General features: G+C 44.0%; 1 protein-coding gene and 1 long non-coding RNA gene across 2 annotated transcripts; one reads left to right on the top strand and one right to left on the bottom strand.

The window, feature by feature from the left end:
- Positions 1-11,917: 11,917 nt before the first annotated feature.
- ATP6AP2 (ATPase H+ transporting accessory protein 2) lies at positions 11,918-34,176 on the bottom strand. Its single transcript, XM_003924039.3, has 9 exons — positions 34,002-34,176; positions 26,260-26,390; positions 23,715-23,846; positions 21,250-21,345; positions 20,934-21,071; positions 19,882-19,935; positions 18,875-19,024; positions 17,703-17,822; positions 11,918-12,986 (listed from the first exon to the last, which is right to left on the bottom strand). Exons 1-9 carry the CDS (start codon positions 34,036-34,038, stop codon positions 12,792-12,794), a joined length of 1,053 nt encoding a protein of 350 aa, XP_003924088.1. The 5' UTR covers positions 34,039-34,176; the 3' UTR covers positions 11,918-12,791.
- A 191-nt stretch (positions 34,177-34,367) lies between these two features.
- Positions 34,368-62,093, top strand: LOC141582745 (uncharacterized). Its single transcript, XR_012515623.1, has 3 exons — positions 34,368-34,529; positions 60,430-60,647; positions 60,821-62,093. It is a non-coding gene; the product is annotated as an uncharacterized LOC141582745 (long non-coding RNA).
- Positions 62,094-72,089: the final 9,996 nt, after the last annotated feature.

The following is a 72,089-nucleotide window of genomic DNA, read 5'->3' as shown; positions in this document are numbered from 1 at the left end:
TCTGATGTGTTTATGTCTTTCCAACTATGTCGTACATTCCTTTAGGCCAGGGAAGAAATCACCAAATGAAATATTCCTTCTCCCCTCAAACCTTCCTAACGTGTTGACTGGATGTGGCCCAAATTGAACAAGACAGGGCCTGCCCATCCAAAGGGGCATTTTACAGAAATTTTAGAGAAATGGAGGTACAGTCATGTGTATTTAACTTTCCTGGTAGACACTGGGCTGTATATAGCCTTTGTATGACATATGTGTCTAGTAGACATTTGTTGATTGTTATAACAAATGGCCCAGACCTATACTAGAAATAGAAGGTAAGGCATTATCATGGAACCTGGCCAGCAGCTGAAGGGATACATAGAGGTAAAAGGGTACAAGGCTAGGATTGAGCAAAACTGTAGAGAATTTTTCGTGTCTGAAGCAAAGGTAGTGATGAAACAGCCTTAGGATTAGAGAACGTCAGTAATGTTGTCCAGCGGTTACCTCTCCTCACAGGTAAACTAGTTCTGCTGTACAGTTCACTCTGTGTGTGTGTGTGTGTGTGTGTGTGTGTGTGTGTGTGTGTGTGTGTGTGTTTGAGACGGAGTCTAGCTCTGTCGCTGGACTGCAGTGGTACAATCTTGGCTCACTGCAACCTCTGTCTCCTAGGTTCAAACAATTCTACTGCCTCAGCCTCCTGAGTAGCTGGGATTATAGGTTCATGCCCCCACACCTGGCTAATTTTTGTATTTTTAGTAGTGACGGGGTTTCACCATGCTTGCCAGGCTGATCTCGAACTCCCAACCTCAGGTGATCCACCTCACTGCAACCTCTGCCTCCCACATTCAAGGCGATTCTCCTGCCTCAGCCTCCCAAATATCCAGCTGGGATTACAGGTGTCTGCCACCATGCCCGGCTGCTTTTCGTATTTTTAGTAGAGATGGGGTTTCACCATGTTGGCCAGGCTGGTCTCAAACTCCTGACTTCAGGCGATTCGCCCTCCTTGGCCTTCCAAAGGCCTCCCACTGCGTCCAGCCTCAGTATGTATTTTCTAAGCATATAGACTTTTGTAAACTTTCTTTTACATTATTGCAATACACCTATCAAAATCAAGACATTTAACATTGATATAATACTATAATCTACAATTGGTATTCCTTTTTTTTTTTTTTTTTTTTTTTTTGAGACGGAGTTTCGCTGTTGTTACCCAGGCTGGAGTGCAATGGCGCGATCTCGGCTCACCACAACCTCTGCCTCCTGGGTTCAAGCAATTCTCCTGCCTCAGCCTCCCGAGTAGCTGGGACTACAGGCATGCACCACCATGCCCAGCTGATTTTTTTGTATTTTTAGTAGAGACGGGGTTTCACCATGTTGACCAGGATGGTCTTGATCTCTTGACCTCGTGATCCACCCGCCTTGGCCTCCCAAAGTGCTGGGATTATAGGTGTGAGCCACCGCACCCAGCCTTACAATCGGTATTCTTATTTGACCAATTGTCTCAATAATGCCCAGGATAACAATTTTGTTTTTCTAGTCTAGGATCCAGACCAGGATTACACATGGCACTTAATTGTAATGTCACTTTAGTCTCCTTCAGTTTAGACCAGGTCCTTTACCTTTCTCTGGCATTCATGACCGTGGCATCCCTTTTCTTTTTGTGAGACAGAGTCTCGCTCTGTTGCCAAGGCTGGAGTGCGGTGATGCAATCTTGGCTCACTGCAACCTCCACCTCCCAGATTCAAGTGATTCTCCTCAATAGCTGGGATCGCAGGCATGTACCACCATGGCCAACTAATTTTTATATTTTTAGTAGAGACGGGGTTTCATCATGTTGGCCAGGCTGGTCTCAAACTCTTGACCTCAGGTGATCCACCTGCCTCGGCCTCCCAAAGTGCTGGGATTATAGGCGTGAGCCGTGGCACCTGGCCGACCTTGACATTTTAGAAGAGTTCAAGTCTGCAATTTGGTATAATTCCCCTCAATTGGGGTTCATTTAATGTTTCCTCATGACTGCTTCTATGATCTGTGTATGCCTTCCCCCAAAATTCGTATGCTGTAACTTAATCAACCACCAAGGTGATATTAAGAGGTGGGGCCTTGGGGGAAGTGATTAAGTCATGAGGGTACTACCCTCACGAATGGAATTAGTGCCCTTATAAATGAGGCGTGAAGGAGCTTGTTCATCACTTCTGCCACGTGACAACGCAGAGAAGGAGCCATCTATGAAGCAGAGGATGAGCCTTCACCAGCAGATTTGATCTTGGACTTCCTGGCCTTCAGAACTGTGAGCAGTACATTTCTGTTGTTTATAAATGACCCAGTCTAAGGTATTTTGTAATTGGAGCCCAAATGGGCTGAGACAGCTACCTTCAGGGTGTTCAGTTTTGGCACAAACACCACAGCCACGCTACGTCCCCAGTGCCTCACAATGGGAGGTGTGCGATGTCTGGTTATTAGTGATGTTAAGTTAGTGTTCACCAAGTTTCTCCACTGCAAAGTTAGTATTTTTTCCCTTTGTAATTAATAAGTAATTTGTGCAGAGATACTTTGAGACTATGTAAATATCTGTTTCCTCATTAAATATTTAACCTGCTCGTTTTAGCATGTATTGAGGATTCTTGTCTGAGTCAATATCACTCTAATGATTGCAACATTATATTTTTAAGTGATTTTCTGTCTTGTGGTTTGAAACAATAAAAATCAGAAATGTATTTCATTAAATTTGCCATGGAATGCTGGCCAACATTTACAAAAACATACCTGCTCTTGAATTATGGCTGTGAAACAAAACACTTAGGATTTGAGTATTTTATGAAACTTTTGTTTTTTGGCCATATCCTATACTGATTTCCTGGAATATTTGCTGTTAAATTCTACCAAAGGGAATAAATAGTATTGTGCCTCAAGAGCAGCTGAATGAATAAAACAGTAGGCAGATATATTGGCTCTGCTATTTTCAGATACTGCTGCAAGTAATTTTAGAGCCATCTGTGGCCCTGATTATAATCTTTTGCCTTTTTCATTGTTTTTCTCAAGTGACTACAATGGCTGAAGGCTGTGTGGTTATCCAGCATCTTCCAGTAGCTAGCTACGAGAACGTTAGTTAAGTGTATTGTACCTCAGTTTCTCTAGCTATAAAATGCCCCTCGTCGTCGTAGTCTGGCCTCGATCCCCCAGTGCAATGAACTGGCAGGAGGGAGTGGGTTATTTTCAGCTCCCGTTGAACCATGGTTTCCTCCAATCTTTTGTTTGGTTTATCTGTCTTATTCCAGATGAAAGGGGACTACTGGCTGGGTGCGGTGGCTCAGGCCTGTAATCCCAGCATTTTGGGAGGCTGAGGGGGCAGGATTGCTTGAACCCAGGGGTTCAAGAGCAGCCTGGGTAGCATGACCTCATCTCTACAAAAAATACAAAAATTAGGGCCAGGCATGGTGGCTCACTCCTGTAATCTCAGTACTTTGGGCGGCTGAGGCAGGTGGATTACTTGAGCTCCGGGGTTTGAGACCAGCCTGGACAGCATGGCAAAAACCCCACCTCTACCAAAAATACAAAAAATTAGCTGGGCATGGTGGCATGGGCCTGTGGTCCCAGCTACTGGGAGGCTGAGGTTGGAGGATCGCTTGAGTCTGGAAGGTGGAGGTTGCAGTGAGCTGAGATCATGCTACTGCACTCCAGCCTGGGTGACAGAGCAAGACCCTGTCTCAAAAAAATAAAATAAAATAATAAAATAAATAAGAAATCTTAAAAAAAAAAACAAAACAAAAATTAGCTGGGCGTCGTGGCACACACCTGTAGTCTCAGGTACCTGGGAGGCTGAGGTGGGAGGATCACTTGAGCCTGGGAGGTGGAGGCTGCAGTCACTGCACTCCAGCCTGGGTGACAGAGTGAGACCTTGTCTCAAAAAAAAAAAAAAAAAAAAAAAAGAAAGAAAGAAAAGAAAAGAAAAAAACACTATGTAAGTAGCTTGCTCTTTATGAGACTTTCTCCCCCATAGATTTAGCATTCATCAGTGATTCTTGTCCAAATCAATATGTACTGATGAAGTGAAAGTGACAGTTTTCCAATGCCATTGATTCTTCTACACACACACACACACACACACACATTAGTTAGCATTCTAATATAAGGAATACCCTCCCTTCTCTCCCCATTTACTTATCTACTTATTATCAATATGGTCTCATGGACTTTATTTATTCAGTGGGTTATAATCTATTACTTTCCTCTTAATTTTAATGGTGAAACTGGCTCAGCTTTGGACAGTGGGAGCCCCTTGAAGCTGTCTCCTGTGACCTTCTGGCATGAAAACTAAACAAAAAGGTCTACTCTGAAAGTGCTGTTTCCTCCCTTATTTATTCCATTCTGTCTACTCCCATATCTTGTAATTAACTTTATTGTTTTCTGGTTTATATTTCCTATGTTTGTCTTTACGAAAACAAGAAGATACAGGTTGAGAATCCCAAATCTAAAAGCTGAAATCCAAAATGCTCCAAAATTCAAAACTTTTTGAGACATATGAAGGAAATGCTTATTGAAGCATTTTGGATTGTGGAATTTTACATTGGGGATGTTCAACCAGTATAAATGCAAAGATTCCAAAGTCCAAGAAAATCTGAAATCTGGAATGCATCTGGTCCCGAACATTTCAGATAAGGGGTATTCAACCTGTTATGCTTCCTTTTTTCTCCTGTCTCACATAAACAGTAACAACAGAATAATACTATTTCTTTCTTTCTTTCTTTTTGAGACAGGTCTCACTTTTTTTTTTCCTTCTTTTTGAGACAGGGTCTCACTCCAGTGGCTGACCTTGGCTCACTGCAGCCTCAACCTCTGGAGATCAAGTGATCCTCCCACCTCAGTCTCCCAAGTAGCTGGGACCACAGGCATGCACCACCACACCTGGCTGATTTTTGTACTTTTTGTAGAGAAAGGGTCTCCCTGTGTTGTTCAGGCTGGTCTTTAACTTCTGGACTCAAGTGATCCTCCTGCCTTGGCCTCCCAAAGTGCTGGGATTACAGGCATGAGCCACCATGTCAGGCCTACAATACTTTTTTTTCACTTTTTCTTTTTTCTCTTAGCAGTATATTCTGGAAGCCACCCCATATCACCTCACAGAAATCTTCCTTATTCTTTGATATTTTAAAAATAGCTACATATGGGTCAGGCACAGTGGCTCATGCCTGTAGTCCCAGCACTTTGGGAGGCCAAAGCAGGCGGATCATGAGGTCAGGAGTTCAAAACCAGCCTGACCAACATGGTGATACTCCATCTCTAAAAAAAAAAAAAAAAAAAAAAAATACAAAAATTAGCTGGGCACAGTGGTGCATGCCTGTAGTCCGAGCTACTTGGGAGGCTGAGGAAGAAGAATTGCTTGAACCTGGGAAGTGGAGGTTGCACTGAGCTGAGATCACACCACTGCACTGCAACCTGGGCAACAGTAAGACTCCGTCTCAAAAAGCAAACGAAAAAAAGCTACATCGTACTCTGTTGTGTGGATATATCATAGTTTAACCAGTATCCTTAGTTTCAACACTTAGGTAGTTTCTACTATTTTGCAAGTACAAATAATGCTGAATGTCCTTGTATATAGCTGTTTTCTTGTTACAGGTGTATTTTAAGGGTAAAGTCATAGAAATAGTATTTCTGGGTTGAAGGGTAAATACATACTTGGTTTGGTTAGATACTGCCAAATTTGCCCTCCAGTTTGCATTACAACAGTGTACAAGAGGGTTAACCCACAGCCTTCTCAACAGAGTACACTGTCAAGATAGAAAATGTTTACTAGTGTGATAGGTGAGAAATAGTACCTCACTGTAGTTTGTTGTTTTTTTTTTTAAACAGGCATATTGAGGTATCATTTACATACCATACAATTTATCCATTTAAAGTATTCAGCTGAAGGCTGGTGCAGTGGATCATGCCTGTAACTGCAGCACTTTGGGAGGATGAAGCAGGCGGATCACCTGAGGTCAAAAGTTCGAGACCAGCTTGGCCAACATGGTGAAACCCCATCTCGACTAAAAATACAAAAATTAGCCGGGCATGGTGGTGTGTGCCTGTAGTCCCAGCTACTCGGGAGGCTGAGGCAGGAAAATTGCTGGAACCCGGGAGGGAGAGGTTGCAATGAGCTGAGATTGCACCACTGCACTCCAGCTGGGCGACAGAGCAAGACTCTATCTAAAAAAAAATTTTTTTTTAAATGTTAAGTATAAATTCTCAATTTTATATACTTTTGGGTAACACTTGGCAAACTAACTTTAAATAATTCCTATTATGACGTGGTTTTGCTGTCCATGACCAGGTCACAGGCTGTTTGTTCTATATGTGACTTACCATGCAAGCCTTGCAACTGGTCTGCATCTTGTTCAGTGAGATGAGTCTATCGATGTGTTTGGATATCATGAAATGTCAAATTGCTATAAAAATGGCTCAACACCCGCCAGGCGCAGTGGCTCACGCCTATAATCCCAGCACTTTGGGAGGCCGAGGAGGGCAGATCAGGAGGTCAGGAGATTGAGACCAGCCTGGCTAACATGGTGAAACTCCATCTCTACTAAAAATACAAAAAATTAGCCGGGCATGGTGGCATGTGCCTGTAGTCCCAGCTACCAGGGAGGCTGAGGCAGGAGAAATGCTTGAACCTGGGAGGCAGAGGTTACAGTGAGCCGAGATCGCGCCACTGCACTCCAGCCTGGGCAACAGAGCGAGACTCCGTCTTAAAAAAAAAGTCTCAGCACTGATCTCAAGTTTTGTACTTATTACATGGCAGACTGGTGGCCGTACATAAGCCGCCCTTTCGGTAGCCCACTTGGCTCAGTGGCAAGTTATTGGAAATCTCCTTCTATTTTCAAGGACAAAGGGGCTTCTGTGATGAGTGAAAAACAAGCTGAGGTGTTAGCTGAAGGTAAAGGGAACACTGAAGGAGTGGCAAACCAAAAAAGTCACTAAAAATTGTAATCATGACCTTGTTACCTTTTGAAGCGACAAAAGAACATCTACCGCAACTCCTTCCTCATCTTGCCATGTATATGTCTATATATTCCAACCAATACCACTATTCCTTCCCTTACCCCTCCTCTCCATCTTTCTCCCCATTACATAAAGGTTTGCTGCTGGTGGTTAACTTGAAAATGTGGTCAATAAATATTACATGGTGCCAGAAAGTAGAAAAGTGCTCAAAAACTGATGGGATATGTGAAGAAGACAGAGGAACCAACTTAAAGGGGCTCCCAGGGGCCAAATCTAGGACAACTGAACAATAAAATAAATGATAGTAATGGACGATAATCCAGACTAAAACAAGTATCCATGAACTTATGCTGACCTAAATAATAAATAAATAAATTCATAGGGGAGAAGGAAAAGCTCTCCCTTAGAGTAGAATTCCAGTGAATACAGAGGGAATGACGAAAACAGAAAATCATCTTTTGGTAAACACAATAATGATTGTTTCAGGCAAAAATCACCAATGGATGAGAGACTAGTGTGTGAAAGTATGATTAAAAATGGGATACAAATGTAGTCCTAAAGAGTCTAATTACTGCCAGGCGCAGTGGCTCACGCCTGTAATCCCAGCACTTTGGGAGGCTGAGGTGGGCAGATCACCTGAAGTTGGGAGTTCGAGACCAGCCTGGCCAACATGGTGAAGCCCTGTCTCTACTAAAACTACAAAAACTAGCTGGGGGTGGTGATGGGCACCTGTAATGCCAGCTACTCGGGAGGCTGAAGCAGGCAGAATTGCTTGAACCCAGGACTCGGAGGTTGCAGTGAGTTAAGATGGTGCCACTGCACTCCAGCCTGAGTGACAGAGTGAGATTTCATCTCAAAAAAAAAAAACAAAAAACAAAAAACAAAAAAACCCCCACAAAAAACAAAAAACAAAAAAAAACCCTCTAATTACAAAGGAAAAAGCTGTCACTTTATGGGGCAGAAACCTGGCAGAGACCACCTGAGCCAAAGTTAACATCACCAAAAACAAGGCATCAACACCATCTGTCTCCTGATAAGGATGCACTGAGCTGGGTGCACGACGTCAGTGGGATTCTTTCTAAAAATGCATAACCTGAATTTAATCATGAGCAAGCATCAAACAAACCAAAACTGTGGGACGTCCTATAAAATAACCGGCCAGTACTCTTCGAAAGTGGACTGTGTCGGAGACTAAGGAAACATGATGTCACAATGCGTGCTCCTGGACTGGACCCCGGTCTAGTAAAAGGACATTGGCAGGACAACTGGCAAAATTTAACCAAGGTTTGTTCCTATTGCTTGCAAGAAACTAGCTAGCACACATAAATGGCACAATACTGGGTCCAAGCAGAGTTCATTGAGTTTAGTACTAAAATTATAGTTTATATTTATTAAGCATTCATAAACTTTATTGTGTTCTACTGAATGCTAATTTTTATAGACCTGGAGTATTACTACCCTCATTATGTAGATTAAAAATGCCGATTCAGAGGGATTAAGGGATTTGCTCGAGATTGTTCAACTTATAAGTGGTGAAGCAGTGAACTGAATTCATCTGTTATGACTCCTGATGCATTTCCCTCACAATGCTTCTTATTGATACCCTTCCCCAATGACTGTATTTTCCAGAGAAACCACGGTATATTCAGTCACTCTGCCATGAAAAGGGTAAAAAAAACTACCTTTGCCCAAGGTTAGAAGGCTTGATGCCACTGTATGCATGATCACGGACCCTGGCCCCTACATGGAAAATTGTTAGATTGTCCATTAAAAAGTTAAGTTTAGGCCGGGTGCGGTGGCTCACGCCTATAATCCCAGCACCTTGGGAGGATGAGGCGGGCAATCACTTGAGGTTGGGAGTTTAAGACCAGCCTGGCCAACATGGCAAACCCCTATCTCTATCAAAAAATACAAAAATTAGCTGGGTGTGGTGACATGCATCTGTAGTCCCAGCTACTTAGGAGGCTGAGGTAGAATCACTTGAGCCCGGGAGGCGGAGGTTGCAGTGAGCCGAGATTGTCCCACTGCACTCCAGCCTGGGCAACAGGGCAAGACTGTGTCTCAAAAAATAGAAAAGAAAAAGTTAAGTTTAGAGTGGGCCAGGCACAGTGACTCACGCCTGTAATCCCAGCACTTTGGGAGACTGAGGCGGGCAGATCACTTGAAACCAGGAGTTTGAGACCAGCTTGACCAACATGATGAAACCCTGTCTCTACTAAAAATACAAAAATTAGCCAGGCATTGTGGCAGGTGCCTGTAATCTCACCTACTTGGGAGGCTGAGGCAGGAGAATCACTTGAACCCGGGAGGCAGAGGTTGCAGTAAGCTGAGTTCGTGCCACTGCACTCCAGCCTGGGTGACAAAGCAAGACTCTGTCCCCCAACAAAGTTAAGTTTAGGCTGGGAGTGCAGTGGCTCATGCCTGTGATCCCAATACTTTGGGAGGCTGAGGCTGGAGGATTGTTTGAGCCCAGGAGTTCGAGACTAGCCTGGGCAACACAGACCCCATGTGTACAAAAAATTAAAAAAAGAGCCAGGCAGGCCGGGTGCAGTGGCTTAAGCCTGTAATCCCAGCACTTTGGAAGGCCGAGGCGGGTGGATCACGAGGTCAAGAGATCGAGACCATCCTGGTCAAATGGTGAAACCCCATCTCTACTAAAAATACAAAAAAAATTAGCGGGCATGGTGGCGCGTGCCTGTAATCCCAGCTACTCAGGAGGCTGAGGCAGGAGAATTGCTTGAACCCAGGAGGTGGAGGTTGCGGTAAGCCGAGATCACGCCATTGCACTCCAGCCTGGGTAACAAGAGTGAAACTCCGTCTCAAAAAAAAAAAAAAAAAAAAAAAAAAGCCAGGCGTGGTGGTACATGCCTGTGGTCCCATCTACTTGGGAGGCTGAGGTGGGAGGATAGTTTGAGCCTGGGAGGTTGATGCTGTAGAGCTGAAATTGTGCCACTGCACTTCAGCCTGGGCAACAGAGGACACAGTCTCAAAAAAAAAAAAAAAAAGTTTACGGTTTCCATATTACTTGGCATCAATGAAAATGGATTCAGATTATTATTCCTTCAACAAAACATCTAAGAAAATAAAAATCAATTATATATTATTCCTATTAGGCCATAAGCAGTATCTACATATGCAGAATCTCGATATTTTATAAACCTGGAATAGTCCACCAATGAGACATAGTGTTTGGGTTTTCTCTTTCAGTGTCAGTGGAATCATCTGCCATGAGTCTGCCTTTTCTGCCTCTCACACAAATCTCGACACTGTGATTTATGTTCCTGAACAAATTAGAATTAATTTAAGAGCAAATCATCAGCAACAGGTATAATAATCTTGGCAGAACATTTATTTTAATGAATTGCTTTCTGCCTAGAAAGGCAGATAGAAGGATGCTGATGCCATTTACCCTATACGGATTAGTGCTGTCATGTAATTATTTTTTTCTCTTCCCCTACAACTTAAAGTCTCATCAGTTTTAAATTACAAAGGCATTGGTTTATTTCATATTTAATCATAACAATCTAACTTCTCTGGCAATGTTTATCTAAGAAAGTTGTGAAAGACAAATGAATTCTACCCACCCTGCAGCATGATAGGTTCCTGCAACCGTGTTGCATTCCATGGAGGTCAGAGTGGGAACTGTTTTGGTGAAAAGCAGCTGAAAAACCCTCACCCCATCACTCTGGCAGGAAGTAGGGATGGAAGAGTGATTTTAGAACAATGTAGTTTTTTGGCAGAACACCTCTAATCCCAGCACTTTGGGAGGCCGAGGCGGGTGGATCACGAAGTCAGGAATTCGAGACCAACCCGGCTAAGATGGTGAAATCTCGTTTCTACTAAAATACAAAATTAGCTGGGTGCAGTGGCGGGTGCCAGTAATGCCAGCTACTCAGGAGGCTGAGGCAGGAGAATCGCTTGAAGCTGGGAAGCGGAGGTTGCAGAGAGCCGAGATCATGCCATTGCACACCAGCCTGAGCAACAGAACAAGACTCCGTCTCAAAAAGAAAAAAAAATTAAAAAGAACAATGTAGTTTTTCTTCCCTGTGAAACTGAGTATCAGCTTACCTATTATTTATATTTCAAAGACAGGCAAAAAGATAACCAAAATTTCCTCCACTCTACTGGGGTTTGACACCGTAATTTTCAAGGGCATCTTGCAGTAAGTGATAGAAAACACAACCAAATAAATCCTACCTTCTCAAACCTGCCAACTCAATGCTATTTAGAAACAGTTTGATGATCTTTGCAAAGAAGATGCAGAAACAGCTAATATAAACCCAAGGAAGGATCCCAGGGTCAGGGCTACAATGCTCATACTAAAATAATCTCGCTATATAATTATGAAGTTAAAGATTCTACAATGTTTTTTGAAAAAAAAAATTGTTACCTTAAACCTTTACCTGAGACAGTCCTTCATATTCTAACCAATTCATTGCTTATTCATCTTTAAAAATGCTACGAGGCCAAGTGCAGTGGTGTGTACCTGTAATCCCAGTTACTGGAGAGGCTGAGGTGGGAGAATCACTGGAGGCCAGGAGTTCCACCTGGGCAGCAGAGCAAGACTGGTCTCTAAAATGTTTTTAATTAAAAAAAAAAAAAAAGCTATAGAAAAATTTAACCTTTTTCTACATAAAGTATGAATTTCTCACATATTCCATATAAATTCAGTAACAAGAATGGTAATTAAAATGCCTTTCTTTTATTAGTACTAAATCTCAGGAGGAAGTGAGAATAAACAAATGTAAAAGAAAACAAAATAAGAAAAAAAAAATTAAAAAAAACAAAAACAAATGTAAAAGAAACAGCATGAAATCATCTGTACAACAAAAGAGCCAATCCTGATGTAAGAAAAGCCTGTCAGTCATAAAAGAATTGTGAAGTGAAAAAAAAAAAAAGAAAAGAAAGAAAAGCCTGTTTTGTTAAGTTTTTATGATATAAAATAGATGCAGTACTGCAATGACACAAATTTGGAATCATTATCAACTTTATTTGTCACTCTTTATAGACATTGGTCCACTCCAACATAAAAAGCAGAATTCACCCACTTCCACTTAATATTCTATGGAATGAAGTTGTACCACAAACCATAGTAACTTACACAGGGGGAAAAGTTACTGAAATAAAAATATTCTATATTCATGCCTCAAAATGTCCCTCGGGGATTTTTGTGTGTAGAATTAAAAGCATCTATATACTCCACAGGCTAGTTTCTTCTTAGATCAATGTAGCATTTTTAGTATCCATACTAGACCATGTGGGTCAACAAACTTGCAGAAAAGGGTTAAAAAACAGCTGTCTTCTGTCACTCAGATACAGTTCCAAAACTAAGTGATTGTATAAGCACATCCATATTTTAGGGCTACTCTAAGTTAAAAACCTTTTCTCTTGTTTCAGAGTTATTTACATCAAATTAAGACATTTACAAATCAATCTCCCAAATATGATTTTCTCCTATGCTGTGTAAAGAACTTAAGCATTCCTAAGTTGGTCTAATAAGTTCAGTGCATTATTTTCCATCATAAATAACATGAACTACTCTAAATGTTTTACATTTCTTTCAGTGCATATTTCCAAATTCATTAAATAGAATGAAATCAGGTTAAATGGCTATATTATAATATTCAAGAATATTACGGAATCTACACCACACAGTTTGATTCACGTCAATACTATAATTCACTCTAGAAAAACATCACAGGCACACACAAAATAGAGAACAAAATTTGATCTTTTAAAAATAAATTTAAAGTATACTGTCTACTTTAAAGCACACTAAAAGATATATTTTAACAAAACAGCCAATTTCCAGCCCCCTTTTCTAACTCTGGCACAAGGAATGTTCAATCCATTCGAATCTTCTGGTTTGTCATCCTATAAATGATGCTGTCATATCCAGGATCCATGTTCCAAATATTGTAAGAGGTGATAATCACAGCCAAGGCCAAGCCGATCATTATCCAAAGTACCATGTTGAAAACCACAGAATATTCAAAATTATACTTATATGCTAGGTTATAGGGGCTTTCTGGGTTCTTCTACAATATAGAAAAAAAAGAAAAGAGGGAAGAATTTTAAGACAGAAGTTAGCCCAGTCTAGTGGCTATGACTCATTTGTCTAACAAACATTTCTTCATTAAGTGGCATAAGAGCTACTTATACTAGGAGGAAGCAAGAAGGAGCGCCTTCATGGAGAAGATACTTGCACTGATGGTGGAAGTATAAACCAGTCCACCTGCTTGGGAAAATTTGACAATACCTAATAAAGTTGATGGTGTACATATCGTGTGATCCAGTAAGTCCAGACGCTAGGGAGAATTTCTATATGTGTACCAAGAGACGTGTTTAAGAATATCATCAACAAGGCTGGGCATGGTGGCTCATGCCTGTCGTGCCAGCACTTTGGGAGGCTGAGGCAGGCCGATCACCTGAGGTCAGGAGTTTGAGACCAGCCTGCTGGCCAACATGGTGGAATCCTGTCTCTACTAAAAATACAAAAATTAGCTGGGTGTGGTGGCAGGCCCCTGTAATCCCAGCTACTCAGGAGGCTGAGGCACGAGAATCCCTTGAACCATGAAGGCAGAGGTTGCAGTGAGCTGAGATTGCATCACTGCACTCCAGCCTGGGCAACAGAGTGAGACTGTGTCTCAAACAAAAAATCATCAACAGAATGGATAATTGTGGTGTATCCCAAAGCAGAATATGTAACAGTAAAGTAACTACAGCTACATTCGTCAGCCTGAGTGAATCTTAAAAAGAATACTGAATGAGGAACACAGAAAAATACATATAGTATGATTCCATTTATATAAAATTCTAATACAGGGAAAACCAAACAATACTGTTTAAGGACAAATTACAAATGTAGTCAATCCATAAAGAAAAGTAAGGGAATGATTAACATGATATCCAGGCCAGCAGTTACCTCTGGATGAGGGAGGGTAGAGGGAGGAAATAGGAAGTGTCAAAGGAGCAAGCATTCTCTTAAGCTATTGATATGGTTTGGCTCTGTGTCCCCACCCAAATCTCATCTCGATTTGTAATCACCACACATCGAGAGAGGGACCTGGTGAGAGGTGACTGGATCACAGGGGCGGTTTCCCCCATGCTGTTCTCATGATAGGGAGGGCTCATGAGCTCTGACGGTTTAAAAGTATGGCACTTTCTCTCTCTCTGTCCTGCCGCCTTGTGAAGAAGGTGCCTGTCTCCCCTTTACCTTCCACCATGATTGTAAGTTTTCTGAGGCCTCCTCAGCCGAGCGGGAACTGTGAGTCAATTAAACCTCTTTCCTTTATAAATTACAGTATTAGTTCTTTATAGCCATGTGAAAATGGAGCTATATAGTGTTATTATTTTTATTCGTTAAATAACTAGTATTAAATATGTTATATACTTATATATGTATGATCCACTTAACATTTTTTTAAAAATACAGAGCTGTATAAAAACATTGTTTGAAAAACTGAATTCATTCTGACAAAGGCATTGTTTGGGAAACATCATTCATTCTGGCTAGAGAATTTTAAAAGCAGGAACACAGCAGGAGGTGAAGCTAGAAGCAGGAAAGCTACAGAAAATCTGACATGAGCCTCTGGGCAATAAGGAGCCACTGACAAGCTTTAGGCAGAAAGTGAGTGACATGATCAGGTTTGTCTTAAAAAAATAACATGAAAAAGTTAGCTGAGTGTGGTGGCTCGAGCCTACAGAACTGGCTACTCAGAAGGCTGAGGTAGGAGGATCACCTGAGCCCAGGAGTTTGAAGTTGCAATGTGCTATGACTGCACCACTGCACTCCGGCCTGGGATAGGGCGAGACCCTGTCTCAAAAAAAAAAAAAGAAAAGAAAAAAGATAACTATGATGACAATGTGTAGGATGGATTTGGGAGGAGCCAGCTGGGAAGCAGAGAGACAGATGAGTTCAGACAAGTTAGGAGGCAGCAGCCAAATGAGGTGGGAGACATCGGGGCAGGGTGCCTGGCAGTGAGGATGAAAAAGAAAATGTAACCGACGTCTATTTGTCCCTACAGCCCCAGCACCTGGCATGTTGCAGCACTCAGCAAATGTTCCCTAAACTCCTGTCTCCTTAAACTAATGGAAGAGAGTCATTTCAACTGTAGGAGAGAATGGGTACACAGACATGCGTATTTACCTGCGGGGAACTCAAGAGCTGAGGCAAATGTTAAAAGAATTTCACACCCATGGAGACCTCTTTCTTTCCTTTTTTTTTTTTCCCCTGATAAACAGGTTCTTTTTCCTACCCATTTTAAGTGTACAATTCAATGAATTTTAGTGGGTTCACAGTCATTGCCAAAATTTTAGAACATTTCTATCACCCTAAAAAGAAAGCTCATGGGCTGGGCACGGTAGCTTATGCCTGTAATCCCAGCACTTTGGTTGGCTGAGGTGAGCAGATTACTTGAGGCCAGGAGTTCAAGACCAGCCTGGCCAACATGATAAAACCCTGTCTCTACTAAAAGAACAAAAATGAGCTGGCTGTGGTGGCCAGCGCCTGTAGTCCCAGCTACTTGGGAGACTGAGGCAGGAGAATCACTTGAACTGGGGAGGTGGAGGTTGCAGTAAGAGTTGTGTCACTGCACTCCAGCCTGGGTGACAGAGCAAGACTTAGTCTCAGAAAAAAAGAAACCTCATGTTGAGGCCTCTTTTTCTCTATGAAGTAGGTAAGAGCATTAGTATGGAGTTGAGGGAAAGAGAAAAAAAGATAGAAAATAAAAGAAAAAACGGAAGAAAAAGAAAAGGAGAAGGGGGGGAGGGGGAGGAGGGGAAGGAGGGAGAGGAGGAGGGAGGTCCAGGTGTGGTGGCTCACACCTGTAATCCCAGCATTTTGGGGGCCAAAGCAGGCAGCTGGCTTGAGCCCAGGAGTTCAAGACCAGCCTGGGCAACATGGCGAAAACCCATCTCTACTAAAAATACAAAAAAATTAGCCGGGCATGGGGGTGCACACCTGCAGTCACAGCTACTCGGGAGGCTGAGATGGGAGAATTGTTTGAACTTGGGAGGCAGAGGCTGCAGTGAGCTGAGACTGCGCCACTGCACTTCAGCATGGGTGACAGAGTGAGACCCTATCTCAAAAAAAAAAAAAAGGAAAAATTCTCTGGGAGGCATTCCCACTGTAAACACATGTGCCAGCCACCCAGAGCCCAGGTGCCTTTCTATTTCCCTTTGCTGGCAGGCAGATTGTTTTTCAGTCTACCCTCTCGCTGAGGGCACAGCTCTTTCAGGGTCCCCAGCTTTATCTGGAGGTGGCCATTCCCATTCCCCACACACAAGGCACCAAAGGCCTCTTGGTCACCCGGCTGGCAAACATACTTAGGGTGGCCTGCTTGCCACATTCAGATTCCTCTTATTTACTTTGTAAGAGAATTTCCCTTTCTTTCCAGCTGAACTATGTACTTCTTATTTTTTAAGTTTTTATCTATTTGAAACGGAGTCTCGCTCTGACTCCCAGGCTGGAGTGCAGTGGCGCAATCGTGGCTCACTGCAACCTCTGTCTCCAGGGTACAAGTGATTCTCCTGGCTCAGCCTTCCAAGTAACTGGGATTACAGGCGCCCGCCACCATACCTGGCTAATTTTTGTAGTTTTAGCAGAGACGGGGTTTCACCATGTTGCCCAGGCTGGTGTGGAACTCCTGACGTCAGATGATCCTCCTGCTTCAGCCTCCCAAAGTGCTGGTATTACAGGCTTGAGCCACTGTACCGGCCCAAACTGTGTACTTTTTTAAAGGTCTATTTTTATCCAGCATTTCTAGATGTTTTATGGTAGGAAATTTTGGGGGGTTGTCTAGTCTGACATGCTGTCTGAAACAGAGGTCCTTCCATCCCCAGTTTAATTTAGAAAGAAACAATCTCAAACCAGTCATCACTAGACTATCTCAAATAGGCACTGGCTTCGACGTTCTGACTCTAAGTCCCACACTGAGGTCAGTAAAACTGAGCAGGGTGGGGGCTGCAAATGGGTCTGAAGCGGGGTTGTATGTAATTGACTGGATAGCTGAAATGCTGCAAGTGATGCAGCCAGCCCTAAGCAATGTTCTTGGGCGTAGGATGTTAGCGAGTATCTACACTACTCTTTCCCATCACCCTCCCTAGGTTCTGCTGCAGCTTTAAGTACATACGTATGTATGTAAATATGCTCGTACTTATGTGTTTTACCATGGCCAGTAACCATGGGAATGCTTAATCCTGACCCTCTAAATGCTTAAAATTGAAGCAAGATCCATACCCAAAAAACTGTTGAGGTAAATGAAAATTATAAAGAGGGGCACACAGAGGATCTCAGTAAGTAAGGGACTGTGTCACAAAGACAATGTGCCTCCTAGAAAAGCAGAGCCCACAGGATGTGGGCACCACACCATTTCCACACACCTTCACTTCTTTTTTTCAAAACAGGTTCTCACTATGTTTGCTCAGACTGGCCTCAAACTCCTGAGGAGCCAAGATGACAGGTGCACGCCACTGCATCTGGTGCCACATTAACTTCTGATGTCTCCTTGTGTATACTGACATTTGAATTATAATCTTGGATGATTTACTTTTACCTCTAACTCAAATTCTTGCATTATCTGATTATAACCCCAAAGAACTGATTATCACAGGCAAAATACACATCCTTATGTGAACAAGCAGCTTATATTTATTGATTGCTCATTCATGTCACCCATAGGTGATACAGGACTTGGTTGTTTTTTTTTAATAAAAAGCTGATTTTACAGTTTTAAAGCAGTATCTATACTCACCGCTTGTTTTGCCTCAAGGGTAGTCCTTGTCTTCCGAATGAGGGAAGTGTCAAATGACTTGACAGTGACTAACTCTACCACTGCATTCCCACCATAAAGATTGTACATGTCATCTGCAAACTGAAAGTTAGTTATTAACATTATTGGGAATCTCAAATGTGTACTTTTTAAATTTTTATTTGACAAATTAAAATCATATATATTTATCACATCAACATACTGTTTTGAAACATGTATAGATTGTGGAATGGCTTAAGTCCACATTGGCTAATTAACATATGCATTACCTCACTACTTATCATTTCATGCAATGAGTCAAACAGACTTATTAAAATTATTTGTAAAGCTTTCGTGCAACTACAGTAACAATGTACACTTACCTCCTGGCTCATGAAATACACTACATCTTAAAATAAGCAAGTTTTAAAGACTTTGATTATGCTCAACTATACAGAAAAGTGTTAACATATATTCAAATGTTTGACAGATATTTGAATGTTTAACATATATTCAAATGTTCAAAATAAAATTACTTTAAGAAGACACTGAATTTGTCGGCATATAAATTGGAGGAAGAGAAGTTGGAAAGAAAAATGAAGAAACCTTCCTAAGTGGTCTCCGGTTAATCACAAACATCCACAGAGATTAAAATATGAAGCCTCACTGAAAGGATGCCGGTGAACGATTTCAAGGGCAGAGGGGAACTAGTATTGATTATGCATCTGCTAAGTGTCTGGGACTGTGCTGGGCGTTCTACTTCAGTTATCTCATAGTGTTTAAGGGATACAGAGTTTCAGTTGAGGAAGATAAAAAAGTTCTAGAAATAGAAGATGGTGATGGCTGCACAACATGTGAATGTGCTAAATACCACTCAAACGTACAATTAAAAATGGTCAAAATGGTTACTTTATGTTATATATATTTTACCACAATAATTTTGTAAAGTTTTGTGTGAGGTAACTTTTCCTAGTGCCATTCTTTCTAGCATTAGGAAGAAATATATCAATATACATCTTTGACCCTACTCCATCCTTGGCCAGCATAATTAGAGGAGCCCCAAAGAAGGCAAGTAAGTCTTCAATCAACAGTGTTTAACAGAGCAGATTTTTCCATTAAGAGGCAAAAAGTGAAACACTCATACTCTTAACCTCTCCTATCGCATTGATATTTACCTTTTGCAGAGCATCAACAAGGATCTTAGAAGCATCTCTGAATTGTTCAGAGTCTTCCCCATAACGCTTCCCAATTTCATCCAAACCTGCCAGCTCCAGTGAATATAGGTCAGGAGAATGATCCTTGGCAAGATGCTTATGACGAGACAGCTTAGGAGAACAAACAAACCAAAACAGGTAGTGGATAAAGATGAAAGATGTCAAACACAGCCAGTTAAAGTTTTATGCCTAAACTAGGCTAAACTAAACCATACCAGTGAACCACAACATGCAAATAGTCTAAAACGGTGGCAAAAGAAACTGTCTTGAATAAGCGTTTCTGATAAATCCAACACGAATCTCACATTTAGGAGCAGTACAAGACTCCTTGGATATTTAATAAAAGCTTTCAACAAAATGCCTCAGTTTTAAAAACTTAGGTGTGGGCAAGGTATAAAAGAACAGATGGCTGGACCAGTTTGATCCCAGGAATGCACTATACTTCCCAACTCCCCAAACCAACACCTGTTGAAGAAGTGTGGAAAACAACCTCAGAAGACAGCAAACAGGTAAGAATTTCTATTTCAGTAACAAGGATGATGATTTAAAAAATCATTCACCAAAAACATACCCTTCAGGCAGATTTCATCCCTTTTTGACTTGACTGACAGCATTATTAGTCCAAACTATTATTTCTATTTTCGACCCAAAGATATAGCTAAAAATTAAGTCTTAAAGTCTGACAAGAAATCAACAGCCAAGTTAGGACTACAGCTGGGGTGTTCTTATGCCCAGGCTTGTGTTCTTGGAGGATATGCTGTCTCTCCCTAAAAAGGGGAAACGCAAAATAATTTGACTGTGACATGGATGTGTTCACAATTCCCAATATCGCCACTAATTTTTCAATTTTCATGGGATCATAAATCTAGGGCATACTTAATCAAACTTTTCAACTGGCTTCACTATCATTCAAGGATTCTCTAGAAACCAAAATAAATGGAACTGAAAAATTAGAGCAGCCTACTTACCAAGCTTGAAATATCATGTAGCACTTGCAGTTCAGAAAGAAAGAGCAGGTCAACCTTCAGAGAGCCCCAAAAAAAGAGCATTCTTTTAAATGTGCACCAGAGATCTTTATTTGCCGTTTATCAAATAAGGGACAAGATATTACAAATGTTGATCATATAAGTGAATCTATGTAATTATCTTCCATTTGGTATGTTTGCTTCAACTGAAAATGCATATAAAACATTATTTCCTAACAAAAAGGTGATAGCCATTCCCTAGCAGAGTGACTGCCACTCAATAGCTATATTTTTGCAAACCATAAAGCAAGTTCTCAAGTGGTTTCCTTCAAAGCATCAGGATATCCTGGCACTCTGCAATGAGATCCTACCATTGGCCCAGTTTGCTCACTTCCCTTGAATAGTTTCCACATCAGAGAATAAAAGATGATGGCCCTGGTCACCCACAGTAAATGAGGAGGCCACCTTGAAGGTGGCATGCCACATGGTTAAGAGGGTACATAAGCAGATGGATACGTTGAAGGACAGGAGTCAAAAGTAGAGGTGGCTCCCTCCACTGCAATGTCCAGAATGAATGAGAAAAATATGGCAACACATGAGCAGAGGCAGTGAACAACGGTTTCCAAGTTACCAGATCCACACAGCTCCACCAGTCACCAAGTAGATCCTATGACCTCTGGCCTGTTTGAATTAATAGGTGGCAACCCTTGTGCTAAAATGTGATGCTATTTACCACAGCTCAACTCACAAAAAGGATCAGTTTATTCATGAGAGTCCTAAGAAAATTACACTAAAGAAGACTCTATCCCAGCAGTAAATGTGCACAATTTTTCATTTTCTAAAATACCAAAATTTCAAGTAGTATAAGGAATGGGAGGCCAGACACAGTGGCTCATGCCTGTGATCCCAGCACTTTGGGAGGCAGAGGCAGGAGGACTGCTTGAGGCCAGGAGTTTGAGACCAGCCTAGACAACAGAGCGAGACCCTGTCTCTATTTTTTAAAAAGAAGGAAATTAATAATGATATTCATGTATTTGTTGAATAACTGCACTTACCTCATTGTTCCTACTCAGAGAATTGAGGGGGAGTGAACTGAGAACAGAGTTTTCTTGAAACAGGCGGTTACGGAGCTGGCGTAAGGTGACTGAAAGGTCTTCAAACACTGAGTTTGCCTTCCCTACCATATACACTCTCTGTAAGAAGAATAGAAAATTTTAAGTTACTCACATTCTACAGATTAATTCCAATACACAGAGGTATGACAACATTGTTTATAAATTAGTATTAAATTTTCATAAATTACATTTCATAATAAAGTTTTAAATATAAAAGTTTATTTTTAAAGATGTCTTAAAAACTTTTATCACTTACTTCCTCACTGGGAGCCAACTGCAAAACAACAGGAGTTTCCTCAGAAAATAAGGCGTGAATGGAATTTGCAACACTGTCAAGACTAAAAGGAACTGCCTGAAATTTAAGAGTAAGAACGCAATGATTATGTGAACCAAAGTGGGAAGAATCATTCAGATGGTATTTAAAAAGAAGCCTTAAATTTTTTTTTCCAGCATTTTTTTATGGAAGTATAGAAGCACCAAATCATTTCCAAACAAGCCTTTCTGAGGGCACAGATTAAACAGCCCCCTGGTAGGCCGAGTCTGTATCTCCCAATGTGCTTCGGTGGAAAATAACTTAAACCTGATAGACACAACACTATATATAGCACAAACCATTTTCTAGTGGTCATTTATGTATTTGAAGCAGCAATACATTTGGTTTCAATATTGATTAAATGTGCCACGATGAATGTGTATTCCACAATAAATTATTTAACTTGCATTGAAGAGGTTAGAGGAATCTAAGTATTGAATTTAATTGAAATAAAAATGGAATTGATCTTTTATATCAAAATTTTAAAAATGTTTAATGAGATTTAACATTTGTCTTCAGATAGCCTAAAGACTCTTAGGTAAGGTGTTAAGCATGTCATAAGGTTTTTGAAGCCTTTATCTTAGGACATGATAATATTACTAGATTAAAATAACCAATTGTGATAAGACCTAATTTTTTTCTTGAATTTCTTATTAAAGTGTAAAATACATATAATATAGTGTACAAATCTTGGGGTAATAGCTAAACAAATGTTTACAAATACATGCACTCAGGTAGCCCAGCCAGATCAAGACACAGAAGACTATCAGCACCCTCGAAGTACCACCTTCACCCTCAAGGGTAACGAAAATTTTGACTTCTATCCCTATAGATTTGTTTTGTACTACATGATTTTAAAAAAAAAATTATTTTTCTCCTCAAAAAATTATTTGATTCCCAGTATTACTGTATTAAAACAAGAAGTACAGTCGTGTTTTTGTTTCAATGGAGACTTCTTATGTTGCTCTTCCATTCAGTAGTTCCCTTACTACCTAAAGATTCATGTTTTTAAGTAGCAAAGTAACGCTAATGTGGTACAGGCAGAAATCAATGTGATTATGTCTTACTGATGAAATCCCAGCATCACTTTTTTTTTTTTGGACAGAGTCTTGCTCTATCGCCCAGGCTGGAGTACAGTGGCATGATCTCAGCTCACTACAGCCTCCGCCTCCCGGGTTCAAGCGATTCTCCTGCCTCAGCCTCTGGAGTAGCTGGGATTACAGGCACACACCACCATACCTGGCTAATGTTTGTATTTTTAGTAGAGATGAGGTTTTGCCATGTTGACCAGGCTGGTCTTGGACTCCTGGCCTCGAGTGATTCACCCATCTTGGCCTCCCAAAGTGCTGAGATTACAGGCATGAGCCACCATGACTGGCCCTTTTTTTTTAATTCACAATTTTAATGTATGTATTTTTAAATCTCTTTAAAATTGGCCTATTATCCGTAGTTCTAAGGAGATGAATTCTGTTTGTTGCACCTGGTTTCTCATGGCATTTTTTTTTCCTTCAGGTGCTTTGTAAATTCCACTCATCTTCCATTTTTCACCAAAGGAGCCCTTGGCTGTGGAGGTATCCCCGTGGTGCAGGTCGTGTGAATTTGGAAAGAACCACTCTGCACAGCATAAGCCTATAATTCTAATTTATCTCAGGGAATTCCGGGTCCAACAGCCAAGGGCAGCAAGCCAGCTCCTGTGCAACAGCCCTGAGGCACCTGGGGTTTTACTAGTCCTCTTTTCAAGAACAAGCTGACAGCATTTTCTAGTCCCTGGCTTTCTGCAGCAAACACAGTTTCAGTGTCCGCTCCTGCTCACCAGTATGGCTTCTGTGTTCCCCATCCATATGTACCACTTGTGTGTACCACCCATTCTTGCATTCAAGTTTAGTTATGCTAGTAAAAATGTTTTTGTGACATTCTTTGAAGCACTTCTATATGCTTATAATGGAAGGAGGACCTCTCAGATCAGCACAGTCACCCACATTGCCGGAATGGCCAGTGAAGGAGTAAGTGAGCCAGCAAGCAGCCTCCACTGTCCTTACACACACACAGAGGTAAAATCCTTCAGGGAAGATGACAAGCCAGTGGCCAAGAAAATGGCAGCAGCAGACATCCACAACTGGTTTCTCCTTTGGTGGCTCTCTTTTTTGAGTCTCTCACTATTTTGAGTGGGGCAATTTCTCTCTTATCTTAAACAGTACTCTCATCCACAGAGAACAGCCAAGTCTCAATCGATTATAATCATCATGTAATTTTCTTAAAAAAATTGTTTTTGAAAGAATTTCAAAAGCAACTGTGCATCAAAAACAGGTAAGAGAAGTATGTTTAGAATGGAATTCATAATGACAGCTGACAGGGGAAAATGTAAAATGCAAAATGCATCCCTTTAATTTTTTATAATAAATACTCACATTCTCCAAAGGGTACGAAATGACATTGCCTGGGGGTAGAGCCAGTTTGTCCACTCCCTTCACCATCACCATGATGGTAGCTCGAGGACGATGAAACAGGTTACCTACTGCGAGTCCTGGCCAAGAAAGGTCCTAAACGTTGAAAAGCACAAAACGGTGCTTGATTATCAACTCAGGAACCCACCCTGCCAATAACATCTAACAAGCCGAGTTAAGGGGTTCTGGGATGACACTGACAAACTTCACAGGGAAAGTAAACATTTTATTTACGGCAGTTGTTGCAATCTCCTAATCAAGAATGCTGATTTTTACCCTCTTCATTTTCTTAAAATTCTACAGATTGGAAACAAAGTCTAATAGTAAGTCATCTCACACCTTTTGTGGAAAAAAAGCAGGCAAGTAAACCATAGGTAATTTTCAAATTTCAGATTGCAAAATAATTCTTTTCTTCAGGTAGCCATGGACATTTTCTTCCTCCACATCATTTTCTGCCCTTATATATAGCATCACTTTTATCTTTCACAGTGACATAGCAAGATGGTCATGCAAACATCCTCTTTAGACTAAGCTCTTTATAAATAAAATAATTCCTATTAACTATTTTCTCAAAGTTATTTTAACAGCCATCTGTAGTCAAGTTTAAGGTTATAAAGAACTAGATGGTTGGGGCCGGGTGCAGTGGCTCACGCCTATAATCCCAGCACTTTGGGAGGTTGAGGCAGGAAGATCACCTGAGGTCAGGAGTTCGAGACCAGCCTGGCCAACATGGTGAAACCCTGTCTCTGCTAAAAATACAAAACATTAGCCAGGCTTGGTGGCGGGTGCCTGTAATCCCAGCCACTTGGGCGGCTGAGGCAGGAGAATCGCTTGAACCTGGGAGGCAGACGTTGCAGGGAGCTGATACCGCACCACTGCACTCCAGCCTGGGTGACAGAGCGAGACTCCGTCTCAAAACAAAGCAAAACAAAACAAAAAAAACTAAAGAACTAGATGACTGGGTATGGTGGTTCATGCCTGTAATCCCAGCACTTTGGGAGGCTGAGGCAGGTACATTGCTTGTGTCCAGGAGTTCAAGACCAGCATGGGCAACATGGCTAAACCCTGTCTCTACAAAAAATACAAAAATTATCTGGGCATGGTGTTGTGTGCCTGTGATCCCAGCTACTGGGGAGGCTGAGGTGGGAGGATCACTTGAACCTGGTAGATGGAGGTTGCAGTGAGCCGAGATTGGGCCACTGCATTCCAGTTTGGACGACAGAGCAGGATTCTGTCAAAAAAAACCACAAAAGAAAACAAAACAGAAAAAGAATTAGGTACAGGCTGGGTGCGGTGGCTCATGCCTGTAATCCCAACACTTTGGGAGGCTGAGGCAGAAAGGCTGCTTGAGGCCAGGAGTTAAAGACCTACCAGCCTAGACAACATAGCGAGACCCTGTCTCTACAAAAAACTCAAAAATTAGCCGGGCATGATGGCATGCATCTGTAGTCCTAGCTACTCAGAAGGCTGAGGCAGGAGGCTGAAACAGGAAGATCACTTGGGCACAGGATTTTGAGGCTGCAGTAAGCCATCTCAAACTCAGCTTGGGTGACAGAGCCAGACCCTGTCTCTAAAAAAAGAACTAGGTACAAATTGTATCCTTAAATGTAAACAACCAATCATGTTCACTTTGGTTGCCAAAAGACTGCAAAGAGCTCAGGGGCTCTGCCCTTAGGCCTGGCAGTGAAGCAGTTCCCATGCAGAGCTTCTGGTTTCAGGGGTGCTCAGGATTTGGAGAAAAGTCCCTTTCAATGGCTGATGATACATATTGAGAGGCTACATCAAAAGCACCAGACTTACAAAGAGAAGGAGATGATAGCACAGAGCAAGTTGCATTTCCTTTCTTCTAAGCCCTGGCTTCCAATCTCTGATATTGACTGGGTCTAGACCCTCCTGCCCCCTATAATCACATAAGCAACCAATCACTGCAACAGGTCATAGCTTCATTCTAGGAAACCAAGGTCCTTGGCTGCCCCGTGGCCACTAACCACACTATTTTCCTAACCTCAGGCATAATGCGTATATATTTTATCATAGTGAATCTATCACCTGTACTAAAAAAACAAAAACAAAGTAGATATCCTGTTAATACCAGGACAGATATATTCTCTAATATACAAAGAATTTCACTACTATGAATAAATATATAGTAAATGATTTCTAATGATTTGTTTCAGAAGCCAAGCTTGAAGCACTTATCCAAAATCTTCCCGACCACAAATGGGCTTTTTAAAAATTAATTCATTTATTTTTAATTGAGATGGGGGTCTCAAAATGTTGCCCAGGCTGGTCTCAAATTCCTGTGTTCAACTGATCCTCCCACCTTGGCCTCCCAGAGTGCTGGGATTATAGGCGTGAGCCACTGCGCCTGTTCCAGATGAGCTTTTTAACTTTTGTAATCTGTACCAAATGTACCTATGTTTGTTTGATGCTTTTTTGGGCTATTAGCAAAAATCAGTAAAAATGTTCTTAGAAGCAGCTCCCAACATTTAAAACAATATATACATACATCTTTCACAGAGAAGCCCATGGTCAATGCAGCCACATCTGGGATCCGCTCTCCTGGTATAGGCCAATTTCCATTTCGGAAAACAACAGACCCTGGTGATCTTAATATACTAAACTCATTCCCCAAAACACCTGAAAAGAAAACAGATTAGTAAATGAATCATCAACATCATAAATCTTTTACCTTGACAATTATTAAATATAATACATGTTTCCCCATTCACCACTGACTTAGCACATTAAATTATGATTGGTCAAAATGCTGAGTCCTAAACAATAACAAATTCTTTTTCAAAGTATCGCTCTAAGAATTTAAGTCCACACATTCTGCTAGAGCAAAAGTACAACTATCAGAGCCTCTCTGGACCTATTCCGGTTCAGGGGCTACCTGATAAAAACAAGAAACAAACAAACAAAATCTCAAAAAGAGATCAACAAAGGTACAACTATAAAACAGGGTTTCCTAATGATACAGACACCTTCCTACTGATGGCTCTTAATAGAGGCATGTAGCAATTTGGCAGGAATTAGAAATCAGTGGCATATCTCCAAAACTTAAAAAACAAAAAAACAAAACCCAGGCACAGACTAAAAAGGAAGAAAAGAAACTTGAAATCTCTAAATTATTTCTATCAGCAATCCTCTCTACATAATGGAAATTCATAAAGTTCCTAGTATGGCATTATAAGATTTTGGCAGGTTAGTATATCTTAGGATAGGTAACATCTTTCCTTATGTCCTACAGGCAACCCTAGTGAAGTGAGGACTGTCAAATGTGGTGGGGGTGGGTGGGGACATAACATATCACAAATGGAAACATAAAAACACTTCAGACTTTAGAAACGAAGTCCAGGAAATAGTATTTGTAGTTGACATGTCAAGAGGGTAAGAAAAGGTATTCTGTAATGATAAAGTCAACTAGTCTAAGGATTTGGAATTAAAAGATAAAGATAAGAATAAAGGGACTATTTTATAAGCCCTCCACAGCTAAGGATGACATATTTGGCCTCTTCATCCATTATTCATTAACCTAGTGATATCTAGCTTACACAGGGACAAGTAGCTAATGGAAGCTTTGGGTTACTATGAAAAATTTAGCTCCAAGTCCAGAACAAATGTTACACACCTAGTATGGGAAAATTAGACTTCAGTAAAGCATCAGTGTTATTCTCTTGACCTAAGGAAAGTACCACTAACAGGGTATGGAAATAAAGTTGGAAGCAACAGTAAATGTTTTGATGTTGCAATATTGACAGTAAATAAAAGGCCTCAGGATGGTGCCGATACAAGAAGAGTTACAAATTTCAATCCAGCAGAGCTGTCAGAACAGGAATTTCCAAACTGCTCTAGCTGAAGACAGACCAAAAAATTAGCAGAATGGAATGGCCTTTTGTAACTGATAGAGATCTTGGTTCACTAAAGCAGTACTACTGCAAACACTAAGAGACCTATGCTTCCCAAGTACCCTAACATATTTTGTTTTTTGTTTTGAGACGGAGTCCAGCACTGTCACCCAGGCCGGAGTGCAGTGGCACGATATTGGCTCACTGCAACCTCCACCTCCCAGGTTCAAGCGATTCTCCTGCCTTGGCCTCCCAAGTAGCTGGGATTACAAGCGTATGCCACCACGCCTGGCTAAATTTTGTATTTTTAGTAGAGACGGGGTTTCACCATGTCCGGCAGGCTGGTCTCAAACTCCTGACCTTAGGTGATCGGCCTGCCTTGGCCTCCCTAAGCGCTGAGATTACAGGCGTGAGCCACCACGCCTGGCCCCAGGTACCATACACATTTAAAAAACCATATTTTGATTTGGAGACACCCTTGTTTTGAGACATAGCCCTACTCATTCAATCCAGCAAACCTATATCAAATAATTTGCCTCAACTTCATAGTTAGTTTCAACTTCCATGCCTGTACAACAGTCCTTCAGAAGCCCAGAGCTTTGGAAAGACCTCAGAGTCAGGGACTCCTATTCAGAGAAAGGTCATTTGTTCAAATTTCTGCTTACAGGTATAAGCATGTCTCAGGGATACCTGTCAGAAAGTCATCCCTCCTCTATTTGAATACTACCAGTGATGGGGACACCACCTCAATATATGAACTACACTTGCCAGCAACTGGCTCTATTGTCCCAGCATTCTAGTCCTTTGAAAACTTTTTCCTTGTACTGAACTGAAATGAGCTTCCTAACTTTCAACTTCCTATGCTATCGCTCCCCCACTCAGCCTCACAGATAACCTCATCTCCAGCTTCACAGAGAAAACAGAGGAATTTCTTGAGGTACCTGCTTCCTCTCCCCACCACAAACTTACCTGCATAAGCCCCCATCTGTACCTCCTCTCCCTCCAGACATGAGGGCAGGGATGTCCCTCCTCCAGTCTAAGATAATCCTGTGTTCAGCCTTCTTAGGGACCTTAGTTCCTTCACTGTTTATTAAGTAAACCACTATTCTAGGACCGATAATATATCAGGAGTTAGGTGGCTATATGGTAATAGGCATCAAAAGATGGCCCTATAGAATACATGCTCCATGAAGGCAGGGATTTCAGTGCATCTTGTTCACACACTATCCCCAGGGCTGAGAACAGAGCCTGACACACAGGTGCTCAGTAAGTACTTGTTGAGTTAACGAATGAATAAAGTGACACCTCAAACCACCAATGAAGTCACACCTCAAACCACCGATTTTCTCCCTCTCCACTGGCCCTTTCGCTTCAGCATAAATATATACTCAGGGCACTCCCATTCTATAACTAAAACCATTAACAAACCTCCTTTGGTCCTACCAGTCTCCACCAGCTACCAGCCTCTGCTCCCCTTCAGAGGAAGCATCCAGGAAGAGCCATCAACCACTGTTTGCTTCTATATTTCATTTTACGTTTACTACCTAACCCGCATAATTTTTTTTTTTGAGACAAGAGTCTTGTTCTGTCACCCAGGTTGGAGTGCAGTGGTAAGGATCTCGGCTCACTGAAACCTCCGTCTCCCAAGTTCAAGAGATTACTCTCCTGCCTCAGCCTCCTAAATAGCTGGGACTACAGGCACGTGCCATCGCGTCTGGCTAACTTGTGTATTTTTTTTTTGGTAGAGACGGGGTTTCACTATGTTGTCCAGACTGGTCTTGAACTCCTGATCTCAAATGATCTGCCCGCCTTGGCCAAAGTGCTGGGATTATAGGCATGAGCCACTGCACCCGGCCACCCATCCCTTCCAAGCCCACCATGCCACTGAAACAACTCACCAAACTAAAAAGGCAATTTCCTTCCCTTAATTTCATCTAACTTCCCAAAGCATTTGATACTGGCAACTCCCTCCTTGAAAGGCCCCTGCATTGGTCTTCATGCAGCCACAGTCCCTGGTTTTCCTTGCAACCCCTTTGACTGCCTCTCCTCTGTTTCTTTCCCTTCCTGTCCTTTAAAGCAGTGGTGGCCAACCTTTTTAGCTTTCAACCCTGTCAGCACAAAACTGGAAAAGTAGTCTTTCTCTCTTCTCTCTCTCCCTCTCATCCTCTCCATGTAAAGCATATACTTCCACTATAGTAACAGATTATGTATTTGTACTATGTTACAAAGCACGCAAAAATAAAATTTTTTAAAGGATAATATACCTGTGTAGTATTTTTCCCAATCGAATCATGAGAAAACATCAGATAAACCCAAACTGAGGGACAGTCTACAAAATATCTCATATTTATTATTCAAAAAGAGATAAGATAAAAATAGGCCAGGCATGGTGGCTCACACCTGTAATCCCAGCACTCTGGGAGGCCAAGACAGGCGGATCACTTGAGGCCAGGCATTCAAGACTAGCTTGGCCATCATGGTCAAACCCCATCTCTACTAAAAATTAAAAAATTAGGCCAGGCATGGTGGCTCACACCTGTAATCCCAGCACTTTGTGAGGTTGGGGCAGGTGGATTAGCTGAGGTCAGGAGTTTGAGACCAGCCTGTCCAACATGGTAAAAGCCTGTCTCTCCTAAAAAAAATAGAAAATCAGCCAGGCATGGTGGTGCACGCCTGTAACCCCAGCTACTCAGAGGCTGTAACAGGAGAATTGCTTGAACCCAGGAGGCGGAGGTTGTGGTGAGCCGAGATTGTGCCATTGCACTCCAGCCTGGGCAAGAAGAGCAAAACTCCATCTCAATTAAAAAAAAAAAAAAAAAGTCAGTTAGGTAGATAGATAGATGAATACTGGGTGAGATGGCTCACATCTGCCTGTAATCCCAGCACTTTGGGAGGCTGAGGCAGGAGGATCACTTGAGCCCAAGAGTTCAAGACCTTATCTCTACAAAAACAAATAAAAAATTAGCTGGGTATGGTGGCATGCACCTGTGTCCCAGCTACTAGGGATGCTGACGTGGAGAATCGCTCGAGTCTGGGTGGTCGAGGCTGCAGTGAGCCGTGATCACACCAGTGCACTCCAGCCTGGATGACAGAGTGAGACCCTGTCTCAAAAACAAGAACGAAAAAGACATAAATAAAAGTTCTAGTACATTCTTCTGAGATCCAAATGGATCACCTAGCATATTACACTTTGGAGATCTGAGGGCTCCATTCTTGACTCTCACTGCTTTCCTATTCTACATCTCTCCCAGGCTGGGCTCATCTACTCCTAAGGCTGCAAACACCAAAACACCGAATTCACCATCTTTCCACACGCTTCTCCTGTATCCTCTATCTTGAAGGATGATACCGCCTTCACTCAGTGGCCGGAATCAGTCGTCTTTAAATCATTCCGCAGCAACACAGGTAATTAGCCACTGAATTTGATCTTGTTTTTCTTATCTCATGAATCCTTTCCCCTCTATGTCCAGGGCACGCTCTTCAGGCCCTCACCAGGTTTGCTAGAATTGGTTGCCTTATGACCCTTGTCATGCCACTCTCCAATCCAGCCTTTCCCGTAACTGCTTCAAAATACACATCTGTTCATTCACTCTTCTGCTTAAATGCCTTCTCTCACTGCCCAGAGACTGAGGCAAAACCCAAAACATTAACACCCAAGGAACCTCATCAACCTTTTTTCTGGGATCTCCCCAACTTAATCCCTGTACATTGCAGCCCCACCAAACTGCTTGCCCCTTTGCTCCCACATTGCTGTGCTTTTACACATACTGTTCTGTTTCAAATACATTTTCGTCCCACCCCAACTTTTCACAAATTAGCCCTGGGAGGCACCTCCCATGGGAAATTTTCCTCAGCCTCCCCAGTCTGGGCTAAGTGTCCTTCCCTCTAGGAACTCCACTATACTGTGCTATGATTGTCTATGAATGGTGGATGGAATCAATCAATAACAATAATAATAAAATGGGTCCTATCTCTCTTCTCTTCTACATGACATCACTTCGAATTCCATGTGTTCACCCTTGGCCTTTCTTCTCCAGGCTAAGTATCTGAATTTTTTTCAAATACTCCTCATGATATGGTATTCAAAACCCTAGTTCCCTTTCTCTCTCTAAGTCCCTAGTGCTCTCTAGTTTGGTAATACGGTTTTTAAAGGATTTCTATTTTTGTTTCTGCCTGGAATAGAGAAGTCAGAGCTCTTAAAGATGTTTTCCATTACATCACATTCAGTCATTGTGGAAAATAATAATTGAACCTCATCTGACAAGACTGAGCAATTAAGAAGCTGACAGGATCGGGTTCTTGTTCTGTAAGAACTCGGCTACGCTAGTAAGGCAAGCATGTTCAAACCATGTGCAGAAGCAATTACTTTATCTCCGACCCAAAACAGAAAAGCTTATACTTCACTGAATCAAAATAATATCAGTCAAAACATTAAAACATGGAATCTCAATAGACATTCAGTTAAACCACAGGATCAAAGGGAACATTTTTTAAATTTAGAAAACTGAATTAAAATTAATTCCCTCAAAGTATCTCAGTAGATCAGAATGATCTTTCCAGAGCCAGAAACAGAAGAAAGAACTCTAAAACGTTTGGGGCATGGATACAACATAGCTATCGTTAACATAAAATCCAGCACCTCTAGGGACAGAGGAGATCTGCAGATTTCAAGAGCATCCTGGCGCGGAATTAAATCACCATTCCAAAAGCAGGACCTCCCAACACCTCACATAGGTTTTTGGTTTGTTTGTTTGCTTGCTTCTGAGACAAGGCCTGGCTCTATCGCCCAGGCTAGAGTGCAGTGGCATGATCTTGGCTCACTGCAACCTCCGCCTCCCGGTTTACGTGATTCTCATACCTTAGCCTCCTGAGTAGCTGGGATTACAGGTGTGCCCCACCATGACCGGCTAATTTTTGTATTTTCAGTAGAGATGGAGTTTCGCCATGTTGGCCAGTCTGGTCTTGAATTCCTGATCTCAGGTGATCCGCCTGCCTCGGCCTCCCAAAGTGCTGGGATTACAGGCGGGAGCCACCGCACCCAGCCTCCCATAGGTTTTAAACTGACACACTGAGAATCGGAGCACGCATTCCTCCAAGCTGTTCTCAACTTGGCCTCTTGTTCACTACTGTCTGTGCCTCCAATCTTAGCTCCCATCACTCCCACATTCTCACACAGTAATAGCATTACGTGTGCAACACAACATACATAATGGAAAAGGCCCATCCATGGCACCAGCTCATCTGAAATCAAATCCAGCTTTGCTATTACCTGTTTAGCATTGGGTAATTTATTTAGGTTGATGGCCCTGCAAAACGAAGATGATACCTTCTTCTAAGGATTGCTGTCACGTGAAATACATTACCACATGATAAGCAGTAAGAGGCCACGTATTAGCTGATTTCTTCTCCTCTTGCTGAATGCTTGGGAACCTAGGTTCTACTCAGAAAGCTACCATTTAGTGACATGTGACCCTAAATATGTGACTCATATCCTAGTTTCCAAATCCTTAAAATTTGCAACTTCGAAAAACTATTAAGAGGTGCTTTGTATTCGCCTTAAATCATATGGCCGAGCGCGGTGGCTCACGCCTGTAATCCTAGCACTTTGGGAGGCCGAGGCGAGCGGATCACGAGGTCAGGAGTTCGAGACTAGCATAGCCAACACAGTGAAACCCCATCTCTACTAAAAATACAAAAATTAGCGGGGCGTGGTGACGGGTGCCTGTAATCCCAGCTACTCGGGAGGCTGAGGCAGGACAATCACTTGAACCCGGGAGGAGGAGGTTGCGGTGAGCCGAGATCGCGCCGTTACACTCCAGCCTGGGCAGCAAGAGCAAAACTCCGTCTCAAAAAAAAAAAAAAAAAAAAAAAAGAAAGAAAGAAATAAAAGAAAAGAAATAATCATATAAAAATAATGACTCCATCTCAACTTTTGCATCATGAAATATATATGAGGGAGGAGATTTCAGCAATTACTGATGACAACTACTAGAAATGAAGACACTATACAAATGCAAAAACATCGCGGCAGCCAGTGGCAGCTAAAAAGTCTGCCTTCCCTTCTTCGCAATAGGCTGCGGTTTAGCAGTTCATTGAGAAATGCATCTCCGTACTCCGAAGAGCCTCTCAAGACGGAAGAGGCCGGCCGGACGCGCCTTCCGCAAAGAAATGGATGGTGGAGGCCGCCTCAGGGGTCCCCTACGCAGCCAGGCCCTGGCGGCCTGGCCGCGCCGCCACGGCCGATCCGGAGAAGATGCTGATTGGGGAGGCGGCTGAGGTGAGGCCTCCGCGACTGACCGCACTGCGGCACCCGCCCCGCTTGCCCGCAGCCGCCCCCGACCCCCAAGCCCAGCGGCGCAGGGCCTCCCCAGGTACGTCCTGCCCGCCCCCGGCTCCTCACCCGCCACCAACGCCAGGAGCATGATAAACACAGCCATGGTGCCGTGGCGGCCGCAGCAGTGCGGGGCAACACGGAGCTGGCCGGCGGGACCCGGGCGACTACTGCAGCTTGAGGCGGTGACGCGCTCGGACTCGTCTAGGCTCCCGGGTCCCCTCCCTTCCTCGCGTCCGCAGGGATAGCTGCCGCTTTCTCCACCAATCACCAGTTACGCCGCGGCCCACGGAATAGGCGTAACCTAGGAAGCTTCCGTCTGATGGGCGGGGTTAAAGTAACGGATGGAGAGCTCTGCCAATGGGAGGCAGCGATTGACAAGCCGGGCAGTCCCGCCCCCCCCAGTTCAGTGATGACGGGTCACGAGGTGGAACGTAGGACTGGTGGTCAGAGGGGGTAGCCAGTTGAGGGATCTTGGAACCCACGGGGTGAGGCGGCCTCCCGAGTGCAGACCTTTCTGTCAGTCTCGAGCGACGGTCTCCAACCAGAGTGTCAGTCTTTCCTGATCTTGTGCCTCCGCCCTGCTACGGACACCAGGTGTGAAAGGCGGGGCTGGTTGGGGTTTCGCTCTAGCAAGTACACAGACGCCAGCACCTGCTGGGAAGAAGCCAGGCACCTCGAGGAACCCCTGCCCTCCACGTAGTGTTGCCAGATAAAATACAGGACGCCCAGTAAAATTTGAATTTCATATAAACAAAGATTATTTGTTATTATGTCATAATTAATTTATAGGACATACTTGTAGTAAAAGAAGTATTACTGGTTATCTGAAATTCAAATACAACTGGGTATCCTATATTTTGATTCGCTAAATCTGGCAAGTCTACCTCCAAAGACTTAACGATGTACAAGGAGTTATGGGACAGAAAGTTAATTAATAACTTAATTTTCTCATTCACTCAGTTTCCAATCTGGGCAAGGTGTTCCATGAGGATGTATGAAGGCTAGACATAGTAATTAGACTAGAATCCTTGCGTCCCGCAGTTCATAGTCTTTTGCCTATAATGTGAGGCAAGAAGGGACACACTATAGCGTCTGCAGGTAGAAAATGACACCCCAGCTGATGACCTTGAAAGGTGGAAATAGTTTCATATCCAAGGATAGGAGATAGGGAGGTTGTTCCAGTGAAAACTGTAGGTAAGGAGGAGAGAAAGGCCCATCAAGTGTGCATCAGTTTGATCAAAGAAGAGATCATATAAGAGGAGGCACAGAGCTAAAACTTTCAGTTAGGAACATATTTATTGAGGATCTTAAATTGTACTTAAGAGACCTACACTAAGCCATTGAAGGCATTTGAGCATGGTTTAGTGCACAAATGTAAGACAAAGTTATTGGGGCGGGGAGGGGGGGAATGCCTTATAGTTTCTTCAGTTCCCAGTCTCCATTTTCTTCCTGGAGTTTCCTGAGGGTGAAAAAAATGAGAGTGAGTTAAAAGCAGTGACCCCAAGAGTTCCCCAGATAGCAGACCCACTCTAGGAAAACCTTGCCCAACTGAAAACTGAATCAGAAAAACACTCTCGAGGCCAGGTGTGGTGGCTCACGCCTGTAATCCCAGCACTTTGAGAGGCCAAGGAGGGAAGATCCTTTGACATCAGGAGTTGAAAACCAGCCTGGATAACATAGCGAGGCCCTGTCTCTTGATTAAAAAAGAAAGCAAGCAAAAAAAGAAAAACACTCTCTAAATAGTCTGAACTTTCTAGAACACATTATGCTTGCCAAAGCCACTCTCAGTTTAGGGAATAGAGTCGATATCCTCACCCAACGTCAAGAAACAGGAAACTCTCAGACTTGCTTTTCCTCTAGAGGAGAATTTGTACAAATGGGACTTTAGAGAACTCTGAAAGGTAAAAAAGATATTTTTCCATTAGGCATGTGAAATTATTAGAACCAAAATGTCTAAAGCACCTAATTTCCAAAACATCTACTCTAATGTGACTGACTTGAAAAAAATTAATCACTTTTTGTGGTTGTTGACATCGAGTTTCCCTCTTGTTGCCCAGGCTGGAGTGCAGTGGTATGATCTCGGCTCATTGCAACCTCCAACTCCTGGGTTCAAGCTATTCTCCTGCCTCAGTTTCCCAAGTAGCTGGGATTACAGGCGCGCGGCACCATGCCCAGCTAATTTTTGTATTTTTAATAGAGATGGGGGTTTCATATTGTTGGCCAGGCTGGTCTCGAACTCCTGGCCTCAGGCGATCCACCCACCTTAGCCTACCGAAGTGCTGGGATTACAGGCGGGAGCCACCGCACCCAACCGAAAAAAAATTAATCAGTTTTAAATATTCATTTTTAAGCATGATAAATTTACAATCTCTTCACACCAACTAAGATTTCATTCTTTGTCCATCTTCCTGCGTGTCTTAGAACAGGTTTTGAATCACAGGCCCTGCAAGAGCTTATCTAAACCTTATTTAGGGACATAATCAGCTAAAGTGGAGCAGACTGCCTGCCGTTTCATCTAGCCTAAAGAAACAAGGAAAGGAATGAATGTTTCTGTTCTTAAAATAGTTCTAGTACATTCTTATTTCTTTGAATTTGAGGAAGACCAAACATTTTGTAAATAGATTTGAATATACGATTAATCCCCACCCCCCCATTCCCCCAGAAAACCTCACAATCTTTCCCACTTCATTTATGTCTTGAGAAATAACATTCCTTTTTGAGCTACCAGCGAATAGCTTATTATTTACATCTAAGGACCCTTTTCACCTGAGGTCGTAAAGGGGCATTGCTGTTCCTTACAGCCTTGGAATTTAGCAAGATAAACATTGTCAGAAGCCCTCTCCTTGTTTCATAGATTGAGAGATTGAAGCCTAGGAAAGGGCATGTGTACTCAAGGTCACATTCTGAATCGTCAGCAGTTCTGCTTCGTGAATGCAGCTTTGCTGATTCAATCTTCAGTGCTCAGTAAACAACTGGTGATGTGCGGTTAACTTTTCCACTGAAGCATTTAGAGATGGATATGTGTGTGGCAGGGTAATACAATATTTGAAGTTATGACCCCATTTGTTAGCCTAAAACAAGCCTTTCTCCCCCCTCCCCCCAGGTCAAATAGGCAGGACTCTAGCCATCCGTTGCCCTGAGGGGAAGACTCTCAGGAGAACCAGAAAATAAATGTAAAATTCTTGTCTCTTGGGTTTCAGAGCTAAAGGTCCAGATGCATAATTTGAAAGAATATATAATTCCAGTTGCTTCCCTAAGTCCCGCCCCCAATTAAGTCCAGCTGTGAGTTCTGAGTGATCCCAGAGTGAGCTCGGTGACATGAGTTGATCTCTGCAAACCAGACATCCTATCTGGGATCCCTGTGGAGGCGAAGATCGTGCCCCTCTCCCAGACCATGCAGCCTCCACTCAGTAAAAATTAAGAATTTCTGTTCTTCAAAAGGTACTCTATACAGTATAGAAAGGCGTGGGGGAGAGAAGAGCAGCTTTACAGTTTGGAAACCCAACAAATACTACCTAGGCTAAGTCACCAAGGTCAACACCAACAGTGATCGGTCACGTTGACAGTGTGTGCCCTTGATGTGATACAATGATAATGACAGGCACTTCACCTCTATGATCTTCCTCCCGCAAACCCATAACCCCAGTCTAATAATGAGAAAAACATCAGACAAATGCCAGTAGAAGGCCATTCTACAAAATATCTGACCACTGCTCCTCAAAGATCATCAAAAAGAAGGAAAGTCTGGGCCAGGTGTGGTGGCTTACACCTGTAATCCCAGCACTTTGGGAGACTGAGGTGGGAGGATCACTTGAGGTCAAGAGTTCAAGACCAGCTTAGCCAACATGGGGAAGCCCCATCACTACCAAAAAGTACAAAAATTAGCCAGGCATAATGGTGGGTGCCTGTAGTCCCAGCTATTCGGGAGGCCAAGCGGGGAGAATCACTTGAACCCTGGAGGCGGAGGTTACAGTGAGACAAGCTTGTGCCACTGCACTTTAGCCTGGGCAACAGAGTGAGACTGTTACAAAAGAAAAAAAAATTAGCCAGGCATGGTGGTGTATGCCTGTAGCTACTGCGGAGGCTGAGACAGGAGGATCACTTGAACCCGGGAGGTTGAGACCGCAGTAAGTCCAGATTGCATCATTGCACTCCAGCCTGGGTGACAGAGGGAGACCCTGTCTCCAGAAAAGAAAAAAAAAAGAAGCTATATTTTTAAAGGGTCCAGCATAGGTGACAAAAGTTTAAGGAAAAGCAAGGAAACAGTTACCATAAAAATTAGAATAGCGATTCCCTCTAGGGTGGAGGGGAGGAAGATGTGTCTGAAAGAGACATGCAGAAGTATTTGTGAGTGCTGGTCATTTCTGAATGGTGGTGTTTGGTTGTTACACTAGTGTGCATTTTGTGATTATCCATATTTTGAGCATTGATATTGTATGTTCACTTGTGCGCTGTATTTTCCAGTAGAAAGGTTTTAAAAATCTAGTTTGCTTTTTCTGAATCTTGAGAAGGCACCCTTCCCTTTGACTTGGTAGAAATTATTTGTATGTGGTTTCAATTTATGTTTGCAGAATCTCGTGTTTACAAAACATGTCTTCAGGGAGTGTGGAAGTTTCCAAAGAAAGGCCAGTGTTGTGGTTGGCATGCTAACCGCCGTCTTCCAAGAGATAGTAGAGATGGCATTTCCCATGGGAATTCACTATAAGGCAAAAGCCGGGCCTTGGCCTTCCAGCCTGAGAATCCCAGTTCTATCAGCATCCCAGAGTTAATCCAATTGGGTGACATCAACCCAAAATAATAAGCTCATAAGATCTTAATGTTGCAAATAGCAGTTTGTTCATTTACAGTGAGATATATAAGTGTGTAGTCTGCATATTCATGTCAACCTGGCTAGTGTATTCTCTCCAAAAATGCAAGTGACATAGGACTCTCTGAGTTACTCAAAATAGACTTGGTGAGTATACAATCAGAGCAAATATTTAATTCATTAGGCTCCGTTGTACCCATGTCCACATCTGGAAGGTACTCACTGAGCAGACTGAATATTTGTATCAGACTGACAGGGAACTGTACTAAACCATATATTGGGGATGACTGCAAGGACCACACCTTGCCATTTATGATAGCTTTCAACCATTTCCTCTACAGTCCTGCCTGTACTTTATTTTTTTTTAAGGTGGAGTCTCACTCTGTTGCCCAGGCTGGAGTGCAGTGGGGCAATCTCAGCTCACTGCAACCTCTGCCTCCCAGGTTTCAGTGATTCTCCTGCCTCAACCTCCTCAGCCTCTCCTGCGCCACCACACCCAACTAATTTTTGTGCTTTTGGTAGAGATGAGGTTTCACCATGTTGGCCAGGATGGTCTCAAACTCCTGGCCTCAAGTGATCCACCCGCCTTGGCCTCCCAAAGTACTGGGATTACAGGTGTGAGCCATCGTGCCTGGCCCTGTTTGTATTTTAGGAGTCCACATCCCTGGCAGAATAAACTAGGAGTGGTCACATGGCCCAGACTGGGCCAATGGGCTTCTCTATCCTAGAATTCTGGGATTGAGGCCAAAAGATGCTAGTGATTCTTATATAACAGTTGAACAGGGAGACCTGTGAATTACCATCTTTTGCCACATACTCAGAGGTGGAGAAGCTGGGCTGCAGAAAGAGAGGAGCAAAGCAAACATCCAGAGACAAGTAGATAGGAAAGACCAAATGTGCCTGCAATTCCTGCCAGCTCTAAAATTCTTTTCTCATCTGTGGGGAGACTCAGCTGCAACCCCTGACTTAGAACTGTGTGTGATGACCTAGAATTCTTATAACTCAACCTCTTCTTCTTTAAAAAGTATTATTATTATCATTATTATTATTATTATCATTATTTCTATTTGAGACGGACTTTCGCTCTGTTGCCCAGGCTGGAATGCAATGGTGTGATCTCAGCTTACTGCAACCTCCACCTCCTGGGTTCAAGCGATTCTCCTGCCTCAGCCTCCCAAGTAGCTGGGATTATAGACATGCGCCACCACGCCTGGCTAATTTTTATATTTTTAGTAGAGACAGGTTTCACCGTGTTGTCCAGGCTGGTCTTGAACTCCTGACCTCAGGTGATCCACCCACCTCGGTAAAAAATATTTTTAACTGTGATAAAATACACGTAACATAAAATTAACCATCGTCACCATTTTAACTGTACAGTTCACTGGCATTAAGTACATTCACATTGTTGTGCAGCCGTCACCACTGTCCATCCCCAGAACTCTTTCATCTTGCAAATCTGAAACTCTGTACCCATTAAACAATAATACCCCACTACCCCAGATGCTGGCAACCACTGATCTACCTTCTGTCTCTATGAATTTGACTACTCTAGATACCTCACGTAAGGGCAATCATACAGTATTTATCTTTGTGTGACTGACTAATTCTACTTAGCATAATGTCCTCAAGGTTCATGTTGTGGCAGGTGTCAGAATTTTCCTTCTTCAGGTTGAATAGCATTCTGTTGTAAGAATGCACCACATTTTGTTTATCCATTCATCTGTGGATGGACACTCCGGTTTCTCGCACCTTTTTGCTATTGTGAATAATGCTGCTATGAACATGGGTGTGCAAATATCTCCTTGAGGCTGGGCATGGTGGCTCACGCCTATAATCCCAGCACTTTGAAAAGCCGAGGTGGGCAGATCACTAGACCCAGAAGTTTGAGACCAGCCTGGGCAACGTGGTGAAACCCTGTTTCTACCAAAAATACAACAACAACAACAAAAATAGCCAGACATGATGGCAGCCATCTGTAGTCTCAGCTACTTGGGAGGCTGAGGTGGGACAATCACTTGAACCTGGGAGACGGAGGTTTCAGTGAGCTGAGATTGCACCATTGCACTCCAGCCTGGACAACAGAGACCCCGTCTCAAAAACAAAAATCTCTTTGAGACCTTTCTTTCAATTATTTTGAGTATATACCCAGAAGTGGAAATGCTGGGTCATATGGTGTCTGGAGCTGCTGTTTCGTGTTGCTATAATAGAATACCACAGACCGGGTAATTTATGAAAAAAAGCACTTCTTTCTTCCAGTGCTGGAGGCTGGAAAGTCCAGTATCAAGTTGCTGGCATCTGGTGAGTGCCTTTTAGCTGTGCTATCCCATGGCAGAAGGCAAGAGGGAGAGAGAGAGAAAGAGAGCAAAAGAGGGCCAAACTCACTTTTTAAAACCAGCTCATTCTCCGAATATTTAACCCATTTCCTCAATAATAACATTAATCCATTCATGAAGGCAGAGTTCTCATGACCTAATCACCTCTTAAAGGTCCCACCTCTCAACACTGTTGTTGCATTGGGGATTAAGTTTCCGACGCATGAACTTTAGGGGACACATTTAAGCCATAGCATGTGGTAATTCTGTTTTTAATTGTTTGAGGACCTGCCATACTATTTTCCTTAGAGGCTGGACCATTTTACATTCATATTAGCAGTGCATAAGGGTTTCCATTTCTTCACATCCTCAGCAACACTTGTTATTTTCTGTTTTTTTTTTTTTTTTTTTTTTTTTTTTTTTTTTTTTTTTTTTATAGTAGCCATCCTAATGGATGTGAAGTTAACCTTCTCTTTTGCATCAGCTGGTTTGATTGAATGTCTGGGGGAATGTAACCAAAAGATCCTTGGCTAAAATGAGCATGTTCTCGTCTGAACACTGCTTGCATATCCTTATTCTTTTCTTAGGCTCCTATATACTTCTACTGACAAACCTCGCCTTCTGATGAGTACATCCTTTACTTAAGGTCTGTCAACATTTTCTTTTTTGAGATGGAGTCTTGCTCTGTCACCAGGCTGGAGTGTAGTGGTGCAATCTCAGCTCATGGCAACCTTTGACTCCCTGGTTCAAGCAATTCTCCTGCCTCACCCTCCCAAGTAGCTGGGATTATAGGCACATGCCACCACACCCAGCTAATTTTTTGTATTTTTAGTAAAGATGGGGTTTCATCATGTTGGCCAGGATGGTCTCCATCTCCTGACCTCATGATCCGCCCACGTTGGCCTCCCGAAGTGCTGGGATTACAGGCATGAGCCACTGCACCTGGACAACACTTTCTTCTTCTTTTTTTTTTTTTGAGACAGTGCTTGCTCTGTCACCTAGGCTGGTGTGCAGTTGCATGATCTTGGCTCACCACAACCCCCGCCTCCCAAGTAGTTGGGATTACAGGTGTGTGCCACCACATACAACTAAGTTTTGTATTTTTTAGTAGAGACAGGGTTTCTGCTATGTTGACCAGGCTGGTCTCAAACTCCTGGCCTCAAATGATCCACCCACCTTGGCCTCCCAAAGTGCTGGGATTACAGGTGTGAGCCACTGCACTTGGCCTGAATGTTTTTTTTTTCTGAGATGGAGTTTTACTCTTGTCGCCAAGGCTAGAGTGCAATGGCTTGATCTCGGCTCACTGCAACCTCCATCTCCTGGGTTCAAACGGTTCCCCTGCCTCAGCCTCCTGAGTAGCTGGAATTATAGGCGCCCTCCACTATGCTGGGATAATTTTTGTATTTTTAGTAGAAATGGGGTTTCACCAAAAAAAAAAAAAAAAAAAGAAATGGGGTTTCACCATGTTGACCAGGCTGGTCTTGAACTTCTGACCTCAGGTGATCCACCTGACTCGGCCTCCCAAAGTGCTGGGATTACAGGTGTGAGACACTGAGCCTGGTCTTACTTGGTATGTCTTGTTTTCCTGACTGAGGCAGAGGGCAAACCTATTTCCAGTTTTAGTGGGCACTTCATCTCATCGAGCCACTGGATACTGACTTCAGCGACTTTGGGATAGTTCTTCCCAAATCCTCTGAAAAAAACCTAATCAAATGCACTGCATCTTCTGACTCTATGATAATAAAAGTGAGAATATTCATTATCTCTGAAGGTGAGGGAGGCTGACTTGAAGGGCATAAGGGAAGTGTCTGGGGTTCTGGAAATGTTCTGTGTCTTGATCTAGGTGGTGGTTACATGCGGGATATACACAGGTGAAAATACAACAAGTTGTCTTCTTATGATTCATGCAAGTTAGAGTTCCTAGCTGTGTGAAAGGGGGGAAAAATATGTAAGCATGTTACCATATCAAATTACACCTAAAAAATTTCAGCCAGGCGCAGTGGCTCATGCCTGTAATCCCAGTGCTTTATGAGGTCAGAAGTTTGAGACTAGCCTGGCCAACATGGTGAAACCTCGTCTTTATTAGCTGGGTATGGTGGCAGGTGCCTGTAATCCCAGTTACTTGGGAGGCTGAGGCAGGAGAACTGCTTGAACCCAGGAGGCAGAGGTTGCAGTGAGCCAAGACTGGGCCACTACACTCCAATCTGGGCAACAGAGTGAGACTCTGTCTAAAAAAAAAAAAAAAAAAAAAATGGCAAAAGTGCGGTGTTTTCAGTTTGCACCTAGTGGATAAGCATATTTACACGCACATGAATAGGAAACATTATTTGTTACTTGTTCATTCACCTATTCATTCATCCCTTTATCCAATATTGTGTGTTTATGGTGCACTGTGTGAACACTGGGCCCTACTGACTTAAGAGCTGAATCTTAGGGAAATAAATGGAGAATTTATGTCCCATCTGAAGGGGTAAAGAAGAAAAAGCTTATTTCCGCATGGTTCAGCTCCAAGTTAGCAGGGCCCAATATGCGCAGAGCACATTGTAAGCACACGGCAATGGATGAAGGAATGAATGAATGAGTGAATGAATAAATTAACAAATGATGGTTTCTGTTTATGCCTAAGTATGGAATAGAGGGAATCTTCTGGTAGTAAAGGGATCACAGTAAGTTCAATTTCCAGATATCAGAGTTGTTTGAACCAGAATGACTCCATCTTGAATGGGGCTGGGTAAAACGAGCCTCAGACCTACTGGGCTGCCTTGCCAGGGGGATTAGGCATTCTCAGTCACAGGATGAGTTAGGAGGTTGACACAAGATACAGGTCGTAAAGACCTTGCTGATAAAGCATGAGGTAAAGAAGCCAGCCAAAACCTGCCAAAACCAAGATGGCGATGAAAGTGACCTCTGGTCGTCCTCACTGCTCATTACGTGCTAATTAGAATGTATTAGCATGCTAAAAGACAGTCCCACCAGCACCATGACAGTTTACAGATGCCATGACAATGTCAGGAAGTTACCCTATATGGTCTAAAACGGGGAGAGGAACCCTCAGTTCCGGGAATTGCCCACCCTTTCCTGGAAAACTCATGAATAATCCACCCCTTGCTTAGCATATAATCAAGATATAACTATAAGTACTATCAGGTGAGCAGCCCGTGCTGCTGCTCTGTCTGTGGAGTAGCCATTCTTTATTCCATTACTTTCTTAACAAACTTGCTTTCACTTTACTCTATGGACTTGCCCCAAATTCTTTCTTGTGTGAGATCCAAGAACTCTGTCTTGGGGTCTGGATCTGGACCCCTTTCTGGTAGCACAGATAATTACAAAAGCAAAGACAGGGCAAGATCTCATCTCTGCTACAGCTCTTTTCAAGACAGAATCTCTGAAGCTGATAGGAGCTGGTTGGGGTGCTTGATGTCCTGAGCAGATCCTCTGTCTCCTCCCACCAGCTCCCCTTCTGTCTCTTCTGCCTTCCCCATTCTGCTTTGAACCCACGATTCAAAAAACCACAGCCTGATTCCCTTTCCTCCCAGCATGTGACTGCCCACCTTCCCTTTCTATAGCGAGCTGCTGATTGCTGCTGTGGAAATTCCCCTACCCCTGGGGAGTGGCTGTCATGTGGGCCTTCAAACCTGCCTAACCACCCTTTCTCCTTCCCCACTCACTGCTTCCCCGCTTCCTCCCCATCCCTGAAGCTGTTTAAAGCTTCCAGCAGTGTCTTCAAGCTCCTCCCTCCTCCAGGGAGAGCACACTGCAGCTTCCCCTAGTCATTGAGCATCGTCCTGCTGACCATAGGGGAAAGAGTCTAGACTTGGAAGTGTGAATTGGTCATTATAGATCCATTACCAGCCTCAGGAAAACCAACTGTGCTCTCTTCTCTCATCACCTCTGGCAGCTACTTCCCCTTCTTTATGAATGCGATGACTTATTAATGAAAAATCTCCGGTCTCTAGATACCCTTCCTCATCCCCAGGAGGGCCATTCCAGGAACCCTGCATCTAGTGGCCTGTGGGAATGCCTTACACTGGCCGACTCTTGGGTATTAGGGAGAGCCTACAGAGGAGCATGGAAGCCTGGCTTTGCATTGTCGTTGTCCTCATCCATTTCAGTCTTGAGTTCTGAGTGCACTAGGTGTGGTGTCAGGGGTGGAGAGAGAAGGACGTCTCAGACTGAGACTTTGCCTTGGAGGAGCTTACAACCCCGTGTTCCTAACTCACCTGGTGTTCGGACTTGTGATCTGGCATTTGCTCTCTCCGTCATCCACAGTTCAGCTTTCCACTTGGTGCCCGGTTCAGCTTTCCAGTTAGAATTTGTTTGAATGAGCTTTTCATTTTAGAATAGGTTTCAGTTTATAGACAAACTGCAAAGATAGTGCAGAGAATTATCATATACTGTACAGCCAACTTTCCGCTATTGTTTTTTTTTTTTTTTTTTTTTTTTTAGAAAGAGAGAAAGAAAAAAGAATAAAGAAGAGGAAGAAAAAGAGGAAGAGGGAGAGAGAATGGGGGTATTGCTTTATTGCCCGGGCTAGAATGCAGTCTAAATATGGGTATGCCTATAATTGTGCTTAATAATGGAGACATGAAAGAAAATGAGGGAAGAGAATAACAAACAAGGAGCCAACCAACATTTCGTTTAAACTTCTAAGTTGATATGACGTGGTACTGATAAGAGTGTATGTTTTGTGTATTTAAAGTGGAGAGTTCAAGGCCGGGCACGGTGGCTCAAGCCTGTAATCCCAGCACTTTGGGAGGCTGAGGTGGGTGGATCACGAGGTCAAGAGATCCAGACCATCCTGGTCAACATTGTGAAACCCCGTCTCTACTAAAGGTGCAAAAAATTAGCTGGGCATGGTGGCGCGTGCCTGTAATCCCAGCTACTCAGGAGGCTGAGGCAGGAGAATTGCCTGAACCCAGGAGGCGGAGGTTGCGGTGAGCCGAGATGGCGCCATTGCACTCCAGCCTGGGTAACAAGAGTGAAACTCCGTCTCAAAAAAAAAAAAAAAAAAAAAAAAAAGTGGAGAGTTCTATAAATGTTAATTACATTTACTTGTTCCAGATCTGAGTTCCAGTCCTGGATATCGTTGTTAATTTTCTGTCTCATTGATCTGTCTAATATTAATGTTGAAGTCTCCCACTGTTATTGTGTGGGAGTCTAAGTCTATTAGTCTTCTATATCTGGGTATTCCTGTATTGGGTGCGTATATATTTAGGATCTTTAGCTCTTCTTGTTGTTGCATTGATCCTTTTATCATTATAGAATGTCCTTCTTTGCTTCTTTGGATCTTTGTTGCTTTAACGACTATTTTATCAGAGGCAAAAATTGTAACTTCTGCTTTTTATTTATTTATTTTTGCTCTCTGTTTGCTTGGTAAATCTTTCTCCATCCCTTGTTTTGAGTCTTTGTGTATCCTTGCATGTGAGATGGTTCTGGATGCAGCATACCGATGGGTTTTGGTTTTTTATCCAAATTGCCTGTCTGTCTTTGGATTGGGGGATTTAGTCAATTTAAATTTAGAATTAATAATGATATATGTGAGTTTAATACTGCCATTTAATATTAGCTAGCTGTTTTGCCCATTAATTGATGTAAATTCTTCATTATATGGATGCTTTTTACTTTTTGGTAGTTTTTAGAAAGGCTGATACTGTTTGTTCCTTTCTATGTGTAGTGGTTCTTTCAGAAGCTCTTGTAAAGCAGGCCTGGTGGTGATGAATTCTCTGAGTGCTTGCTTGTTCACAAAAAACTTTATTTTTCCTTCACTTATGAAGCTTAGTTTGGTTGGATGTGAAATTCTTGGTTGAAAGTTCTTTTCTTTAAGGATGTTGAATATTGGTCCCCAATCTCTTCTGGCTTGTAGGGTTTCTGCTGAGAGATCTGCTGTAAGTCTGATAGGCTTCCCTTTGTGGGTAACCTGACCTTTCTCTCTGGCTGCCCTTAGTATTTTCTCCTTCATTTCAACCCTGGTGAATCTGACGATTATGTGCCTTGGAGTTGCTCTTCTTGAGGAATATCTTTGTGGTGTTCTCTGTATTTCCTGGAGTTGAATATTGTCCTGCCTTGCTAGGTTGGGAAAATTTTCCTGAATAATATCCTGAAGCATATTTTCCAGCTTGGATTCATTCTCTTCGTCACATTCAGGTACACCTATCAAGCATCGATTAGGTCTTTTCACATAGTCCCGTATTTCTTGGAGACTTTGCTCGTTCCTTTTTATCCTTTTTTCTCTAATCTTGTCTTCTCGTTTTACTTCATTGAGTTGGTCTTCGACCTCTGATATCCTTTCTTCTGCTTTATCAATTCGGCTGTTAAAACTTGTGCATACTTCACGTAGTTCTCGTATTGTGTTTTTTTCAGCTCCATCAATTCAGTTATTTTCCTCTCTAAATTGTGTATTCTTGTTAACATTTCGTCAAACCTTTTTTCAAAGTTCTTAGTTTCTTTGGATTGGGTTAGAACAAGTTCTTTTAATTCACAGAAGTTTCTTATTATCCACATTTTGAAGCCTGCTTCTATAATTGGAACACACTCGTTCTCTATCAAGCCTTGTTTTCTTGCTGTTGAGGAGCTGTGATCCCCTGCTGAGGGAGAGGCGTTCTGATCTTGGGTATTCTCAGCCTTTTTTGGCTGTTTCCTTCCCTTTGTTGTAGATTTATCCATCTGTGGTCTTTATAGTTACCGTCTTTGCAATTGGATTTCTGAGCGGACGTCCAACTTATTGATTCTCAGCGCCAAAATCTGAGCAACCCACTGCGCCCACTAAATCAGCGGCGTTAAGATTGATGGTGCTTTTCTGACTCTGCACCAAGAACCGATGCTCTGAGGCGCCGGCAAAACCGCCTTGCCGGTCACAAGAGTCGCGCTGGTGACCTGTGGGGCTCCTCCGCTGGGAATCTCCTGGTGCGTGAGCAACAAGAATTCATGTGAAGGTGTGGCGTCCTCTCGTTCTCTGCGCTTTCACTGGGAGCTCCAATCCCGAGCTGCTAGTGATCAGCTATCTTGGATCTCTCTCTCCATTATTGTTAACATGATACATTAGTGTGGTGTGTTTGTCAGAACCAATGAACCAATATTAATATATTAACAATAAAGTCCATACTTTATTTATTTATTTTATTGAGATGGAGTCTTGCTCTGTCTCCCAGGCTGGAGTGCAGTGGCACGATCTCGGCTCACTGCTACCTCTGCCTCCTGGGTTCCAGCAATCCTCCTGCCTCAGCCTCCTGAGTAGCTGGGATTACAAGCGCCTGCCACCAAACCCGGCTAATTTTTGTATTTTTAGTAGAGATGGGTTTCACCATGTTGGCCAGGCTGGTCTCAAATTCCTGACCTGAACTGATCGGCCCACCTCAGCCTCCCATAGTGCTGGGATTACAGGCACGAGCCACCATGCCTGGCCACCCAGGTCTATACTTCAGTTTTTACCTAATCCAGCTGGAGTTTTGATTCATTTTCTTCCCCTCTTCTCCTGAACTGCGTTGGCTTGGGCATGGATGTTCCCCACCTGACGGCCCCCTGCCCTCCTCTACTCCTTCCTGTCCACAATTCTTTCTGACCCAGCTCTGTCCCTGGCAATTACCGCACCAGCAGACAAGTCTCAATTCTAGAAGCCCCAGTGACCTGAAGTGACATTTATACCTGAAGCCATCATGGCGTTTCCTTCAATCATTGTGTTTTTCCCTCTTGTATTGATGTTAGGTTTAATTGTATCAAATTTTACCAAACCGGAATGGTCCTATACACACTTGGCTTCATCAGAAATGATTTGATTGCAAGTGACTCATTCGCTCCCCTTAAGACCTTAACAAAAAGTGGATCCTTTACTGGAAGGATAACAGGATATCTAACAACAGTATTGGGTAAAGAGCTAGTAAGACATAGATTCTATTATCCAACTGCCTGTGTGACCTTGGATCAGTTACTGTACCTTTCAGTGCTTAGTTGCCTCATCTGTAAAATGGGACGGATAATGGTATTGACCCCATAGGTCACGTGAGGATTAAATGAGTTAACATGAGCAGAGTGCCTAGAACTGTACTTGGCTAGGGAACACTCCATCAGCCTGACCTATAATAATAATGAAGACAGGTCAGGCATGGTGGCTCATACCTGTAATCCCAACACTTTGGGAGGCCGAGGCAGGCGAAACACTTGAGGCCAGGAGTTTGGAACCAGCCTGGCTAACATGGTGAAACCCTGTCTCTACTAAAAATACAAAAATTAGCTGCGTGTGGTGGCAGGCACCTATAATCCCAGCTACTGGGGAGGCTGAAACAGGAGAATTGCCTGAACCCGGGAGGTGAAGGTTGCAGTGAGCCAAGATGATGCCATTGCACTCCAGCCTCCAGTCTGGGTGACAGAGCAAGACTCTGTCTCAAAATAATAATAATAATAATAATAATAATAATGATTAAGATGATGATGATCAGGGTGTCTCTTGGAAGAACCAATGGGTGGGAAGCGTATCAGGAACATGAGAGAAAGATAGGAAAGCAGGTTCTTATCCTCTGTTAAGGTGATGGGGTCTCTGTTTCCTGCCTTTCTCTGGGTATTTGATCCATTCTTCTGCCTTCCTCTGCTGGCTGGGACACAGGGTGGAAACTGAAGCTTAACTGTCTAGTGCCCCCCAGCTAGGAGACTCAGTGTTGGTGTTGACATTACAAATTTTTGGAAGAAAGAAACAGAGCAGCTCCACCAGGGCCAGGCAACGTCCAGCGGTCCTAATAGCTGTTGGTGTGTGTGGGTGTGGATGTGCAAACAACAGACTCTTAGGACTTCCTCTGCCAGACTGAGGAAGCAGTGCCCGCTCTCAAAAGGGGTGTCTTGGCTATCTATAGCTGCACACCAAGCCACTCAAAACTTAGTGGCTTCAGACTGGGTGTAGTGGCTCACACTTGTAATCCCAGCACTTTGAGAGGCCAGGGCAGGCAGATAGCTTGAGCTTAGGAGTTTGAGACCAGCCTGGGCAACATGGTGGAACCTCTTCGCTACAAAAAACAAAAAATTATCCAGGCGTGGTGGTGCACACCTGTAGTCCCAGCTATCAGAGAGGCTGAAGTGGGAGGATCACCTGAGCCCTGGAGGTCGAGGCTACAGTGAGCCATGATCGTGTTACTGCACTTCAGCCTGGGAAACAGAGTGAGACTCTGTCTCAAATGAAAAAAAAAAAATGAAAGAAACAACAACAACAACAAAAACCTTAGTGGCTCCAAGCAACAATATCCATTTATTAGCTCTCAGGGTTTCTGCGATCAGAAATTTGGGAGCAGCTTGGCTGGGTGGCACCTGGCTTGGGGTCTGTCAATGCCATTGCAGTCATACGGGGCTGGAGGTGGTGTCATCTTTAAAGCTTCTTCATTTAACGTGTCTGGCACCTGTGCTGAAAAGACTCAAACATCTAGGGGCTGGAAGTGTTGGGGCATATTGAGCATCTCTCTCTCTCTTTCTCTTTTTGATATGGAGTTTTGCTTTTGTTGCCAGGCTGGAGTGCTATGGCACAATCTCGGCTCACTGCAACCTCTCTCTCCTGGGTTCAAGCGATTCTCTGCCTCAGCCTCCTGAGTAGCTGGGATTACAGGTATGCCCCACCATGCCTGGCTAATTTTGTATTTTTAGTAGAGACGGGGTTTCTCCATGTTGGTCAGGTTGGTCTCGAACTCCCGACCTCAGGTGATCCACCCGCCTCAGACTCCCAAAGTGCTGAGATAATAGGCATGAGCCAATGTGCCTGGCCCTCTCTCTATTTCTACCTGACCTCTCCACACATGGACCTTCTAGCAGGTGGCTTCAGGGTAACCAAATGAATTCCATGGAAACACTGGACTCCAAAGGTTCAGGTGTGTGTCTCCAAAAGGAGAAGACCAGGTGGAAGCCATAGCACCTTTTATGACCTAGCTTTAGAAAGTCATTGAGCAGGCCGGGCACGGTGGCTCACACCTGTAATCCCAGCACTTTGGGAGGCCGAGGTGGGTGGATCACCTGATATCAGGAGTTCAAGACCAGCCTAGCCAACATGGTGAAACCCTGTCTCTACTAAAAATTTTTAAAAATTAGCTGGGCATGGTGGCAGGTGCCTGTAATCCTAGCTACTTCGGGAGGCTTAGGCAGGAGAATTGCTTGAACCCAGGAGGCAGAGGTTGCAGTGAGTGAGATTGTGCCATTACACTCCAGCCTGGACAACAAGAGCGAAACTCTGTCTCAAAAAAAAAAAAAAAAAAAAAAGTCACTGAGCGTCACTTCCTCTGTATTCTACTAGTCAAGGCAGATAGAAGGGGCTGCCCATGTTCAAGGGGAGGGAACATAGACCCCCCTCCACCCGTTGGTAGAGGCCTGTCAAAGTCAAAGTCACATTGTAAGAAAAGCCTGTGGGTTAGAATATTTATTGGTGTGGCTATCTTTGGAAAATACAATCTGCCATAGGGGTTTGCATATAGATAGGGAGACAACGGTTGTCATAGCTAATGGAATACTATATAGCTAATGAAATACTATTTTACCCAACAATATATTATAAGCATTTCATCACATAGTTATTCTGCAACATCACTTTATAAAAACTTTTAATTTTTACAATGTGACCAAAGTAACACAGCTTGTGAAAAAAAAAAAAACCTCAAAATACAGAAATGCATAAAGAAAAACATGGGCCAGGTGCAGTGGCTCACGCCTGTAATCCCAGCACTTTGGGAGGCCAAGGTGGGAGGATCTCTTGAGGCCAGGAGTTCGAGACCAGCCTGGTCAACATGGTGAAACCCCATCTCTACTAAGAATATGAAAATTAGCAAGGCATGGTGGCACGTGCCTGTAATCCCAGTTACTCAGGAGGCTGCGGCAGAAGAATCGCTTGAACCTCGAAGGCAGGCAGAGGTGGCAGTGAGCCAAGATCACGCCACTGCACTCCAGCCTGGGGGGTAGAGCAAGACTCCTTCTCAAAAAACAACAACAACAACAACAAAGAAAAACATGTAAGGTTTCGGTCATCTCTTCCTTCTCTAGACGTAAAAATAAGTTCTATATTTGTCTAGACTTTCTGGTCTACCTATTCAATCATATATATAATTTTTAATTTTTTCAGAAAAATATTACATTACACATTCTTGCTTATTTCACTTTAAAATATCTCAGCGGCTGGGTAAGGTGACTCATGCCTATAATCCCAGCACTTTGGGAGACTGGGGCAGAAAGATTGCCTGAGGCCAGTAGTTTAAGACCTCCCTGGGCAACGTAGTGAGATCCTGTCTCTCTCTCTTAAAAAAAAAGATAAAATATCTTAACTACCATACCGTGTCAGGAAGTATTTATCCTATTCTTTTTGATAGGTGTCTGGTATTCTACTGTCTGTGTATGGTGTCTGTAATATACAGATAGTGTGTTAACAATGTGTGTTACTATATTTACCTTAAGCTACCCTCTTGGAACAATCAGTTGCCCTTTACAGGTGTTGCCAGGTATGTTGCTAATGAGCATAATCAATGTTCAAATCAACCTGCACAATGGCTATTTGAAATAGGCTCTTATTGCCGGGTGAGGTGGCTCACTCCCGTAATCCTAGCACTTTGGGAGGCCTAGGTGGGTGGATCACAAGGTCAGGAATTCGAGACCAGCCTGGCCAACATGGTGAAACCCCGTCTCTACTAAAAATACAAAAATTAGCCGGGTTTGGTGGTGGGCGCCTGTAATCCCAGCTACTTGGGAGGCTGAAGCAGGAGAATTGCTTGAACCCAAGATGGGGAGGTTTCAGTGAACTGAGATTGCGCCACTGCACTCCAGCCTGGGTGACAGATCACAGATCAACACTCTGTCTCGGGAAAAAAAAAAAAAAAGAAAGAAAGAAATAGGCTCTTATTGTTGAATTAAGAAGTATTAAAGGTATATGGATTGGCTGCGAGCTATGTTAGAGATCCTCCTCACCCTTGCATGACCAATGTGATTGAATCTAGATGGGCATGTGGTCCATGCTCAGTAGCACCTAAGGCTAGATGTCCAATAAACCCTTTGTCTAGCCATGAATTTGGATGCTCTGGTTGCCTGATTCCACCTACAAGGCTAAAGGAATCCTGTTTTCAGAACACTGTAGACTTCGCTGAAAATGGACCTTGTACGAAGGACCAAGAGCTGGGTTTGAGTCCATCAAAGAGGTTGTACAATTGTTGTGCCTGCTTGCTAATATATATGGCCAACTTGGGCCAGAGACCTGCTTTTCTTCTAACCCAGTAGCAAGGTGGGGAATAAGTAGGCTCCACTTACTTTGGACTAATGGTGGCTACAGAGAGCTTCCATGTGTGCCTGACCAAATCGGCCTAAGTCACTTCACAACATAATCAGTGCATCATAATTTATTTTTCCAAACCCATTCCAACAGACATTTAAATTGCTTCTAGTGTTTTGTCTTTACATAAAATGCTGCAGTACCATCTGTTTCACAAAATATCTGCAAAATTCTTTTTAATAATTGCAAAATATTTTTGCATTTTAGACTTTTTTTTTTTTTTGAGATGGAGTCTTGCTCTGTTGCCCAGGCTGGAGTGCAGTGGTGCGATCTCGGCTCACTGCAACCTCCGCCTCCTGTGTTCAAGCTATTCTCCTGCCTCAGCCTCCTAGGTAGCTGGAACTACAGGTGCCTGCCACCACGCCTGGCTGATTTTTGTACTTTTAGTAGAGATGGGGTTTCACCATATTGGCCAGGCCGGTCTGGAACTCCTGACATCGAATGATCCACCCACCTCAGCCTTCCAAAGTGCTGAGCCGCTTTGCCCAGCTGTATTTTAGATTTTGGTAGAATCTAGATTTGAACTCAGATCTGATTGATGGCAAAGCTTTTTCAATACTTCTAGACAGAATTTTCTGGAAGATTGAACCTGGGGGTGCCAGGGGCTAATTGTGGATGTTCCTGTTTGGGGATTCTATCCCAGACCTCAATTGACTTTTCACCTCTCTGGGTCAGCTGAAAATGATTTCCCACCCTTGTTACAAGAACATTTTTCTGAACAAACACACAAGAAATGTTGTTACAAATTAATTCTCAAACTCAGGAAGGTAGAAAACTTAGATTGTTCAGTACGTGGAATTAAATATAACCCCATGCATGGAGCAATACATATAATGTCCTAATTAATAATTCAGAGCATCAAGTGCATTGTGGGAAGATGTCATGTCTGCAGTGCCTATTTGTGGGAAAATTTCCTACCTTAACTGCATTACACTCACTTTCTACCCACAAATCAAAAAGAAACCAGAGACATTTGCCAAGAAGTGGCAAGCATATGTTAATGACAAGAGGCAGGAATAGTATTATACAAATTTACCAGTTACAGTGTCACTGAATAGAGAAGAACTTCTTTAAATCCAATCTTCTGAGACAATGGAGATTTTGATGTGGATTTTTGCCTCCATTATGGTGTTTTATAGTCTGTGTTCCTAAGAACTGGGTCAGATTTTGCAGTAGGTCTGTGATTTATTTGGACAGCCTGATACTTACATTCCTAGGCAAGCAGTATATATGATGCCATTTTAATATTGGAATTTTTAAGTTAGAGGGTTTTTTTTTTCCTTTTTTTAAATTGAAGTAACAGCTCACCACCCCCACACAGTGCATTCTATACATAGTTCAATGTCACTTAATTTTTTTCTAAATGAATCCATCTGTGATTTCCCCTCTTACAGACTCAGTATTTTTCTTTTCTTTTCTTTTTTGAGACGGAGTTCCTCTCTTGTTGCCTGGGCTGGAATACCATGGCATGATCTCAGCTCACTGCAACCTCCGCCTCCTGGGTTCAAGCATTTCTCTTGCCTCAGCCTCCTGAGTAGCTGGGATTACAGGTGCCCGCCACCAAGCCCGGCTAATGTTTTGTATTTTTAGTAGAGTCGGGGTTTCACCATGTTGGCCAGGCTGGTCTTGAACTCCTGACCTCAGGTGATCCACCCGCCTTGGCTGTGCCCAGCCCAGACTCAGTCTTTTCCACTCCACATATATCTTCTCCCTTGTCCCGAGCCAGCCAAAAGTAAGTTGTATCTCTTCTGATCCTCTAGGGTATGTTATTATTCTTTATCTTACACAACAGGATACTTCCTTTAGTTGGAACTTTAATTTGTTTCTAAGCAAGAGAACTTACTGGTTAAAAGTTGTGTGAGTCCTGTTAATAAGTTTATTCAGTACAGTTACAGTCATGCGCCATATAATGATGTTTTTGATCAACAGTCCAGACTGCATATATGAAGGTGGTCCCATAAAATCATACCATTTACTGTGCCTTTTTCCATGTTTAGATACAGAAATACCATTTTGTTACAGTTGTGTGGGAAGTAGAAAAGTTCCTTTTAAAAGTTTCCTTTCTTGTTAAAGAATAAGTGTGCTAATAACTCTGTTAAGCCCTCTCCTATGTAGCTGTTAGACATGCCATGCTTATAGGCATGTAGTACATTCTGTGTCCTTGTACTTTAACCAGGATATCTGTACTGGACGTGCTCACAGCCATGTCCCAGCTCCCCATTGCTTTAACCTGTTTAGAAAATTTGAAGTTGTTAGCTAATTGAGTTTTAGTTTAGATTGTGAGGTCCGGCTCCAGCCAACAGAGATCACACACAGCTGTAAGAACGACCCCAAATGCGCAAGAAATAAATTTGTGTTTTCCTTTGTTCTTTGTACTCTTGTGGCACCATGGTTAGTGAGAGTACCCTTCCTGCAATCCTGGAAGTAAACATTGCGTTGCTGAAAGATCCTTCGTCTCAGTGCTCATTTTTCTTTGCCGCAACGAGCATCTATTTCCAACAAGCTGCCTAGAGTATGCAGTATAGTCACATGCTGTACAGGTTAGTAGACTAGAAGCAATAGGCCACAGCATACAGCCTAGGTCTGTGGTAGTAGGCAATCCCATCTAGGTTTGTGTAAGCACACTCCCTGATTTTGCACAGTGAGAAAATTGCCTAACCATGCATTTCTCAGAACGTATCCCCCTTGTTATGTGAGGCATGAATGTATTTGTAAGTGGCATGTAAACCAACCGGGAAGTCAACCAATAAAGGGCTTTCAGTTAAATAGCTCAGAATACATTTATACTTCAGAATACACTGTACTCTGAAGCTGTAATAAGAACAGAAAGCTCTATGGATCAATTGTAGATATATTGTTAAGTATAAAAAAAGTAGCAGCACATTGTGTATTGCATGCCACCATTTATGTAAAAAGGGGTGGAATATATAAAGATATATGTATATTTGCTAGTATCTACGTAAAAGAACTCTGAAGGAAACACAAAAAACTGATCAAATTGGTTGCTTTTGGGGAGAAGATATGGATGGCTGGTGGCAGGAGTGGGGAGACTATATATCCTTTGTTACCTTGTGAATTTTGAACCATGCAAATGTACTACCGGTTCAAAAAATAAAGGAACGTGGCCAGATGCGGTGGCTCACACCTGTAATCTCAGCACTTTGGGAGGCCAAGGGGGGCGTATCACTTGAGGCCAGCAGTTCAAGACTAGCCTGCGCAACATGGTAAAATCCTGTCTCTATCAAAAACATAAAAATTAGTTGGGCATGATGGCGAGCACCTCTAGTCCCAGCTACTTAGGAGGCTGAGGCAGTAGAATCACTGCAACCCAGGAGGCGGAGGTTGTAGTGAGCCAAGATCATGCCATTGCACTCCAGCCTGGGCAATAGAGCAAGACTAAACAGCAAACAAAAGGAAGGCAAAACAACAACACGGGCTGTCTAGGAGGAGTTAGCAGATCACCTTGGAGCTGACCTTGATCCACCTCTCTTATGGCCATAAATCTTACTGGTGACAGATTGGCATCGGGAGGGGTACAGCAAGACCTTTCTTTGTGTCTGGATATGACCCGTTTCTCCCACTAACTCTTGGTACACAAAGACTATCCCAGGTCAAGTTTTTGTGAGGGGTCAAGGAGATTCCTGAGATGAGAGAAATCAGGGTCTGTCTCTCTCTGATGGGTGGAGAGGGTCTTGGTGGGCTCAGCTGCCAGACAGAGGACATGGGAACCGTTGGGGAACTCACCAGGCAAGAAGAAGCTGGATGAAGCTCAATATCGTGGTATGGATTGTTGCTGGGAAAGGCAGATTCTTTGTGTGTGTGTGTGTGTGTGTGTGTGTGTGTGTGTGTGTGTGTGACAGAGTTTCATTTTTGTCACCCAGGCTGGAGTGGAGTGCAATGGTGCATTCTCAGCTGCAACTTCCGCCTCCCGGGTTCAGGCGATTCTTCTGCCTCAGCCTCTCCAGTAGGTGGGACTACAGATGTGTGCCATCATGCCTGGCTAATTTTGTATTTTTAGTAGAGACAGGGTTTCATGTTGTTGGCCAGGCTGGTCTTGAACTCCTGTCCTCAGGTGATCTGCCCGCCTCAGCCTCCCAAAATGCTGGTATTACAGGCATGAGCCACTGTGCCTGGCTGGGAAAGGCAGATTCTTATCCAGGGTGTGGTTGGGACTGCTGCTGCTGGACCTCAGATGTGTTGTGGAAACAAGAGCTGAGTGTTTCAGGGTAAAGCAGAGTCATCACTTGGGATCCCAGCTCATGGTACCTCATCCCAGGGGTCACCAGAGGGAGGGGTCAGCCTTCCTTGGAGGATAGCCTTTAGGGCCTAGACAGGTGCTGGGCTGCAGTGAATTAGGATGGTTGGACAGAAACAGACTACTGGTTTTTATCAACAAAACTCAGGGACTGGCCAGGTGCTATGGCTCAGGCCTGTAGTCCCAGCACTTTGGGAGGCTAAGGCAGGAGGATTGCTTGAGGCCAGGAGTTCAAGACCAGCCTGGGCAACATAGCAAGACCTCTCTATAGAAAATAAAAAAAATTAACCAGGCATAATAGTGTGCCTGTAGTCCCAGCTACTCAGGAGGTTGAGGCAGGAGGATCACTTATGCCTGTAATAACCTACCCTGGGCTAGCATCACTGACTCCAACTTAGCTGTAAACTCCAACCTAGCCTTCCCCTCCCTACCACAGTCCCTTTGGGTGCATAACTGGGCCACACTGACGCTGTGCTTATGTCACACTGACTGTGCTTATCCTACCATATAACCAATGTAACTGCATCCTGCTTGGCAGGCACACCTGCTATTGTGTATAATTCTCTTTGAATCCCCCATGGTGATTGTTTGGAAATACCCTTAGCAACCAACAATCCTGGGAGCCTCCTCCCCGCTGGTTACTAGCTAACTTGCCCATTCTGCTTCTGTAAAATTCTGCTTCAGCTGGGCTCCCCCTCCCCTACCTAAATCAAGGTATAAAGGGAAATCAAGCCCCTTCCTTGGGGCTGAGAGAATTTTGAGCGTTAGCTGTCTCTCGGTCACTGGCTAATTAATAAAGGACTCTTGATTTGGAACTCAGAGCATGGCACATTCCTTCTGACTCACTCGGTTACTACATGCCCAAGCGTTCAAGGTTACAGTGAGCCATGATCACATCATTGCACTCCAGCCTGGGTAACAGAGTGAGACCTCATCCTAAAAACAGAAAGTGACAATAACCATTGAGGTATCATTGTTAATTATTTTGGGGGCAATATTGGTATTCTAGTTCGGTTTACAAGAATTCTTTTTTTTTTTTTTTAAGATGGAGTCTCGTTCTCTCGCCCAGGCTGGAGTGTAGTGGTGCGATCTTGGCTCACTGCAACCTCTGCCTCCTGGGTTCAAGCGATTCTCATCCCTCAGCCTCCCGAGTAGCTGAGATTACAGGCTCATGCCACCATGCCTCGCTAAATTTTGTATTTTTGGTAAAGATGGGGTCCTCGACAACCACTGTTGGAAATAGATGCTCGGTGCCGCAAAGAAAAATCAGCACTGAGACAAAGGATCTTTTAGCAATGCAATTTTTACTTCCTGGACTGCAGGAAGGGTACTCTTGCTAGACAGCTTGCCACAAGAGTACAGTGAACAAAGGAAAACACACAAATTTATTCCTTACCCATTTGGGGTTGTCCTTACAACTGTGTCTGCTCTCCGTTGGCTGGAGCCAGACCTCACAATCTAAACTAAAACCCAGTTGGCTAACAACTTAAAACTTTTCTAAACAGGTAAAAACAGTGGAGAGGTGGGACATGCCTGTAAGCACATCCAGCACAGATATCCTGGTTAAAGTACAAGGACATAGAAGGTACTACATGCCTGTAAACATGGCATGTCTAACAGCTACATAGGATAGGGCTTAACAGAGTTATTAGCACACTTATGATTTATTCTTCACCAAGAAAGGAAACTTTAAAGACGAACCTTTTTACTTCCCACAACCACTTTGTCAAGCTCATTTCTTTGTATGACAATAAATTTGGCTGCAGCAGCAGGATGGTAGACCTCATGGTCCACATGGCCTCCAAGGAGTAAGACTCCTGGACCATCAGCCGCAGCGAGAGCATGAGAAGAGAGGCCCTCACTGCTGGGGGGGTCCCTGCCACACTGACTCCCCACCACACTAAGAATCTCCCCTCCCCACTGTTTCCACACAGACCACCTGGAAATGGAGGGGCCTAGGGAGCCTTCCCATTATTTGCTCACATCTACTGCCCCTGTGCCATGTGGAGCACCTTGAAGGCCATGACTTTTGTCTTCCCAGAGCCTAGCACAGTGCTGGGCCCTTAAAAGGTGCTCAAAAAAATTTCAATGAGTGAATGAATGTATGAATAAAGAAGTGAATGAGTGTCTGACCATTGTGGTAGACTGCCAATTGGTGGCCCCTAATGAGCCTAACCTTCCAACCCCCGCATTCGTGCCCTTGTGCAGTCCCACACTGACTCTGAGCTGGGAAGTGACGCATGTCATTTCAGATCACAAACCAGTGTGCAGGATCAATCATATGGACCCGCCTAACTGCAAGATGGAGGGGAGCAGTGACAGCAAGACATGAAGCAAGATCTCTAAGGCAGACCTGCTTAGATATAGACAAATTCTTTATTTTTGTTTTTGTTTTTGTTTTGTTTTGTTTTGAGACAGAGTCTCCCTGTGTCACCCAGGCTGGAGTGCAGTGGTATGATCTCAGCTCACTGCAACCTCGGCTTCCTGGGTTCAAGTGATTTTCCTGCCTCAGCCTCCCAAGTAGCTGAGATTACAGGCATGAACCACCACATCAGGCTACTTTTTGTATTTTTAGTAGAGGCGGAGTTTCACCATGTTGGCCAGGCTGGTCTCGAACTCCTGACCACAGGTGATCCACCTGTCTCGGCCCCCCAAAGTTGGGATTACAGGTATGAGCCACTGCACCTGCGCTGATATGGACAAGTTCTTACTCTTTGGCTCCCTTATTCCTAAATTTGTATCTTTCTAATGATAAATATGTGTATAGACTATTCCTACATATTCTCACCTATGTGATCCTTGTAAGAATGCTCTGACAGAAATGTCACTGTTGTTATTACATTTTATAGACGAGAAAACTGCAACATGGAAAACTGAATCAGCCAGTTAATGAGGAGGTTGGGGTTCAAACTTCAAAGCCAGGCTGTTTCCCCAGCCATAGTCACCCTGGACTTCTAACGATCCAGGCATGTCATTGTAGAGGACATCCCGAAGAACAAACATGGAACAGATGGAGCCTGGGTCAATTTTCAGGAACAGGCCTAGTCTCCTTCCCCATCCACACACTGTAAGTAGTTAAAACATTACAGAACCTAGAGAGACTGAGAGAGAGTTTGATTGGCCAGCTTGGGTCACGTTTCCATCCCTATAATGGGAGGATGGGGTCATGTTATTGGTAGCAGTATAGAAAGGAAAGATTCATGCTAAATTTGCTTTTTGTTTTTCCTTTTTGTTGAACAGGGTCTTTCTATGTTGCCCAGGCAAGCCTCAAACTTCTGGATGTAACGTATCCTCCCGCCCCTACCTCCCTTTGTTGAGATTACAGGGGTGAGCCACTGTGCCCAACCTGAAGAATTCATTCTAAAGGAAGAGGAGTGCTGTTACCAGAAGAAGATAGCCAGGCATGCTGTGTAGACAAAATCCAGGGCGACTCACACTCTTAAGTTTGGAATCAGTAGGTGTTAGGGGTTGAACTGTGTCCCTCCCCTCACCAAAAGATATTATGTTGGTGCAAAGGTGCAAAATTAATTGTGGTTTTTAGTAGAGACATGGTTTCACCATGTTGGCGAAACATGGTGGCGAAAAAAAATTGTGGTTTTTGCCACTACTTTCAGTAGCAAAAACCACAATTACTTTTGCACCAGCCTACTATGTTAGCACCCTAACCCCCAGTACCTCCGAATGTAACTGGTATCCTTATAAGAAGGAGAAATTTGGGCAAAGACATGCATATAAGGAGAATACCATGAGAAGGGGAAGGTAGAGATGGGGGTGATGCTTCTGCGAGATAGGGAACCCCCAAGATTGCCAGAAAACCACCAGAAGCTAGGGGAGAAGCATGGAACAGATTCCGCTCATAGCCCTCAGGAGGAACCAACCCTGCCGACACCTCGAGCTAGACTGCCAGCCTCCAGAACTGAGATAATACACTTCTGATGGTGAAGCCAGCCAGTGTGTGGTCCTTTGCTCCAGTGGACTAATAAACTTGGAAGGACAAGTAGGATTCTAACTAAGGCTGCTGCCATCCCTGTCCATCGCTAACCTATTTCTGCCTCTTCTCATGTTTCCTTTGCCCCTCAGCTCCTACATCAATGCTCTTCCCCCAGTCCACTCACTTCCTTCCAGTCTCCAGCCAGCAAGAACCCCGTTCCCAAGCCACTGCTGTGTGCATTTGTATCCCAGAATCCTACTCTCTCCAAATGAAATAACAGTCCTCAGGGCCGGGCATGGTGGCTCATGCCTGTAATCCCAGCACTTCAGGAGGCTGAGGCAGGTGGATCACCTGAGGTCAGGAGTTTGGGACCAGCCTGGCCAACATGGTGAAACCCCGTCTCTACTAAAAATATAAAAAATTAGTTGGGCATGGTGGCACATGCCTGTAATCCCAGCTATTTGAGAGGCTGAGGCAGGAGAATCACTTGACCCCAGGAGGTGGAGGTTGCAGTGAGCTGAGATTGCACCATTGCACTCCGGCCTGGGCAACAAGAGTGAAACTCAGAAAGAAAGAAAGAGAGACAGAGAGAGGGAGGGAGGGAGAGAGGGATAGAGGGAGAGAGGGAGGAAGGAAGGGAGGGAGGGAGGGAGGGAGGGAGGGAGGAGGGAAGGAAGAAAACAGTCTTCCCCTAAGGAAGGGTGAAGGGTAGGATTTGGCCTGCTCTTTGCCTGTGTGGGTTGTCTTCTGTGTCACTCACCTCCAGATGGGCTACAGGAATGAGTGGCCCACTAACTCCTGCCCTGTGTGGCTGGTGGGGGGTGAGGAGGGGGCACAAAAACCCTAGAAGTGCAGCCTGAGCAATATGGTAAAACTCTGTCTATGCAAAATGCAAAAATTAGCTGGGCATGGCAATGCATGCCTATAGTCCTAGCTACTGGGGGGCTGAAGTGGGAGGATCACTTAAGCCCAGGAGGTCAAGGCTGCAGTGAGCTGTGATTGTGCCACTGCACTGCAGCCTCGGTGACAGAGCGAGACCTGTCTCAAAACACACACACGCACACGCACACGCACACGCACACACACACACACACACAGACACACACACACTCAAGAAGTCAAAAGGGGCATCTCGCCTGGGTGCGGTGGCTCACGTCTGTGATACCAACACTGGGAGGCTGAGGTGGGAGGATCACTTGAGCCCAGGAGTTTGAGACCAGCCTGGGCAACACAGTGAAACCCCCAGCTCTACAAAATACGTTTCTTAAAAAAATTAGCTGCGTGTGGTGGCACATACCTGTAATCCCAGCTGTTTGAGATGCTGAGGCCTATAGTCCCAGCTCCGGGGGAATGGGGGAGGGCTAAAGTGGGAGGATCCTTTGAGCCCAGGAGGTGGAGGCTGCAGTAAGCCATAATTAGGCCACTGCACTCCAGCTTGGGTGAGAGTGAGATCTTGCCAAAAAAAAAAAAAAAAAAAAAAAAAAAAAAAAAAAAAAGGGAGCCAGGCGTGGTGGCTCACACCTGTAATCCCAGCACTTTGGGAGGCCGAGGCAGGTGAATCACTTGGAGGTCAGGAGATCGAGACCAGCCTGGCCAACATGGTAAAACCTTGTCTCTATTAAAACTTCAAAAATTAGCCAAGCCTGGTGGTGCATGGTTGTAGTCCCAGCTACTTGGGAGGTTAAGACATGAGAATCACTTGACCTGGGAGGTGGAGGTTGCAGTGAGCCAAGATCGTGCCACTGCACTCCAGCCTGGGCAGCAGAGTGAGACTCAGTCTCAAAAACATATTTAAAAAAAGAAAGAAAAGAAAAAGAAAAGGGGTGTCTCTGAGTCAGGATTTTGATTCAGCTCACTGATGCCTGGTAAGCTACCACCGGCTGAGAAAATTGTACTTATGAATTGCCGCTATGCACTGCCAGTGTTCTTTGTTTCCCTTGTGAATTTCCTTAGGTTTTGGTAAAACTCCTTTGGATAATTACAGCCTTTTTGTTTTCTCTCCGACTTTTATTTTGGGTTCAGGGGTGCATGTGTAGGTTTGTTACAAGAGTAAATTGTTTCTCATGGAGGTTTGGTGTACAGATTATGTTGTCACCCAGGTAATGAGCATTAGCACCTGATAAATAGTTTTTCAATCCTCTCTCTCCTCTCACCCTCCACCCTCAAGTAGGTCCTGGTGTCTGTTGGCCCCTTCCTTGTGACCATGTGTACTCAATGTTTAGCTTCCATTTATAAGTGAGAACATGCAGTATTTGGCTTTCTGTTCCTGAATTGATTCACTTAGGAGCAGACTTTTTTGTTTGTTTTTGTTTTTGGTTTGGGACAGTCTCGCTGTGGTGTGATTTCAGCTCAGTGCAACCTCCACCTCCCTGGTTCATGCGATTCTCCTGCCTCAGCCTCCCAAGTAGCTGAGATTACAGGTGCCCACCAACAACGTCCAGCTAATTTTTGTATTTTTAGTAGAGACAGGGTTTTTGCCATGTTGGCCTGGCTTGTCTTGAACTCCCAACCTCAGGTGATCAGCCCGGCTCAGCCTCCCAAAGTGCTTGGATTATAGAAATGAGCCACTGTGCCTGGCCAGTATTTGGCTTTCTGTTCCTGTGCTGATTCATTTAGGAACAACATATCTTAAAACTGCTAAAGAATGAGGTGGGGCTGAAGGAGGCTGTAGAGGTAGTGGTGGTGATGGTGGGTAGGGAGCAGAGTGGCTCACCCTTGAGCTAGAGGAAGAAGTTGCCATGTTTGGCTTAATTGGGGCACCAGTGAAAGATCTTGAAGCCTCAGAAACTGGAATAGCTGGTCAGGGAACTCCTGAGACTTGGCCTGGGTTGCATGCAGCTGGAATGGCATTGTTATCTAGATTTCAAAAGGGAGTTGATCTTTTCTAGAAGGTCTGAGAGAGAGGACCTAGCCTAGGAGGAGGGCCAGAGCTGCTGTGAAAGTTGAAGCTCAGAGGAGGCAGTTTAACTCAGCAGCAGAGCAGAAAGCACTGATAAATTGCTTGCTCTCAATGACGGCTCACTCATTAGCTAGGTGACCTTGGTGTGGTGGTTGTAAGGTCTGACTGTGCCGTGGATGGCATGGTAACATCTGTGGCCCTCACATACACCTTTGGAGGGCCTTCTGGAATTAGAAAACCTGAAATAACTTGAAGACCATGAAAAGTGGAAAAATGATCAACCCCTGCAGCGCCTAACTAACTTGAGACATTCTTCTATTGTTTCTTATTCTGGCCTCAATTGACAAGGCCATTGGACTTTGTAACTGACCTAGGTCAACTCATGACTCCCCCCTCCACAGCCCACTCCCAGCTTGCAAACCTATGACCCCCTTCCACCTTGCAAAAAAATACCCTAAACCGTAACTTCTGTAACTTTCCACTGCCTACCCCAAACCTATTAAACCATCTCCTATCCCACTGCCCTCCGCTGACTCTTTTTTCGGACTCAGCCCACCCGCACCTGGGTGAATAAACAGCCATGTTGCTCACACAAAGCCTGTTTGGGGGATCTCTTCATTCAGAGTGTGCATTTTAACAGTGGTCACGGTGATCCCCCTTCAAGGAAGGATGCATCGCTCCCATCCCTCTGTTACCGGCAGGGCTGTGCAGACACCCTCAGCCCTTAGCAGCTCCAGAGAGCGCCTCATCAAGGTCATTGCCTTCTAGGGAAGTCCCCATTCATTGACCGCCCAGAGCTGAAAAATCCAGCCATGTGTTGACCCAACTCAGGACAACTCTGAAAAGACAGTCTCGCTCCAGAGCTTCCCAGGGGGATGCCTGAGGCTGTCCCAGAGCCTGCATCACAGCTGACTCCAACACCCACTGTTCCTCCCTTCTGCTTCCCCAGTTCATTCTCCTCCTTTCCGAAAGTACTTAATCAACATCCTGCAGGCTCAACTCTGCCCCAGGAGTCTCCTTCCCGGGGAGCCCAACTTGAGACACTTAGGTGAGTTCATTTGTCTCCTGGAGCCTGGCTTCCTTCACCTGTCAAGTAGGAGTGACAACGCCCCGCTGGAGGCTCGCTCTGCACAGTCAGTGAGATGCTGTAGGCTCCAGGTGAGCAGAGGGTACCTGGGGGTGACGCTCGTTAGCATGTTCCAAGCGGGGAGCCTGCTGACTGGAAATGGCAGCAAGTTGCTGCAAGAGATCATTTCACGCTTTCAACCTGCACCTAACTGCGTGTTTTGAGGCTCTGCTTGTTCCTCTGAAAGGTGCCCCGTGTTTACTGAAGTCTGTCCTGCTGTGTCAAGGCTGGTAGGTCAGCTGCCCTAGCTCCTAGCTCCATGTGTGGCATGGCAGTGGGGTGGTGACAGAAGCCCCCAGGGGAAGGGATGAGGTAGCTGGGTCCCCAGAGTGAGGAGCCTCTCTGTAGTAGATGTTTCTCATATTTTTGAACCCCAGGGGGTAATGGCATCATGTTAGGGCAGGGGAGCTGCTGTCTTCAGGGGGCCACAGCAGGACTGCAGTTTCTGGAAGCACCAGCACCATATCTAATGCCTCCCAAATCCCTTTGACTGTGGTGGCAAAAGAATGTGCCCTGGGCTTGAAGGAGAGAACACAACATTTTCCCTTTTTAGGAGGCCCTGGGGGGATCCAGAGGAACCTGTAACTCTTCTGCTTTGGTGGGCTACCTTGTGGTGGGCAAGCACTGACTTAAAACAATTATTTTTCTATTCCAGAAGGAATCCAAAATTCACTCTCAGGCTGTTTGTTGGAGAAAAATGTAAAAATACAGATAAATATGCACACATGAAAACAAAAAAGGAAAAATCATTTGTTACAAAGCACAATGTTTGGGGCATACCTTTCCATCTGTTTTCTTTATAGTTACATGTCAATATGCAGCAGAGTCACATCATCAGCCCCTTTAAAATATGTCAATTGCACTGTATACACTTTGAAGAGCAAGAGGCAACAGTTGAAATAATAGGGGTGATTTTGCCCACCAGTTCACTCAAGGAATGAACATGAGATGGAAGCCACGAGTCTTTTATTTCCTCAGTTGCTTTCAATTCAAATGTCTCTCTCCAATCTTGCCAAGTGATACTCGTGTCTAGGGCACGTATTTCTCACAGTATGGCCCCTACATGTGAGCAAATTACTGCATCTGGGACTCACTCTGAGAAACAGTGACCTGGCTGTATAGAATTTAGTGCTGAGCCTCCACTACATCGCTGTCCTGTGTTATTTTCAAAGGCAGTTTTCACTGTTGGTGATTTCAATCTCTGATTGCCTGTCTTTAGAAGGCACCCCTCCAGAGGGTGCAGTTTCACTGCACATCGGTTTATGACGCTTAGGATGTTTTCGATGTTGCGGTAGGAATTAAGATGCTGAAGTGAGCATCCTTTTTTATAATATACTGGCTTCTCTTGTCAAGTCGTTTCTTTTTCTCTTTTCTTTTTCAGAGACGAGGTCTCTCTATGTTGCTCAGGCTGGTCTCGAACTGGGCTCAGGTGATCTGCTCCCATCGGCCTCCCAAAGTGCTGGGATTACAGGAGTGAGCCACTGTACCCGGCTGATTCATTTCTTTAAACTACGTTTCTAGACATAGAATTGTGTCAATTCCCCTCCAGAATGTGGGATCGGCACATATTCTTGCCAAGAGTGTAGGACGGTGCCTATTTTCCTTTTTGTGTGTGTGTTTTAATATGCAACCCATATACTTGGCACATAATTGAAGCAATATAAAAGCCCTTATGGTTAAAAGTAGCCTTGTCATCCCTTCTACCTTAGTCTCTCTTAGTTCTCTTCCTGAGCGGCAACCCCCGTTAAAACTTGTTTCTGGAGTCCCCTTCCAGAAAAACCCCAGGCATGTGCTGTCCAATACAGCGGCCACTAGCCAGCCACATGTGGCTAGCAAGCTCTCAGCTCTTCCAAACTGAGATGTACTGGAAGTTTAAATACACACTGGATTTCAAAGACTTAGTCCAAAAACCAGAATGTAAAATGTTTCATTAATAACAGTTCATATGGATTACATGTTGAAATGATAATATTTTGGATGTACTGAGTTAAAGAAAATGTTATTAAAATTATTTTCACCTGTTTCTTTTTACATTCAAAAACTATACCAGGCATGGTGGCTGACGCCTATAATCCCAGCACTTGGGGAGGCGTAGGCAGGGAGGATGGCTTGAGCCCAGGAGTTCAAGACCAGCCTGGGCAACATAGTGAGACCCTGTGTCTACCAAAAAACTAAAGCTAGCCAGCCATGGTGGCATAAGCCTGTAGGTCCAGCTACTTGGGAGGCTGAGGTGAGAGGGTTGCTTGAGCCTGGGAGGTCGAGGCTACAGTGAGGCGTGATCGCACCACTGCACTCCAGTCTGTGTGACAGAGGGAGACTCTATCTAAACAACAACAAAAAATGGCTACTATAAAATTTGGAATTACATCTGTGTCTTGCAGTATATTTCTATTGGCCAGAGCTAGTCTGTGCATATTCAAGTTTTTGCTCCTAGGTCTTCCTTCCTTCCCTGGCCCCCTCCCCCCAGTTTTATTTTTGTTGAGATGAAGTCTCACTCTGTTGCCCAGGCTGGAGTACAGTAGTGCAATCTCAGCTCACTGCAACCTCCACCTCCCAGGTTCAGACGAGTCTCCTGCCTCAGCCTCCCAAGCAGCTGGGATTACAGGCATGCGCCACCACGCCCAGCTAATTTTTGTATTTTAATTAGAGACAGGGTTTCACCATATTGACCAGGCTGGTCCTGACCTCAGGTGATCTGCCTGCTGCGGCCTCCCAAGCAGCCGGGATTACAGGTGTGAGCCACCCGCGCCCAGCCCTTCCTCCCCTTTTATTTACTCTAACGCTGGCATCTCAGGCACACAGCAGAAGGAGCGCCCAACCAAGGCTGTGATTTGCTCGTTGCTGGGTGCGGCTGGGCAGTCTCACTAGCCAAAGCTAAAGCTGCACAAAGCTGGGTTGCGGGCAGAGATCAACCGGCCCAAGCACCGGGGGAGGTGCCCTGCTCTCCTCTGGCCAGGTCACCGGAGATGCTTATCTCCTCCGCAGCTGGAACCTCAGGGTGACAGTGCTGTCTTGCCTTTGGAACGTCTGTAACATTTAGCTGCCGGGAAGTCATGCCTTTTCTTTAAAAACAAAACTTTTCAATCCATATTGTCCTCTGGGCCACTACAAAGGAAAGGATGGGCCTTCCTGTTTTCTCTGTACCCTGAAAGGTTTTGTTAGGCTGAACCTCCTGCCTTCAGGGAGGCGAAGGTTGGTTTGGTCTAGGGATGTGAGGTGAGCTGTATGTTGAGACCCGTGAAACGGAGAAACAAATGATTTTTTCATAATTGTCTTCGCTTTGCTGTGAGGTTACATTTTGTCCTCGAAAAGACAAGCTATTGATCTTTCCCTCTGTACATACAAATCCATTTATAATTCTACTATTGCAGAAAAGTAAAAACTTTAAAAATAAAGGAAGAAAGAAAAACAATTTGGCTACAGGGTAAACACAGAGGAAACTAGAGCACGTGAGGATTCCATTAAGTTCCAGGATTAAGCTGGGCGGGTTTGGAGTGCTAATGCAGAAAACACTAGCAACGAAAGATCAACGGAAACCATCTGCTTCTGAGAGAGGGCCAGGTGCCACCCTGACAGACGGGCCTGAGTGTGGGCCTGGCGCGGGACCAGCTGATGCATGGCCGAATGGCACAGAGCAGAACCTCTCCCCAGCATGCGCGGCAACCGCCCACACACAGCCAAGGCATGGCTGCTGGGGCCTGCAGTTCCTGACCTCCTGCTTTCTGAGGCTGAATTCTGCAGCGCACTTAGGCCCTTAAGTGGAGGCCACTCCAAGGAGACAGGCAGGAGGTGGCTGTGGGCTAATGTTGGTTAGGGAGGGGTTTACTTGAAAAGCATTCTTGGTTGGGCATGGTGGCTCACACCTGTAATCCTAACACTTTGGGAGGCTGAGGCAGGCAGATCACTTGAGGCCAGGAGTTTGAGTCCATCCTGGGAAACACAGTGAGACTCCTATCTCTACCAAAAAAAAAAAAAAAAAAAATGTTTTTTTAGAGACAGAGTCTTGCTCTGTTGCCTAGGCTGGAGTGCAGTGGTGCGATCTTGGCTCACTGCAACCTCCGCCTCCCGGGTTCAAGTGATTCTCCTGCCTCAGCCTCCCTAACAGCTGGGATTACAGGCATGTGCCACCATGCCTGGCTGATTTTTGTATTTTTACTAGAGGCGGGGTTTTGCCATGTTGGCCAGGCTGGTCTTGAACTCCTGACCTTGGGTTATCCACCCGCCTCGGCCTCCCAAAGTGCTGGGATTACAGGCGTGAGCCACTGCGTCTGGGCACTAATAGCGATCTTTTAAGAGTTTTAACAAAAAACGGTAAACATGTGAAGTGATGATGCAGCTTGATTAGGGAGCTAATTTCACAATGTATACTTACATTAAAACATCATGTTGTATGCCTTAAATAAATACAAGGTTTATTTGTCAATCGTACTTTGATAAAGCTGGGGAAAAATTTTCCCTTGATCTTTGGTCTATTAACTGTTTTGACAGGTGAAGGCAAAAAGTGGCTTGGCTTTAGCTTGGTATTGCCAGTGAACCTTTTCTCTCAGTCCAAATGGATGCATGTGTCGATAACACATCTTTCCTTTTCAAGAATACGATTCTCTTTTTTTTTGGAGACGGGTTTCACTCTGTCACCCAGGCTAGAGTGCAGTGGCACAGTTGTGGCTCATTACACCCTGGACGTCCCATGAGCAGTGATCTTCCTGCTTTAGCCTCCCCAGTAGCTGGGACTACAGGCACGAAACACCGTGACTGGCTAAGTTTTGTAATTTTTTTGTAGGGGGGGGGGTCTTGCTACATTGTCCAGACTGCTCTTGAACTCCTGGACTCAAGCATTAGCTACCCACTCTGGCCTCCCAAAATGCTGGGATTCCAGGCATGAGCCACCGTGCCTGGTGAAAATGATTCTAATCCATCCCCACCCATGGCAGATCGTGTGGATGGCCACAAGTCTCACCCCTCCTTTCATCTGTGCCCGTTGTCATGTGACTCTGCAGTGCATTTCCACAGCAGGTGCATCGATTTACCCCAGCTCTGGACACTGACTCAGCCACGTGCTTTGTTTTGGCCAGTGGGCTATCAACAGGCATGCCCCACAGGCTGGAAGTGTCTCATGCACCGGAGCTTGCTCCCTTAGACCTCTGCTATCTCCATGATATTTTAAAAATTTTTATCCATTAATTTAAAGAGGCAGGATCTCGCTCTGTCTCCCAGGGCTGGAGTGCAGTGACACAATCATGGCTCATTGCAGCCTCAACATCCTGGCCTCAAGGATCCTCCTGCCTCAGCCTCTGGAGTAAGTGGCACTACAGGCGTGCACCATCACACCCGGCGTCATCTCCATGAGAGTACGTCCTGGCTAGCCTGCTGGATGATGAGAAACATTTGGGGCAAAGCTGAATTGAAGCTTGATCAGCCATCAACCAGCTGCCTCCCAAACATGTGATCAAGTTCAGCCGAGATCAGCAGAGCCACCTAACCAACCATCCAGATCCACCAACGCTCACGGTTGTATGCGCTGAGCTCTGAGTCATAGCAGAAGCTGATTGATACATCCAACAGGCTAGAGGCCCTGCATCGCCTTGGGTATACATGGGAAGGAGAAACTGGCTTTTCACACGCTTTCCAGCCAATGCTGCCCCACTGATAATATGTATAGAGGAACTGGGACAAATTTGTCTCTCATTGAAGGAGCCCCAACAGCAGAATCCTGGGAGATTTCAGTGACCCAGAACAGTCACAAATTATGCCATATTGGAACGATGTACGATTTTATAGTATGATCACCTATAAAGCCTTAAGGGCCCCTTTAGAAAAATGTTCAAAACTCACGTGTGGGCAAAAAGCTCCGTATGTGTAACTAGAGCCAGCTAGTGTTTGTTTTACAAACTTTCTTATTTCCTGACTTGCAAAAGTTCACTCTTGCAGACTCAGCAGGGTAATAACATTGGCATCCGCATTAATGTCCTTTGGCTATAACTAGACTCTCTTGTATCCATGTAGAAGTAATTTTAGTAGTTCTCACAGCAGGGTCGTAATTCTTAAATACTTAAAATATTATGTATGTTGTCTCTCCTGATGAATGGAACATTTTTTCATCTCGCTGTTAACAAACTTAGATTCTCTCAAGTGATTGAAAAGCACTTTGCAAGCCTAAAGTTCTATAAAAACTCTAAGTAATAGCAACAATAAAACCTTATTAGCCATTTCGGGCTCTGAATCAAGATTTCCAATTCTTGGCATCTAATTAAACATTTTATATTCTAAAGGCACACGTAGCATTATACCTCGCTCCAAATGCTTCCTTTCCTGATTGGGATTAGAAAATTGGTCAAGACTTTGTAAGAGGCACACAAATGCACCTCTAAATAAACATGTCTTTGGTATTGCTTTCAAACATTACAAGACTCAGTCCTGGCTGCTGATAAGCTCTGGGGTTGGGGAAAGTCAGTAAGAAAGCCGTTGTATTTGGATAACCTATGATGCACTGTTGCTTTAGGGGCATTACCTTGTTAGAGCCTCACACCTGTATTATGAGGCAGGTAGAATATTA

Source organism: Saimiri boliviensis, chromosome X (assembly GCF_048565385.1).
Source record: "Saimiri boliviensis isolate mSaiBol1 chromosome X, mSaiBol1.pri, whole genome shotgun sequence".
NCBI lineage: Eukaryota > Metazoa > Chordata > Mammalia > Primates > Cebidae > Saimiri > Saimiri boliviensis.
The sequence above is the reverse complement of the archived record's forward strand: the minus strand, read 5'-3'. Positions and strand labels throughout refer to the sequence as shown.

Excerpts from the sequence above, each read along its gene's own strand:
- ATP6AP2 (XM_003924039.3), bottom strand. The coding sequence starts at position 34,038 with ATGGCTGTGTTTATCATGCTCCTGGCGTTGGTGGCGG. Across the intron at positions 21,346-23,714 it reads TTTCGTACCCTTTGGAGAAT|GCAGTTCCTTTTAGTCTTGA; the intron begins GTGAGTATTTAT and ends CTTAAATTTCAG. Across the intron at positions 19,936-20,933 it reads CTCTGAGTAGGAACAATGAG|GTTGACCTGCTCTTTCTTTC; the intron begins GTAAGTGCAGTT and ends GGCTCTCTGAAG.